Consider the following 72,089-nt stretch of genomic DNA (forward strand, 5'->3'; position numbering starts at 1 on the left):
AAGTGGTTGGTGGTTCTCGGCCGTAAGCAAAGAAAAGGGGAAAGAAATTGATTTTTTTTTGTTAAGTGTTGAAATGGTGGTAAGCTTTAGTTTATAAGCAATTCTATAAACCATACAATTCTATTATCCACTAAATATTATGTAACCTAGAATTTAGACAAGGATATTAAACTATTCAAAAGTTTGTGGTGGAGGTTTCCTAGAGAAACCGATCGGATGTAAATGGGGGCAATATGGTTTGAATTCAACCTCATAGTTAGTAATTAGTTTGATTCTAGTTAGATAAGTTTTAGAAAAATAACTGAGTTATTAGTGTGTAGTAATTGTAGCAGGTGTTAGGGTATTCGGGGACCCTAACGGGCTCAGAAAAAAAGAAAACAATATAAATGACAATATTGTTATGTCCCGGGTAAAGTTCGGTTGTTCGGTTGGATATCAATCCGTTAGAGTGCTAAATAAATATTTAAAGTGTCATTAATATTATTTTTAGTGACACAACTTATTCCTGACACTTTGGAAAGTGTCTAGTAATATTTTTCTCATGTTTTGGCACTTTATTAGCTAGCTAGGAGCTGATTTGTTCATTAAAGTGTTGTGTTTTGTGCTCAGTGTATGTTTTAGGCACATCCAGTCATCGTAACTTATTCCTAGAGACGCAGTTCTACAACCCTTGTATCCCTACACTCACTATGGGTGTAGTAAAATATATCTGGCTCATACAGGCCTTAGAGGCATTATCTGCCTGATGCTGGCTTTATCAGCATGTTCAATAGGTTATCCGTTCATAGTGCTACTGTGCTTTTGTGCATCATGTTTGTCACTAGAGTTCAGTATGTAAATAATGTAGTGACAGTAAATAAAGTATGATGCAGATATGTACAAGTATCAACAGACAAGTAGCAGTTCATCAGTAATTTCAAGTAAGCACAGTAATTAAGCAGCAATTAATTATCAATTAAATCGTACGGATACCTGGTTTAGTGAGGGTTGTCACATTCTCCCCCCGTTAGAAAAATTTCGTCCCGAAATTTAAGTTCTGCTTCTAGAAGCAGGGTTCTTGGGAAATAGATGGGGGTATTTCTCTTTCATTCGGTCCTCACGCTCCCAGGTGAACTCAGGACCATGGCGGGCATTCCAACGACTTTGACGAGCTTGACACTGCTCCGGCGGGTCTTGTTCACTTTCCAATCCGTGACCTCAACGGGTTCTTCAACGAAGTGGAGCGTGTCGTCAACATGAATTTCGTCGGTAGGAATGACAACGGTATCTTGTGTTGGGCTTTTCTTCAGATTGGATACATGAAATGTATCGTGAACACCATTCAGTTCAGCAGGTAGATCCAACTTGTATGCTACGGACCTGATTCTTTCCAACATTCTGAACGGACCTATATACCGCGGATTCAACTTCCCACGCTTCCCAAAGCGTGCCACACCCTTCCAGGGTGATGATACCTTCAACAAAACCATATCACCTACCTCCAACTCTAGAGGTTTCCTGCTTCGATCCGCGTAGGCTTTCTGACGGTCACGAGCCGCACTGATGCGATCTCGGATTTGTGCAATCTTATCTGTGGTTTCCTGGACTACATCAGGACCAACCAACTATCTATCATTGGCGTCAGACCAACAGAGCGGTGATCTGCATTTGCGCCCATATAAAGCTTCGAATGGCGCGGCACCAATACTGGTGTGGTAGCTGTTGTTGTAGGAAAATTCCACCAGGGGTAAATGCTTATCCCAGCTACCGCCCAAATCCATAACACATGCTCTCAGCATGTCCTCTAACATCTGAATCGTCCGCTCGCTTTGACCGTCGGTCTGCGGGTGAAACGCGGTGCTCATATTCAAATTCGAGCCAAAAGCTTCTTGGAAGGATTGCCATATCCTTGATACGAATCTCCCATCTCTATCGGAGATAATCGAGAGAGGTACTCCATGGCGTGTAACAATCTCTCTCATGTAAATTTCAGCCAATTTGCTTGTATTATCCTTTTCTCGGATAGGCAAGAAGTGTGCTGACTTCGTTAATCGGTCCACTATCACCCAAATAGTGTCATGGCCTCTTGGCGTTCTTGGCAATTTCGTAATAAAATCCATGGAGATTTGTTCCCACTTCCACTTGGGAATCTCTGGTTGTTGCAGAAGTCCTAAAGGCTTCTGGTATTCCGCTTTAACCTTAGCGCAAGTTAAACATTTGCTCACATAAACAGCCACATCGCCTTTCATCCTAGGCCACCAATAATAATCTTTAAGATCCTGGTACATCTTATCCGCTCCAGGGTGGATAGAGTACCGCGACTTGTGAGCTTCATCAAAAATAACCTTTCTTAAACCTCCAAACAAAGGAACCCAAATCCTCTTCTCAAGACACAACGTTCCTTCCTTGTTTGGTACCAATAACTTCTCCATCCCGCGGAGATACTCTTCTTCAAGGTTTCTTTCCTTGAGAGCTTCTTTCTGCGTGGCACGAATGCGCAGAGGAAAATCGGTTCGAATAACCATCTCCAAAGCCCTAACTCTTATGGGCTTGATCCTTTCTTTTCGACTTAGGGCATCGGCGACCACATTCGCCTTCCCTGGATGATACTTTATCTCACAGTCGTAGTCGTTCAACAATTCAAGCCATCGTCTTTGCCTCATATTCAACTCCTTCTGGTTGAATATATGCTGGAGGCTCTTGTGATCTGTGAAGATTGTGCACTTCGTACCATAAAGGTAGTGTCTCCAGATCTTTAAAGCAAAAACCACTGCGCCAAGTTCCAAATCATGTGTGGTATAGTTCTTTTCATGTACCTTCAGCTGGCGTGACGCGTAGGCAATAACCTTTTGGCGTTGCATCAACACACAGCCCAATCCTTGGCGCGATGCGTCACAGTATACCACAAAATCATCTGTACCTTCCGGTAGGGCTAAAATTGGCGCGTTGCAAAGCTTATCTTTCAATATCTGGAACGCTTTTTCCTGTTTGATTTCCCAATCAAACTTCTTATCTTTCTGCGTGAGGAGCGTCAATGGTTGAGCGATCTTAGAAAAATCCTCGATGAACCCTTGATAGTAGCCAGCCAAACCCAAGAATTGTCGAATCTTGGTTGGCGTCTTTGGCGTTTCCCAATTCTTAATCGCTTCGATCTTGGTGGGATCCACGTGGATTCCATCTCCATTTACCACGTGCCCAAGGAATTGGACTTCGTGTAGCCAAAACTCGCACTTAGAGGATTTGGCATACAGCTGCTCTTTCTTTAGCAGTTCCAAAATAGCTCTTAGATGCTGTTCGTGCTCAGCCTTTGTTCTTGAATAAATCAAGATGTCGTTGATAACACAATCATGAACTTGTCCGAGTACGGCTTGCAAACTCTATTTACCAAGTCCATAAACACTGCAGGTGCGTTGTTAAACCAAACGGCATAACAAGGAACTCGTAGTGTCCATAACGAGTTCTGAAGGCTGTCTTCGGGATACTTTCCTCTTGTATCCTTAACTGATGGTATCCAGATCGCAAGTCGATCTTTGAGTAAAAGCTTGAACCTTGCAGTTGATCAAACAGATCATCAATTCTTGGCAGAGGGTATCTATTCTTGATCGCCAGCTTGTTCAGCTCCCGGTAGATGATGTTTATCTGAAAACCATCATCCCTCTTTTTGACGAGTGGTAATGGGGTTACCCCAAAAGGGAATTTTGGTCTGTTATCTTCCTTCTCTACCCATTGCTAAAACTTCTCTGTCATTCCTTGCATCTCCGAAAATGTAAGTTGCTACGATGCATTGACTACGGGTGCAGTGCCTGGAATTTATTGTGGAGGAGACGATTCCGGCAAGTCTTCGAGGAAGACTTCGGGGTATTCTCCAATCACAGGGATGTCTTCGGGTTTTGGTTCTTCGGCTTCTTTTTCCACGACATGAGCCAAGAATGCAACACATCCTTTGTGCGAAAATTTTTCTGTCTTCTCTGCCTGATAATCCGTAGGAGCGTATCCTGCTCCATGAATCACAATCATTTCTCCGTTCGTCGTCGGGGTCCGGATGACAATCTCCGCCGGGTTGTTCGATAACCAGTCCATCCCAATTATCACATCGAAGCTTCCGTTAGGCTTGTTCTATCGAGAACTGGGTATCTAGGTTAATTACTACTAAAACAACTATATTTTCTGAAGCTAAAATTTGACAATACTGTCAAATAGAGCGTAACATTGACTATTATGAGACGTACCGATATCCACGCTTGGATTCTATCCCCGCTGTTGAGCTTTCATCCACGTGCCTGAGTGTTCTTAGGGCAATACTTCCTGAAATGCCCCACATCACCGCAATTAAAACATGCTTGGCCACAGCCTTGATCGTCACCACCCCTGCCTTGATAGTTGTCGTCGTCGTTATTTCCTCCGCGATTTCCGTTACCATCTTGACCTCTATTTCCATGTTCAGTACCTTGCCGACACGTTTCCTTGACATGTCCCACCTTGCCACAGTTACCACATTTTCCATATCTACACCGCCCGTTATGGTGACGTCGACAGTTGTCGCACTTTGGTAGGATACCCGTGTACTCTTTTCTCTTTTTGGCCTTGTCGTCGCTACTCGACTGGGTACCCTGTTGGAAATTCGCCAACTTCCTCTTGTTGTTCCCAGATGACTCTACATGAGTCTCCTTCTTCTCCTCAGAGGTTGAAAATTTGTTCATCCTGATTGCCTCTTCCGTCAGGGCTACACTTAGATTGATGGCCTCAGTGATTGTTGCAGGCTTTGATGCCGTTACCATGCTCATGATTTGGGGTGCCAATCCCCAAATGAAACGCTCAATCCTCTTAAACTCCGGATCTACCATGTAAGGAACGATACGCGATAGAACTTGGAACTTCTCCACATACTCAGCTATTTTTGGACCTTCCATCTTCAAGTTCCAGAACTCAGTTTCTACCTTCTGGCTTTCTGTTCTCGAACAGTACTTTTTATGCATTAGCTCTTTCAGCTCGTCCCATGATAGAGCATACGCAGCAGCCTCGCCCATTGTCTGAACCTGAAGTTTCCACCATGACAGAGCCCCATCTCGGAACAGCCCGGAAATGTACGTGACCTGATCTCTTGGGGCGCATTTGCTCGCACGCAAAACAGTGTCCGTCTTTTCAATCCAGCGTACGAAGGCTACGGCACCCCCAGTGCCGTCGAAATGTAGGGGCTGGCAGCCTAAGAACTGCTTGTAGGTGCAGCCGTTGGATGGGTTATTTCCTGAGGTACCTCCGTTGCGCTCGGAGTGATGGGCCTCGTATTGTGCGATGACTGCAGCAATGATTCCCTGAAGTTCCGCCTCGTTGGTGGGTATGCGTACATCCCGTCTTGGAGGCATCTTCTAAATGATGATCATATGGGTCAGGTCATAGCAAGTAAAGTGTACGTAAGTATACAACAATATCAACACATAACATCTCATGTTATAAATAAATCAATCGCATAACATCTCATGTTATAAATCAATCACATAACATCTCATGTTATAAATCAATCACATAACATCTCATGTTATAAATCAATCACCCATATTGATAACCTCTGTAATGGTTGAGGGCTTCGAGATAGTAGCCATGTCCCTGATCTGGGGTGCAAGTCCCCAAATGAATCGTTCAATCCTTTTGAACTCCGGTTTGACTAAGTAGGGGACGACCCTAGACAAGTCGTGAGATTGCTGGATGCATTCAGGAATCTCTGGTCCGTCCATTTACAATTCCGGAACTCTATCTCACGCTTCTGGTTTCCAGCCCTAGAATTTGTACTTCTTCTCCATCATTCCTTTGAGCTCGTCCCAGCTCAGTGTATTAGAAGTATTTTGTACCCAGGGTCTGAACCTGGAGGTTCCATTATGAGAGTGTGCCATCTAGAAATGACCCCAAGGTAAAGGTAACATTCTGTTGGGGCGAACAGTTACTCATTCTTAGAATGGAGTCGGTCTTTTCGGACCAACGAACAAATGCAATGGCACTTCCTGTTTCGACGAAGTTCAAAGGCTTGCAGTTCAGGAACTGCTTATAGGTGCAGCCAGTGGGGGGGGGGTTATTCCTAGTGGTGCCATTGCGGTGCAAAAAGCGGAGAGCTTCATGTCGTGCAATTGCCTGTGAGTTGCGTTTTTGCAGCTCGGCTTCTATCCTTGGCAACATACTGGTGTTTGTGTCACGCCTGGGTGGCATTCTCTTCTGCCGAAATGGCATGAAGTGGGTTAGACAACTTTCCAATTGTCTATGAGATACATAGCACCATGAGCCATCATGTACTCACCCAATTTTACACAATGTATGGGTGGGGAAATAAATTTTTCTGAGCCTTCACATAGGCTTGCCAATTTGGCTTGTTGCTAGAAATAGAATGAACTTGAGGCTTCATCGCCTTGGTCATTCGTGTTCGAGTTATTTCCTGCTACATTGGTTTTCATTAGCTTGACCCGCAGAGTCCACCAGGATTTCTGTGCACTACAAGTCGTTATTACGTGGGCCCCCGTAATAATAAATTGTCTTGCACAGTTACCCCAAATTTTCTCTCGTCCAAGCAGATGATCAATCAAGGAGCAACAGCAGGTGCATCGGTATGAACAAGGTCATGCTCCAAGGCGGTGTTAGGAGCAACGCCTGGCTCAAGGGCCGCGGCTGGCTCCGGATCAATAAACTTCATCTCAAAGTCAGCTGGATCAACCATCACAAGGGGTTACAGGATCCTCCAAGGGCTGGCCTAAGCGTATAAACTCAAGGTCATGGTCTGGATCAAAACCAGATGGAAGAACAGGATCACCCTCAATACTGTGATCAAACTCAAAGCGGTGTGCGGGAACCGGTGCAGCCGATGATGCCGTATCAGGGTCGGCGTTGTGTGAATGGTGCTGCACTCCCTGTATATGCGAAAATGTGGATGTCGGAAACTCAAATGAGTCTGGGACAGGGGAATGGGCATGAGTTTCCCCTGCAGGAGCGTCCGCAAGCAGTAGGCTAATACCAGCAGCAATAGGGCCTCGCCCTCGAATGGGTCCTCCTCTAGTAGATCGTTATCGTCGTCAGAGGCCACGTCGGGGGGCATATCAACAATGGGATATGTGGCAAGGGGCATAGGAGCAGGGATCACCATGAGTGGCAAATTCCCAACGAGATGGCCATCAGTAGGCTCTGCTACGACTTTAGGCAGCGCAAAGGGCTGAATGTCGTCATTGTCTGTGCCGGTAGTATCGGAAATGTGCACCTCGTGCTTCGATGTACTATGTCGTCTGATGCTATGGCCATGGGATTCGTAGTGTCCATCTTTCTAGTACAGGATGAAAGCATGGCGTTTGTAACATAAACACATATACGTATAACAATCAATCACATCCACATATAAACATGTTAGTCAGCAATAAGCAATCAAATAATTCTCCTAGTCCCACTAGCCTCCCAGCCTCCCAGACTGATATTCCTAGTCCCACTAGCCAAATTCCTTCCAGCCTCTAAGACTGCTCTATCATCCACCTCGACCTCCTAGATCGAGCCTCGGCCTCCATGACCGAGCCTCAGCCTTCATGACTGAGCCTACTCTTCCTATTCTCACTAGCCATCTACCTCGATCTCTAAGATCGAGCCTCAGCCTCCAAGACCGAGCCTCAGCCTCCAAGACTGAGCCTAAAATAATAAAATGTGCTCAACATGTGTTTGTAAAAATGTTTTGGATCTGGACTTAAGTGGTATGCAGTAAAAATGTTTTCGTGAGAGCCCTAGTGATCATAGTCTAGACTCGAGAAGGAATCCTAGTTCGCTATGATCAGAGCTCTGATACCAAGCTGTCACACCCTGGCTTTGCGGAAGCGTGGTTAATTTGGTGTGACTTCTTAATACCATAGCTTAATCATAACAAAGCTATATGAATTAAAAACATGCAAGATCATCCATTAAGTTTTGAAAACCAAATACAATACCATTGTTTTAACGGGAATACACCCTAACAACCATAATCTTGTTCAACAAACAAACAAAACATAAACACAGTTTAAGGACTGTGACTTGTCCAGGAAAGAGTCACATTCCCTAAACCCCGGATGACCTTGGAAACTAGTGCAGCGGGAAAACGTGCCATACCGTGCCAGATCCTTTAATTCCCTGAAATACATGTAAGTTGAAAAATCAACAATAATGTTGAGCGAGTTCATGTGTTTAGTATGTGCGCGCGAATAAACCTTTATAACCATTGTAAGTGTGAATATTTTGTAAACTCTGGTATGAAAGCAAATAAGGAAACATATCAGTTAATGTGTAACCACATGGTCCAACCTGCGGGCGCATGGGAGGGGATAGGACAAGGTCACCACATGGTCCAACCTGCGGGCGCATGGGTGGTGTTACGACAAGGTCACCACATGGTCCAACCTGCGGGCGCATGGGTGGTGTTAAGACAAGATCACCACATGGTCCAACCTGCGGGCGCATGGGTGGTGTTAAGACATGGTCACCACATGGTCCAACCTTAGGGCTCATGGGTGGGGTTTGTTATGCTCAAATAGGCCTATCACTTCTATCCCTCGATCGTACTACGAGGACTAATGTTCTTAAGATTTCGCCTACCCAATCACATAACCTAACAGTTCCTTCTGTAGCTGACCATACCATGTAAGAAATATTCGTAGTCATAGTAACATGTATTTCACCCCCGCAGTTTAGAAAACTGAAAACAGTTAAGAGAAAAGGGGGACATGAACTCACAGTCGGTGCGTCTCTACCAAGTACTCCAAATCAGGCAGCTGTGCAGCGACCTACATGTGCTAACTCTATTAGACGGACGGTCGTGCCTTAGCTTTATAGTTTAAGTTTTTGGGAAATAGTTAGACAACTATTTCGGGTTTACTTTTCGTATATACTTGGTAGTTAATCTCCTTCCCAAGGATGGGGGATTTAATACATGTGTGCTCGAAATATATTATTAAGTCTCACTTAATATATATTTATTTCTAATTCCAAAATATAAATATTTTTCTCAAAAATATTATATTTTCATTTCACACAATTTTCCCCAAAAATAATACGTCGATAAAATACGCGTTCATAAATATTTCCGTATAATGTGTAAGTTACGGTTTAGCGTTCAAGTGGTAATAGTAATTACCGGTGTAACTCATATAGTTATCGTAGAGGCGTTCGTATTATTTTGGATCCGTTAACGTTCGTAAATATTATTTTTACTCTAAAAATAATATTTGTGTATTTTCACAAAATAATCATAAACAATGTTGTGAAAATATATACTTACCAAATATATTTTAATCGCGTTTAATTTTTGTGAAAATCCCACCTCCGAATATTTGTAAACAAAGTCGTGGCGAAATATATTTTGAAAACATGTCAAAAATAATTCTAACACTTGTAGTGAAAATAATTCTAAGTGTTAGGTTTTTAGAAAAATTTCGCCAGAGTTTCCTCTGTAACTGGAGGTGGCCACGCTTTCAAGCGTATCATTTTCTTTTACAAAATCAATTTCAACGACTTCTTTATTCAATCAAACAATTTCCGACACATCAACTAGTCGACAAGTATGTAAATCGCATAATTACATGAACTTGTAGTTTTTCCGAAACTATAGTGTAAATCCCATTATATTTTGTGGATCTTTATATAAAGAAATTTGATCTTGTAAAAACCTCGTTTTTAGAGTAACTCCATCTTTACAACTTCTCGTCATCTTTTACAAAGATTGTTATTTTATCGAAACTTTTCATTTCACAAGTGTTTACACACTTGTGGTTTATAAAAATCATGCTTGTTAATGTAAGATCTATTTTTAGAAAACATGATTTTTTTTGACAGTCGGTCTTTTGAAAATACCACCTGCAGATACGTAGATCTGCTAGTTTTAAACACTATTCCACAAGTAAAACATTTTAACACAAGTTCATGATTCGTGGGTGGTAGAGTTTCACCTTTTAACCCTTGTTCTATTCATAACAACCTTATGTCATGATTCGTGATCATGACCAAACCGGGTTAAACGATGATCCGAGCTACCACAACATAGATCGGGTCTAAATAATCATAACAACACTAGTTTTATAAATTTTACACCAATATTCATTCATTAACCACCATGTTTATTATTTTTAGTGGACTTTAAATTTTGTTCGCTAGTATTTATGATTTTTATCCGACAAATTTCTTATTAACCACTTTAGATATGAACAATAGGGTGTTTAGAGTCACTTACTACTAGCTCGAGGCTAGGGAAGAAACTAGACGGAAAATAGGCGGTTAATAGCGTTGTGGTGAGGTCCTTGCGATTCCGTATGCACCGAGCCTCCTTATGCGTGACCCTTCACACCTTTAAGTATGTATAATGCCTTGATAGAAATTGAAAGTGGGTGGAAGTGGTTGGTGGTTCTCGGCCGTAAGCAAAGAAAAGGGGAAAGAAATTGATTTTTTTTGTTAAGTGTTGAAATGGTGGTAAGCTTTAGTTTATAAGCAATTCTATAAACCATACAATTCTATTATCCACTAAATATTATGTAACCTAGAATTTAGACAAGCAATATTAAACTATTCAAAAGTTTGTGGTGGAGGTTTCCTAGAGAAACCGATCGGATGTAAATGGGGGCAATATGGTTTGAATTCAACCTCATAGTTAGTAATTAGTTTGATTCTAGTTAGATAAGTTTTAGAAAAATAACTGAGTTATTAGTGTGTAGTAATTGTAGCAGGTGTTAGGGTATTCGGGGACCCTAACGGGCTCAGAAAAAAGAAAACAATATAAATGACAATATTGTTATGTCCCGGGTAAAGTTCGGTTGTTCGGTTGGATATCAATCCGTTAGAGTGCTAAATAAATATTTAAAGTGTCATTAATATTATTTTTAGTGACACAACTTATTCCTGACACTTTGGAAAGTGTCTAGTAATATTTTTCTCATGTTTTGGCACTTTATTAGCTAGCTAGGAGCTGATTTGTTCATTAAAGTGTTGTGTTTTGTGCTCAGTGTATGTTTTAGGCACATCCAGTCATCGTAACTTATTCCTAGAGACGCAGTTCTACAACCCTTGTATCCCTACACTCACTATGGGTGTAGTAAAATATATCTGGCTCATACAGGCCTTAGAGGCATTATCTGCCTGATGCTGGCTTTATCAGCATGTTCAATAGGTTATCCGTTCATAGTGCTACTGTGCTTTTGTGCATCATGTTTGTCACTAGAGTTCAGTATGTAAATAATGTAGTGACAGTAAATAAAGTATGATGCAGATATGTACAAGTATCAACAGACAAGTAGCAGTTCATCAGTAATTTCAAGTAAGCACAGTAATTAAGCAGCAATTAATTATCAATTAAATCGTACGGATACCTGGTTTAGTGAGGGTTGTCACAATAACGAGTTTAAATCCCTTAATACGCCCCGTAGGGGTATTTTGGTCATTTTAAAGCTTATAAAAGAGATTATTTATACTTCTAATGTTCGGGTCTGAAGTAATCAGTAAAACCACTTATTTTAACAAGTTGCATCAGTAGGTAATAAGTCTTTATGACAAAAATGGTTTTAAACCCAAACTATGCGTTTAATACGCGTATAAAGTCGTTTTAAGCGATTTCCGGGTTATACAGGAAATCTGATTTTTCTGATCAGGTTATATAGTTCAAAATACTTTATTTATTATTTAAAATCAGTAGCAATTGGATTGGCGTCAAAATGCTATGTAGAACTTGTTTTATGTCCGAAAAGGGTATATGCGGTATTTACCGAATCAAGGTCATAACCTTAGGTTATGAGCAGGTTAAAATAATTAAAAATCTTTAAAAATCTCAAAATATTATATTACATCAGTGTATAAAAAGTTTGGTGTCGAAATTCGGGCTTAGATAGGCTTTATGCTAATTGCGCTTTTTAATTACTAAAGTTTTCTTAATTGCGCTATTTAACATAACTCCTATTCTAGACCTCGGATTGACATGAAATCTTAGGAACATGTTTAGAAATCAGTAACTAAGGTTATTGTCCTTTTACATATCAAAAATTCTCGTTTTAAGATCGAAAGGGCATTATGGTCAACCTTTAAGCATATAACGAAAATGTGCAAACGACTCCGACAAACAACGAACCAGCCACAGAGGGTTATACCATCATGTAACCTGGTCCTAAGAGAGTCCTAAGGCATATCTAAATCATACCAAATCGGGTCAGAACTGAAGTCAAAACAAAAGTCAAAGCTTTGCGACTTTCGGTTCCGAACCGGGTCAAAATAGCAAATGGTCGGATCAAACAATCTTAGACCAGTTACAATACTTATTATCAAGTTATATGAGTGACAAAAATAGGCTACATGCCATCTACATTGTTAATTATGCATTAAACCGAGATTTAGCATTCTGTTGACTTTTTCTAAGCAACTTTGACCCGACATTTGGACTAGTTAGAGTGGGAATCAGAGGGTGCCCTTTTAGGGGTTTAATACCCACATAATTACCAACATATAACTACCTTTGATTCGACTAATCACTGGACCATTAGTGATTAATCGTTAAGTCAACCGTTAATTACGACGGTTTGACTTCTAAGCTATAACTAAGCAAAAACTTAACTAAGAAGGGTTAAGCACACTTACTGAAGTCCTATGCACGACCAGAGATGAGTAGAGAGAACACTTGAGCTCCAGAAATGATCAGAAGTGTTGAATGAAGGTGTGGTTACAAAGTGTGCATCTCATGGCCTTTTATAGTGAATTTGAGAGCTTAGGATCATTACAACTAAGGCTACAAGGGTTCCCTGATCACCAACAAGTGTCCCTGAGTGCTAGGGGTCGTTTAGGGGGGCGCCCATGCTCTTGTAATAATGTCTAGAGTCGGTTAAAACACCAAATAGTGCTTCTGTCCGCTTTTTCTACACCTGGGCCATTGACGCGGCCCGCGTAAAAGTTCTCTTAACCTTTACGCGGCCCGTCTGAATCTCATTTTCAGAGCCCATATCTTTTACTGCTAGCGCGGCCCGCGTAAAGCCCTTTGCAACCTTTACGCGGCCCGCCTAAGACCTGCTGTAAGATTTTCAAATCTTTTCAATTATTACAGTTGGCTCTTGGTTTTACGGAGGGTAACTTTGCAATTTGGGCCTTTCTTATTTACATATAAGGGCCTCGTGACTTTTACCCAACTTATTAATCCTCGGTTACTTTGTTGCTACTCGAAAAGTCATAACTTTCAATGTTGACGCTTTTAACCCCTCGTGTACGAATTCGATCATAACTTTCTCATTTTATAACGGAACTTGATGAAATTTATATCGTGCATTCTAGTGAGCATATTTTACCATTACAAAGCCTCGGGTTTGTTAAAGGGTCACTCAGAGGTATAACTTAAACATGTTGACACATTTAACCCTTGTAGCTTGTAATCTCTCACTTTCTTCCACATTTCGTTCCGTATGATCCATGACTCATTCGTTCGAAGGTACGATCACCATGTAGGGTTACTGTAAAGTGTATTTATCCCTTGTTGACATTTGAACCCATGAATTTACATACTTTCCATGTTTGTCAACTTTAGTCCCTCTGTAGTATTTATTACCACGTGCAAACTTATGACACGTGTCATTACTTTGTAGGACACAAATTTTCGAGGTGTTACAAAATTACATCAATTGTGGCATAAAACTAACCCTTTTTAGTACTAATGTTGGAAAAAGTGTGTTTTTGTCTTACTTTTGTATTTTCGGGATTAAATGAGCTAAAATGAACAAAAGAAGCAAAAAGGCAACTAAATCTAACATAAATACAATAAAAGGAACAAACGTGGCATGCCCGGCCTCCCGACAGCATCTTCCCAAGCAAAACAAGAGAACAGAAGGCTGAACACGCCCCGTGCTCAGTGAGCACGGGGGCGTGCCCAAGTGTCAGCAGAAAAGACAAAGCTGTAGAAGCTTCTATCACCCACCACGGGGGTGTGCCCACCGGACACGGGGCCGTGGTCAACTCTAAGATTCGCAGAATCTGAGGAAATCTTGATAGTACAGACACGCTTCTGCACACGGGGGCGTGCCCAGCGGACACGGGGGCATGGTCAACTAATGCAGACAAACTGTAATTAATGAAGAAAGAGAAGGAGGATGGACATGGGGCCGTGCCCAATGGACACGGGGCTGTGCCCAATGGACACGGGGCCATGCCCAAGCTGCTGTTCAGGCTATAAATAGGGGTGCTTGGCTCATTTGCAAACCATCCCTTGGCACACCACCTCTCTCACACTTCACCCACCACCCACCACCATCACAACACCGTCATCCACCACCATCATCCATTGTCTATCATAGAGTGTGTGAGTCGTCTCGGGATCCAAGATTGATAGTAAGAGTTCTTGACAATCAAAGGCCATGTTTGCCTAAGTCTCTTACATCACTTGGTGAAGACAAGTGTTTAGTGTAATACTTTTTATTTTTAATATTTTCACACTTTTTATTTGGTTATGTATTAATGACTTTAATAACTAGTTTCTTATGTTGAAGGTGATTCTTCCTTATCGTTTGTCCGTGGTGTCTTGGCATTATTTTACTGTCTATATAAAATAAAAGATTTTCACCATTCATATCTCCACAGTCTATATGGAGATATGTTGGCTACCTGGTCAGGGGTTAAGGGAACGGTTTGGTAAGAGTCTTGCCATTGTTTAGTGTATAGATCCTGCAAAGGACCCGGGTCAAATTTAGTAGGACCTCCTTCAATACCCACCGGTATTGGATGGCGGGGGTTCAAACTCTTTGATCCCCTCATAAGTTAAACTACTATTAAAACTTTAACCCGGCTACTTAGGACTGTATCCCTGCTGACTCAGACTACTCAGCCGAGGGTAACGTCACCTTCAAAAGAGGGGCCTACCACATTATGCATTAATAACTTAATTAATTATCTTTCAATAATCCGACCCTTTAGGATTGTATCCTTGCTGACTCAAACTACTGGGTTGAGGGTAACGTCACGTTCAAAAGAGGGGCCTACTACAATAACTAAGATAACCTCTTGAAAAGTGCAAAAGTGCGGAAATAATCAAAGGTTTACACACGAGTCGGATCCAAGTGATTCATCTTATCTATCTGTTTTTACTTTTATTTTTATTTTCAGCATTTTAGTTAGTTTTATTTTTTCTAGTTTAAAAACCTTTTTTTCTAACTTTTGATTTGATTAGACGTTGAGGATAAACCGGTATTAAAAGCTCTTGTGTCCTTGGACGACCTCGGTATCTTACCAACACTATACTACGCTCACGATGGGTGCACTTGCCCATATGTGTGTTTAGTATTAGTAAATATCGTGTTTTATAAATTTAAAACCTGGCTAAAAAAGTGTAAAAGGGCTTAAAATATACACCTAAAATATAACACACTTCACGCACATCAGGGTGCGTACGAACCGCTTACGTACCACACGGTCCTCTTGCAACGGTGATGAAGCCATTGGAATGACAACTCATGCCTCAGAGTCAGTGCATGATTTTGTGGGTGCGTTCAGGACTTCAGGTTGCTTGCATTTTGCACGGTCCTCTTGCAGCTAGGGTGACGCATGGTGTTTGTAGCAGTCCGTGCATGATCTTTTTGTTGTGTGTGAACCGCTTGAGTTCCACACGGTCCTTTTGCAATCTAGGTTTAGAAAAAGACTGTTAAGACTGTTGCAACTTTAAGAGGATTGCTTGCATTTATCCTGTAGGATCGGATTCTGACCCGAACGAGTCAATCAGAGGAGTTTGATCAGATACAGGTGCGGAAAACAAGTACCTGATGTAAAAACAGCGAGATATTCTCTTAATTCTCTTTGTTGATTAATTTGACAGCGTTTACAATCGATTCTCACACCGGCAGCACCTCGGTATGGAATTTCGGAAGTTACAAATGAGGTCCCCTTATCCGGTATATATAGGTGAGGAGGTCCCCTTATACGGCATGTCCATATAAGCGAACCTGATAGGTTCCCTTATACGGCATGTCCGTATAAGCGGACCTGACGAATAAGCTAACCTAAAATGTCCGAATAAGCGGACCTATACTCTAACACACGTAAACTCTCCAGTTTTCTCGTAAAACGTGCCCTAATCTATACATTACAATGACAGACTCGATCTAAGACGAAATCAACAGATGTAGTGCACCAACAGACTCCCCCTCAGATGTTGATGGAGTCGACTATCGAGTCACAACAATGCTGTATCTTCACATCTACAGTCTTGATCAGTCTTTGGGCTTCTCTCTCTCTATCTTCTTCTCTTTCTCTTTTATCATCAACAGACTCCCTCACTTTGAAGTTTGACATCTTTTGAGTTTATCAAGTCCAACATGTGCTCCCCCTCAAATATTGACTTTTCCTGCATAAAACTCTAACACAAACATAAGATTTATGATAAACGTTTAAGCATAAGATCATCACTTTTTACAAACCAATCAATCAATCAGATACTGATGAACCACTTGGAATTTTGACGTTTTTCTTTATCAAAACAAACACAGACACCCCAAACCAATTGTTCATCATGTTTAGCACTTCGAATTTTGATAATCAGCTTTTCAACATCAGTTGTCGAAAATCTTTTTGACTTTTCAAAAATTTATGCTAAAACACACTAAAAATCTTTTTGGATTTTTCTGAAAGAAAATGAAAATGCAGAAATAAACTATTTACAGACAATATTTTTGTGAGCTTGTGCAAGAGGATCATATCAGTTTTGAGACAGATCACCAACACCGTTAAGCTTTAAACATTCTCAGTTCTAAACAATTTACCTAGATTGTCAGTATGTTTGTCCACTTAAATTTTCACACAGACTTCAATTGATTCGAGATACGATATTAATGTTTTAGAGACTTAAACTTAATTGTGTATCACTCCACTTGAATATACTCATGTATCCAGATCCCAAATATTCAGTCTTACAGGTGAGTATACCACAGATGATATCTGTAAAGGGGTAGATGCGAAACCGTGAGAGCTCAGGTCAGAACTTCCGTTCAGCAGAGAGATGACGGCTCGACTTTTGGTGGGTCCCCTTTAGAGGATCTTTTTTACAACAGCAATGACTATCAATTTTATTGTTTCATCGATTTGCTGAGGGCGGCGCTATGTTTCAAGCATTTTGCGAAAAGCATTATCCGGGGACTAGGTCAGTACTTCCATACAGCAGAAGTCCCGGGATAATACCCCAGATATCACTGAGTATAAAGACCTAGTATCTCAGAATACGGGACCTTTCAAACAAGATTTCGGGGGTTACCCATATATTCAAGAATAGTTACCCACGAATCAAGTAAGTTTGATTTAGGTTTATATCTCGTTTCAATTTACTAAATATGCGAAAATCTACTGACACATCCGCAGTAAGATCGTTTATCACATTTAAACTTTCCAATTCTTTAGCATGTTGTGATAGTCCACTGATGTACTATCATTTCCTCTTTTTCACAATAAAACTCATTTTTGATTTTATCATGTTTTTTACTTTTTCAAATTTTCTAATGTTTTTGGATTTTCTGAAATTTTCTTACTCCCCCTAAAATGCAAACACATTAACGAAAATATGAAAACAAACTGTACAGAAACATGACAACCGATATCAAATCACCTCAAATCGCCATTCACTAGGCATAAACAATCAGAACTCCCCCTATCAACAAACTATTTTCCCATTTAGATTTCAAAACACTTAAGTTTGTTTTAATCAAAATGGTTTTTCCGGAAAATAAGTTTGATTGATTTTACCACTTGTAGATTTATCAAACAAATGTTCGGGGATGTGGTTCATCATCTTGTCTTCCAACCAGATGTAGGAAAATACAAGTACAAATTAATGTCCTTGATTTACCATATGCAATCAAATCATCTAACCACTTGTAATTATAACCAACAAACATAAACAAACCTCTTTACCGTTTGTGTGATTGACGTTACCGAATAATATTCAAGAAAGATGCCGATTCATACTCCACGCTTACCAACCTGGGAGCTCCGGCAAGTCCTGAGACTTACTGTTCATAATATGTACCATCCCAGTCACAAACCAGGGATGATTCAACTTTTTCTTTCGTTGTTTTCTTTTCATAAAATTCCTTAACCCCTTTGACTTTTCGATCAATCATCTTGCCAAAGATGTGTTTTACCTTGGGGTTAAAGACCTTCTCAGCATCAAATTCCTGTTCATCATGATAAAATTGGTTAGAAATTTCAATTTTACCAATTTTCTTTTTATAATTCTCAGCCCGAAGTAATGGAAACTCCTCATCATTAACAATCGGAACTGAGTTATCAATTTTTACATCAGCTTCACATTTTGAAACAATTTGTGGCTCAACTGACTTTGTGGAATCAGTTTCATCGCCTGAAGATAGCTCCTCTGATTTTGATCCATCAGAATCATCGCTAGAGCTTTCACCAACCTTCTTAACAACCCATTTCTGGTTGTCAAATTTTGCTCTTTTCTTGTAAAACTTGTTCGAACTCTCACCAATTTCAAAAATAGAATCTTTAAACAGTTTTGTTCTATCAAGTGGTGATTCGAATGTAAACACTTTCTCTTTGATTTTACGAAATACTCCCTGTTTTGATTGTATCGCATTCGAACAATCTTTTGCAATGTGTCCAACAGTGTTACATCGGTAACAGGTTCTTGTATCTCGCTTCTGTTCGTCTTGCTTCTTCGCAAGAAACTCACTATTTGATTCCCTCCAGAAATTTGTCTTTTCTTCTTCATCAGTTGATGTGCCTGAAACAAATGACATTTTGGATTTAAAATCACGAACATATTTTTCATTTTTCTGTTTTTCTGTAGGAGTAAAACCTAAACCTTTCTTTTTGAAATTACCGTTATGGTTTGATTTTTTTTGGAAACCTGAACCAGAACTGTAATTATTTTTCTTGTTTAATCTCTGTTGAACTCTTGAGGTGTATTTTTTAGGTTTTTCATTAAGACATAAGTCTTTTATTTCAGAAATATTTATTTCTGTGAGTTTGAAAACCTTGTTTATCAATTCAGTTTTGACACCTCTTATTGGAAATTCTTCATCAGAATATAATTTGTCAGAATCATTCAAAGTATAAGCAACTTTAAACAATCCATCATCCAAATTAGATTTTGACAATAGAAATTTTCTATCATAAACTAATTTGTCCTGTTTTTCTGTTTGACACTGTGTGCTTGACCCAAACTTTGACTCTTCAATATCATCACTCTCTAACACATGATCCACGACTTTCTTCATCAATTGAGACTGTTGATCAGTGTCAGATGATGTAAACACAACATCAATACTTTCTGGAAGATTGACTGACGACTCTGACTCCCACTGTAAATTTGTGGCCTTTTTGACTCTTTCATCGTTTGGATATCTTGGCAAATATCCATTTTCCAACGGGGGTGGACACTTGTTATAACTGACACCTTGCTTCTTACCAGATGTTGTCTTTACAGTGTCTTTTTTCTTGTCATTCTTCTTCTTGTCAGCATTCTTTTCATCAGCATCTTTTCCAGCTTCTTTCTCTTCAGTTACCTCATCAGCTTCCCATACCTTCATACTTTCAACCGTCGGATAAATCCTGTCAATAACATAGGAAGTACATGAGTAACTTTTTAAAAAACGATTAAATCTTTCAGTTTCAATTCTTTGAAGCTCAAGCTTTTGTTCCAAAGCAGCACATTTCTCAATGTAATTGTTTACAACTTTCTGCTTTGTCATGAAGGCTCCCTGAAGTGTCTTCATCGCTGTAGCTTGTTCTTCACTCGTTTGGTTGTATTGATTCATCGTTTTGTTCAGCACATCATAAGACTCCTTCAAACTGTTCAAGTTGTAAATCAAAGTGCTGTTCTGCTTCTTTACAGCTTCACAGTTTTCACACTTCACTGGAATCTTTTTCGCATCAACTTCTTCATCAACTTTGAATTTTGGAACTTCTTTCACCTTTTGTCTTCTTACCACCGGCACCTCTTCATCATCACTGCTCACTGGTGTCTTGATCTTTTTCTTTTTCTTCTTGGCTTTTTCATCTTCACTATCACTTTCAGCAAGCAACTTCATATCTTCTTTGTATTTTCTTGCCCAATATTCCATATCATCATCACTATCATCTACAACCTTTGCCGTAAAAGCAGTGTAAGCTGTAGTTTGATCAGGAATATAATCATCCCAAGTGAAATTTGCCCAGCTAAAACCCTCTGGTAATCTCTCATCATCTTGATCAATTATCAAAGCACTACCATCCCTTCTTTTTCCATACAATCTATCATTATTACCCACACAAGCTCTTTTTCCAGTGTCTTCAATTACATCTCTTCCATGTGCAGTTTGAGCTTGATGTTTTTGTTGTTGAGATGATTGTTGACCAACTTGGTGGTAGATGGCTTTCCGATAGTAATCATTATTGTTGTTGAACGGATTTTGAGCCCCACTTGTTTCTCGGTTAGTGCACTCCCTCTTGAAGTGTCCTTTTTCCCTGCAGCGAAAACAAGTGACTTTAGATTTGTCAAAACCTAAAGTAGAAACATTCGCATCACGAAGATCATCTCTCCCCGTGATTTGTTTAAATTTCTCAGCTCTCCGTAAAACACTAGCCAGACACCACTTTATGTCCATCAGCTCCATTTCTTCAGCATCTATCTGGTCGTAATCTTCTTTGGTTAACATTGGATTCCCAATACGACCTGCAACAAAACAAGTATAAGATTCCAAAACCATTCCTAACAAAGACATTTGGTTTTTGGCAACTTCCTCAGAATAATCTTGATCATTTTCAAGATTTAATACAATGTTACATTGTAATTTTCTCCCGTTTTTAGTTGCTGAAATATTTGGATCAAAAGATGAAAATGGTGTGAAACTGGTTTTGCTGTTTGATCCAGATGATGGACTTCCAGATGAATTCTTGGCACTGTAGGCAGTCTCAACCTTAGGAGATAGATTTGAAGATTTCTTTTCATTAACTCCTGCCTTATAATACAACCCGATGTCCTGTTCACCATCAAAATCTTTCATTCTGATCACTTTCCGTTGTTCCATTTCTTGAGCCTCTATTTTTTCAATGAACTTACTGAGCGTCAGATTGCTAAAACCTTTCTTGTTTCTGAGCATCATCAAGTATGTGCCCCAAGTCTCATAGGGCAACGCATCAGCAAGTTTCTCTATCAATTCATCAGTACTCTTCTCAATACTCAACCTTTTCATGTTGGCAAGCAAATTACAATATCGTTCAATTATCTCTCTCGTACTCTCATTCTTCAACCCACGGAACAAATCAAACTCTTTCTTTAGAAGCGACTTCTTACTCTTAACCATCTCTTCACTTCCCCTAAACTTTGAACGCAATGCTTTCCAAATCGAATATGATGTTCCATTATGTTGCAAAAGAACCATGATATCCTCTTTCACTGCTTGTTGAAGAAGATTCAGCATCATTTTCTCATCTTTGTACTTCTTTCTAGCATCCGCACTTAGATCTTTTATCGGAACAGGCTCTTCATCATCATTCATCGGTCGAACATATTTTGTCTCGACACATTCCCATTCATCAAGATAGTTTGCTTGCACCCAATTCTCAAACCGACCTTCCCAACCTTTAAATTCTTCGATGTTCATTAGTTTGGGAGGCTTTTGCATCGTCCCTGTTTCGTTTTTGAGCATTGTGGTTTGAACAGCAGTGATTGGGGTACTCGGAGTAGCGAATGCGTTGTAAAAATCTTCGTCCATTTTTCTTCGAATTTTCAAATGAGCTTTATCACTTCGTAAAAATTCCTGATGATCTTGAATTTACCTTATGGTCTTGAAATACCTGACGTAACACAAACAAACAAAACACGATCAGTTTAAAACTTATCAATTAACAGAAACGATCTGATACTCGAACCGGTGAATATTCTGTGCGGACTGAAGTTTAACTTTGCAAACTGTGAGAACTTCTTTGACACGGATCAAAATCAAACGAACAGATTCACTATGGACGAACTGATGGACTTTCAAACGACGTGATGAACTTTTGACAATTTTAAAACTCCAAACTGTACGAACTGGAACTAACTTCCAAGCGAAATGATTTCTTTCAGACGATTTCACGCGACCTGAACACACTGACGAACTTCAAACTGTTTTGACCAACTTCAATGAGCTGAGATGAGCCGAAACTTGTGTACCAGAAAAATTAATAGGCCTCATGCAACTATTACACCAAACAAGTTGTCAACAACAATTTTTAAATCCTTTAAAAATTTGATTGGGCCGGCAATGACTTTTGATTAATTGAAGTTGTTATTGAATTTTTATTACCGACAACAAGATTCTCAAACTTTATCACATGGGCCTTTTTCAATGATCTGACAAAATGATTCTAAAACATATTCCATTTGACCTTAACTCTCGAAAACAATTATTGGGCCTTAATCTCCATTAATTTGACAAAATGATTCTAAAACCTATCACAAGACTTAACACATGGGCCGATAACAATTTGACCACAACCTTGAACCAATAACATGCAAATGGGCGGCAAAGTATATATGCTCACTGATTGGGCCGCTGATTACACATGGACTTACAACATCAATTTTAAGCGACAACAATAACTACAATCACATGGGCTGCCTTTTATCACCTTTATCAATCATCACATCACCTTTGATTGGATTTTATAAAGTGCCTACAATTTTATTATTAACAAAAGTTTTGATTGGGTCGATAACCTAGTGGGCGGCAACTATTATTGGCTCTTAAAATGTAGTGGGACGGTGTAAACAAAGCTCAAACACTCATTAATTGGGCCTTCATTTTTTAATGGGCGGTGCAGAGGCCTTTTCTAACATCAACAGCAACTAACTGCTACACAGAGCCGACAAACAAACTATTGTAATTGGGCCATTTAAATTTTCGGTTTATAGTTCACATGCATAAGACTTTATTTAAGTGGCCTTTTGAGCGGATCAATGATGTCATATAAGCGAGTCTTTGAGTCATAAAAGCGAACCATGTGTAAGTCAGTCATAAAAGCGAACCTATGTTGAACTTTGAGCGGAGTGAGTCATACAACAGATGTAGTGCACCAACATATCCCAAAGCAGAGAAAGTAAAAATCTTATAATTCTTCTTCTAGCTTTAATCCAGACTTTAGTACAACCTTGATTTATTCCCATATATTTTCATTTCACTAACAAAAATGCAATTTTATCAAATATCAAGTAAGTATCAAAATAAAGTGAACTTTACAAATAAGACCAAACATGTAACACCCCATGTTTCGAAAGGCAAAGTCAAGGTCAAGATTGAAGTCAAAGGAAGAAAAGATTGCTAATTGCGATCTGTCACTCCTTGCTCAACTCCTGTTTTGACTTCTTGACTTGTAGATAATCTATTTATTTTATCGCATTAGTTGTATTATGTGGAGTACTTGTTAATAATCGGGGCATAATCGCTATTTATCACATGTTTTATCGCTTTATCGCTTATCGCATCGCAATCGCATTCGCAACTCGAATTATGCGTTATGGATATTGTTTTACGTGTGTGTGCTATTTATGTGTTACTTGTGCATGTTTATTTATGTTTATGTTGTGGTGATTAATCGAAAGACAATCGCAACTCTATCACAATCGAATCGCAAACGCTAAATGCAGTTAATTATGAAGATTGTATGTTAGATATAGTATTTGTGTGTTTATTATTCATCGCACAGCTCTCTCGAAACGCAACGCAACGCTCATCATGCGAAACGAACCGACAAAACTCAACGCACTGGACACCGGATCGAGTGACCACCCGCTCGAGTGGCCATCCGATCAGATTACCATCTGATCGGATTGACATCCGATCGGACAGCCATCCAATCGGACAGCCATCCGATCGGTGACCTATCCGATCCATATGCCCTTTCCTCTTTTGGCAACCTATAAATACCCTCACTTGTCACATCACTAGATGTGACAGCTCTCTACTCGACCCAGCCGCACTTCAGCCTCCTTTCTCTCGATTTCTTGCGATTCTTGTAAGTTTTCGACCTAAATCTTGTACTTATATGATCTACACGCACTCCTTCATCTTTTTCACCTTTGAATATTAACTTTTAGCCGTGAAATCAACGGATTTGAGGTGTTCTAGGATGATGTCATCATGGAGTTCTTATGAGCTTCAAGTAATGGCTTCATTCCACCAAGAACAACTCAGATCTGAAGGATTTCCACAAGATTAAACAATGCTTTCGCATAGATCCACACATATTCATGGTGAAAAGGATTGAAAGATGGTTTTCTAACTTTCTTTCAACTCTTTTACACTCAATGCACTCAAAAACCGATAGAACTGGAGCTCGTCCTGATCTTCTACTCCTTCTTAGCGATGTGTTGGTTCAAGATTTGTTTTCTATCAAAGAGACAACCGATTTCGGGTTAAACACGAACCACCGTCTCGAACAGTTGACCGACCGGACTAGGGTGATTCTCGTTCGATCGGATCACCTGGGTCTTGGAGGGGTTTCTGTTGTTTAGCACGTTGTCATATCGTCTCGAACAAATCACAAACTTAACGAATCTTCAAGTTAGCAACACGATCAGGTCACGGGACGGATTGCCGTCCGATCGGATTGCAATCCAATCGGACAGCCACCCGGTCGGATTGCACTTGAAGGCTAACACTTGAGCTTCATTCAAACTTTCAAAAGTATTGAATGTCGAACGAACTGCCGTTCGATCGGATTACCATCCGATCGAACGACCATCCGACCATGTGATGTTTGGGACTTCAACACTTAAACAATTTTCAACGTGTTCGGTAACCAACGGATTTCCACCCGATCGGATTGCAATCCGATCGTGTGACGATCCTGCTGTGAACTTGTTCTCACTAAGTGTCCCACCAATCGGATCGTTACTCGATCGAACCGCTGTTCGACCGATCGGCCGATCGACCTGAAGGGTAGAGATACTTCTCTGTTTTCAAAATGCTACAACAAAAACTTCAAAGCCATCATACACAAACACATCCTTACCAAACAAGATGACAATCCAATCGAATGGCCATCCGATCGGATGACCATCCGAACGGATTGCCATCCGATCGACTGGCCATCCGATCAGATTGCCATCCGATTGGATTACCATCCGATACTTGGTATTATTGCACCGTTTTACATGCCGCTTATCGTTTATGCTATCGTTAATTGTTCAGGCTAATCTCTCTCAGCGCTTCCTTCAATCCAAGAGCGTGTTTACTTGTTAAACACAATCTGTGAGTATACTCGATCCCTTTTTGCTTTACGCACTTTTGGGTGTTACATACGTTATATATATTCAAATCACATCAATCACACTACGCAAACACTAATTATACGCTAACCGTTATTGCATGCTACGTGTTATTCGATGAACGCCTGTATGTTATGTTAACACAGTGATTGTTGCCTAACACCTTAGCAACGATAGTACTATAGTTTGGACTCAGCACATGTCGTGGACAGGGGTTGTTTAGGGCTTTACTTCAAATGTCCTAGTGGGGATATGTGTTGCGCATTCTACAACTCGCAGTCACATCTGTGCATATTTCTCTGTCGATAACCTACTTGCCTTCACTTTGTACATGTTACATGTTGGTTATGCGTAAACGATTTCGAACTCTATTATGCTATATCAAACTTGTATGCTCACCTTTATGTATTGACCTCTATTTTAACGTATGTGACAGGTGTTTAGGATCCTATATGCTAGGATGCTTGCTATGTGGAATCGAGTTAGGAAGAGTCTAGAAACAAACGAAAAATTTATTTCATTTGAAATATGAGTTGTCGAAACAATTTATTTGTCTATGAGATACCATGTCTGTATTAACTGATCTGCTAAGTATATTATGGTATGGGACGTAACTTTAAATATTTGGTAAAATTAGTTGTTATGGATTTCTCCTGGACAATCTGTTTCGCTCAGTGCCGCGCCCCGATGTTTCCGTCATCGGTTGGGGTGTGACAAAACAAAATATGGAGATATATGAGGAAAATACATGTATAATCCATGTATTTTTCTCATATTTTAATTACTTTTGAGTATATTTTGTTTTTTATACTTATAAAATACAACATTTTATGAAACTTCGAGCACGTCATTGCGGCATGCATATTTTTATCTACATTTTGATATAAATTATACTCAAAACTGAGTTGTGAATATCAATTTACAATTGATCAAACACACAAATGTGCATATCATCAATGTTGCGTCACGTTTAGTTTTTTATTTTGAATTTTATTATATTAAATAAGTAAGTGATCCGCGAACTCTTCTGCTGAATTTAATGTTTTATAAAATTCCAAATGTCTCGCATGACGTGTTTTTAACTTACTTTTAATAATATAATGCTTTATAAAATTCGAGATATCTCGCGTGACGTATTTTTATCTTACTTTTAATAGTTTAATGCTTTATAAAATTCCAAATATACTGCATGACGTATCGTTAAAAGGTGAATTTTTGTTATTTACTGCGACGAATCCAACCTATGTTAGTTTTCATATCCTCTTGCCGGTATTATACCAAACTGATCAGATACCAAATGCCCGCCACGACACACATAGAAATCCCACTAGTATGGAAAAAGAAATGTGAAAAGTAAGAATGTCCGCACAACACGCATGAAATGTCAGAAGAATGTCCGCCACAATACATGGGAGATAGCACTAGTAATAATAAATAACGGAAATGTAAAAAGTAATAATGCCTGTCACAACACGGGTGAAATCCCACTAATTAGACCACACACGTTGTGAGGAACTAAAGGGGGTGTTACAAAGCTTAACAATCATTGGAAATTAATTTTGAGTGATGGAGTTTACTCGATATTTAACAAAAGTACTCTGAACGAATAATGTGAACAGTATAAGCATAAAATAAAAAGGAACGCGCCAGGTAGGGGTCGAACCTACGACCTTCTGCTTAGGAAACAGACGCTCTATCCACTGAGCTACAGGCGCTTTGTATGACTATTATAACACACACATGATTATATTCATATATCATCTCAAATAATTCATCTTCCCGCCAATAAAAATCACAAGCGACGCTCCATTGCATCTCCACAGCCGCACCTCCGTCGAGATCTCCCAGCGACGCTCCGTCGTTTCTTCCCCACCTCCGTCGAGATCTCCACAGCAGCGATTCTCCACAGGTAACTTTAATTTTAACCTGCATCGATGCTCCATCTTTTTCTTTCGTTCAACCTTGCGATCCCCTTTCTTCAACCTCTTAGGGTTTTCAGTTACACTGATTTTGTTTGATTTGAACTGTTAATGAATTTGTTTGACCTGATTTTGTTAACGTTTGACCTCTTAGGGTTTTGAATTACACTGATTTTGTTTAATCAAATTCACAGAAGAAGAAGCTGATGGAGAATTCAATCACACAGTTCCGCAACGGCGTAGGTCGGTTCTGCAACCACCTGGAATCCAGCTCTGCCGCTCTTCTTCAATCCGTCAACCGCCGTGCGATTCCGTTCGGTAATACAATCGCACTTTTTCGCTTATGTTTTTCACAATTTTTGCTTCAGATCTAGGTTTTTTATTGTTATGAGTTTCACTTTTAACTAGTTTCTGCTTCGTTATCGTCCGATTCCGTTTTGTTTATCTCAATTACTACTTCAGATCGAGGTTTCTATGAATTTTAGTTTTAACTAGATTCTGCTTCGTTATAGTGCGATTTCGTTTGGTATTGTAATCGAACTTGTTCGTTTTTGATTATCACAATTGCTACTTCAGATCTAGGTTTTTTGTGTTAATTTCTGTTTTTAACTAGATTCTGCTTCGTTATAGTGCGATTTCGTTCGGTATTGTACTCACACTTGTTTGCTTTTGTTTATCACAATTGCTACTTCAGATCTAGGTTTTTTGTGATAATTTTGGATAGATTACTAGATTCTGCTTTGTTATCATCCGATTTCGTTCGGTAATGTAGCTGTACTTGTTCACTTTTGTTTATCGCAATTGCTAATTCAGTTGTATCGTAGGTTTTTTTGGTGATACGTTTTGCTTTTAAGTAGATTCTGCTTTGTTATCGTCTGATTCCGTTGGTAATTTACTCGCACTTGTTCACCTTTGTTTATCGCCTTTTCTTCTTCAGATCTAGTTTTTTTTAATTGTGAGATTTATTAGTTTAATTAGATTTTGCTTCGTTATTGTCTGATTCCGTTCGGTAATATAATAGCAATTGTTCGATTTTTGTTAATCGCATTTGCTTCTTCAGATCTAGGTTTTTTTTGTGATGAATTTTAGTTTTAACTAGATTCTGCTTCGTTATCGTCCGATTCCATTTGGTAATATAATTTCAATTGTTTGCTTTTGTTTTGCACAATTTCTGCTTTAGATCTAGTTTTTTTCTTTTTGATGAATTTTAGTTTTTTTTTTTACTTTTATTTAGATTCTGCTTCATTATCGTTCGTGCAATGTCTGAACCGCCGTGTATCAACTGCTACCAGCGATCTCAACCTCCTTGAGTCCATGTCGTTTGATACGGTGTCGTTTGAGGAGTTGCTTGGTCACTGCAATGAGATTTATAAGAAGAATGAGAGTGATGTAGTTGAGCTTGAGGAGAGACTTTCTGCGTTTGGATATGTTGCTGGTACGCGGTTTTGTTTAGTTTGATTGGATAGTAGAGTAGATATTTTTGTTTATGAAGAACTAGATAATCAAACTGATGAAACTAGTTTGATTTCTGAAGTTATTAATCTAGCTAACAGTAATACTTTTGTAGGGTTGGAGATTGATGAACCTGAAGAGGACATAAATGATTCACAACCAAATACAAGTTTGGATTTGAAGAACGCAATGGAAGACGACGACTCTTTGTATCCTAAAATACAGTTTCGTTCATAAAGTATGAAACTGTTATAAATTATTCTTATTTATTATCAGGACTAGATCTACTGAATATAATAAACATGTCAACTGGTACCTATGTTGTCAAAGACGCAAGGCGCAGGCGAGGCGCATCGGCCTAGCCCGGAGCCTAGGCGCAAGGCGCAAAAAAACGTGGGCTTTTTTAAGTAAAGGGCACATAGAGAAAAAAAATATAAAAAATATGTTATGCTTTGAAAATAAATAAGATTCCATATATATAATTAAAAAAACTATTATATATGTCATTTAAGATCATGTAGCTAATAGTTAGTAGCAAAAGTTTAGGACTTATATGCTGTGAGTTTTGGGTGTGTGAATAAAAGTCTCAAAAGGTGGTAAATACTTTGTTGAACTCGTGCGTGCCCGCTCCAAAAACCCGGGCCGCGTGAGGCAGTTTTTGCACGCACTCGGTTTCTTTTTTTTTGTGCGTTACCTTTTGTTTTCTGCTTATGCTTGTGCCTCAGCACACCGTTTTTGCGCCTAGGCGCACGCTTTTTGGCGCCTGAGCACCGTTTTTTTTTTTTTTTTTAAAAAAGCCCGTTTTTGCGCCTAGGCTACCACCAGGCGCTATAGGTGCGCCCGGGCGCCTAGGCGCGCGCTTTTTGCGCTTTTGACAACATAGACTGGTACGGATTCTCTTTATATTTCTTAACTGTCCCTTAGATTTGATGATACATTGAGCTTGCAGAAGTTTGGCATTTCTGATGCTTCTATCGCCACTATTCAATCTGGAGGTTAGTTGATATGATTGAAAACCGATATCAATGGTTTCTTTGATTCATGTATTAGGTCCAGTTCTGCATAGTATGGTGATCAAAAGGCCAACATTAAGTAGAATAGGGTCTGTACTCTGTACTCTGTACATATTGATCACATTAAGAAGAGATTTTTAAATCATAATCAATTTTAGATAGAGAACTGCGAGAACCGTATAGGCACTAGTACATATTGCTTTAATATTTCTCTCTCACTACATGTGAAAAGTTTCATGCCCTACCTACAAATATTTATGCGATTCTTGTTCTCTACTTAAAGCTATGTTGTCAAAGACGCAGGGCGCAGGCGAGGCGCATCGGCCTCGCCCGGACTCTAGGCGCAAGGCGCAAAAAAAGGGTGGGCTTTTTTAAGAAAAGCGCACATAGAGAAAAAAATTTAAAAAAATATGTTATGCTTTGAAAATAAATAAGATTCGTGCGTGCCCACACGAATGCGCACATAGAGAAAAAATATAATAGTTGAACTCGTGCGTGCCCACACGAATGCAGCTCCGAAAACACGGGCCCGCGTGAGGCTCAGTTTTTGCACTTGTTTTTAGTGAAACTGCTTGTTTTTTTTCTGTCACTGCGCTGAGCCCCTCGCCTAGGCGCACACCTTTTTGCGCCTGACCACTGTTTTTACAGAAAAAAGCCCATTTTTGCGCCTAGGTGCACACCTTTTTGCGCCTGACCACTGTTTTTACAGAAAAAAGCCCATTTTTGCGCCTAGGCTACCACCAGGCGCTATAGGTGTGCCTCGCTGCGCCCGTGCGCGCGCTTTTTGCGCTTTTGACAACTATGACTTAAAGTGGTCCTGTTTGAACGCGGCTCTCAAATAAGTCAATAAATCATATCTTTTGCAGACTATGATGCATAATATATGCTTTTTCTCTTCATTTTTCTTAAGGGATGATTTTCATCTCAAACCCGCAGATTACAATAAGATTGAGTTGGACCCGCTATATGAACCAGCCATGGATTTCTCAGAAAAAGAAAGTAAACAATTAGACAAACGGGACGAGTTGGAAGATTTTAAGTCTTTTATAACGGTACCTAAAGATGCTTATGAAGCTCTTCCTTCATATATGAAATCCTTAGCATCTTGGGAGGTAAATATTTTAAATTTATTATATTATGATATGCATTACGCACAAGTTGACTAACATTAAATTTACTGATTCCGATTCTACCCTTTTACAGGATTTGCTTGCTGTTGTGGAAAAGATGAACTTGCACCTTAAACAGAAAACCAAGAATCACAACTTCTTTACCCAAGATGAAGTTTCGTCACTCGATTTAGGTCAGCATAACACATACTTTCTTGTTCAAACAAAATTGGTCAAAGTGTGTGTGTTTCATTCTTTCTTTCTTTTTTTTCTTTTTTTTGAGTAAAATGCACAGATAGTCCCTGTGGTTTGGTGAAATTTCACCTTTAGTCCCCAACTTTTCAAAATTACACTTTTAGTCCATGTGGTTTGACAAGTTGTCACTCGGATAGTCCCTAAAGCGGATGAAGGTTACTCGGATAGTCCCTGTGGTTTGACAAGTTGTTACTCGGATAGTCCTTGTCATTTCACACCCACTTAACCAGAAAAACTAACCTCCATCCGCTTTGGGGACTATCCGAGTAACAACTTGTCAAACCACATGGACTAAGAGTGTAATTTTGAAAAGTTGGGGACTAAAGGTGAAATTTCACCAAACCATAGGGACTATCCATGCATTTTACTCTTTTTTTTTTTAAATTTTTGTAACTTTTGCTAAGTTAGATTATGATGGTGCTGAATGTAGGCTCTAAAACCCGATCATACTTGTTGTTGCTCGTGAAGATGAACCTTTTAGTTGTGGAGACGATTGATGGGTTGATTTCGTATAAGGTACTGTAGGCTAAGTGACCCAGAGCTCGTGGATCGGCTGGTTTGCAAACAAAACAACGTATGAATTCCCTATTATATTTTTTCGGGGCCCAACTACTTAGCGGATTTGAATGTGTGATTGTGAAACTAGAGGTTTGAATAGTTCATTTTATACGAATTTAGAGTAGAAGTGTGTTTTAGTTGATGATTCTTTCCTGTTTTAGATTGTGTAACAATATAGTTTAAAACGTAAAAGGAAAGTGATCAAGCACAAATTATTAAATTCCGAAAGAAACAAGTTAGGTCTTAGGTGTTATAGCATTACCAAAAGGTTGCTTATATGGAGTCAATGAGATTGTTCAATAGGTGAATTGTTATGTGATTGTGCTCACACACTAATTGATTTGAATTGACTTTTTAGGTAGTCAAATGTCTTGAGACAAACTTCTCATTAGACCTTCTAATGAGAAGTATACACTAAATTGCCTGATTAAAGTATAAGCATGTTGAGAATTACCTTGTGTCGTGGTATAGGGTGATAAATTCCAATTTGGATAGCCTAATATCGTGGTAGTTAATATTAATCGCAAGTGAATATGTGTGTAGTTGAAGGCTTTGACCTTCACAGTTGAGGTCTACTGGCTGGCTGTTCACAAGCCGAGTCGAACCAGGCAAACCTTTGCTCATGCTTGACTCGTTTACAAACCGAACCAAGCATAGCGGCTCATTTAAAACCGGGCCTCAATCAAGCGAGCATTTTTCGAGCAATAAATATCCTGAGCGAGCGTCGAGCGATTTGGACAACTGTGTCTCCCGATTTAATTTTGCTAAAAGAGATAGTGGCAATGTTGGGTCTCAAATTTTTATATCTTAAAAACCATGCACATTTCATGGTATAATATATATTTTTTTAATGAATAACAATGTGGTGGCCGACGAGACGATTATCATATTGCACGAACAATGACGTTGAGAGCAGGAAACGATCAACTTAGGGTAATGACATGAAGCATTAAGGCAATGAGCAAACTGTCATTTATCGGTTTAGGGTTTAACTTTTAGATTTGATATTAATTTTTTATTGGCGTGATTGGGCTAATACGTAGATATAGTTGTAAATTTGTATATAGCGGACCAAAATCTAATAGGGTGGTATATTTAAAACTACAATTTTAATTTATATTTAAGTATAATGGTGTGTGTGTATATGTGTATAATTTATATTTGTGTATATATGTATGTGTATATGTATATATATATACTATTAAAAATAATAATTCGAGCTGAGCCGAGCGGACCTTTGCTCGTGCTTGGCTCGTTTACAAACCGAATCGAACCGAGCAGAGCGGCTCGTTTACAACCGAGCGTCAAATCGAACGAGCATTTTCCGAGCAATTTCCGAACGAGCGTGGAGCGAACGACGAGCGGTTTGAACAGCCCTAGGTCTATGAAGTTTATGTGTGACATTGTGTGTAAGAGTGTCCTCAACAATTGAGGTTTATGAACCTTATGTGTGTAGTTGAAGTTTGACATTCATAATTGAGGTTTATAGACCTTATGTGTAGTTAGAAGCTTTAACCGTTATAATTGAGATGCATAACTCTTGTGTGTGTAGCTGCTTCGCAATTAAAGTCAACGAACCTTACTATAGTGTGGTGTGTAGTTTTAAAGTCAACAAACTTTGCAATTCTAAACAGAAGACTAAGAGCAATGATTTTCACTATTGAAAACCATGATTCACATAATAGTCATGTTGATTGATGTGTATGTGCATTAGTTTCAAGTACTTATGTGTTAGATTAAAAATACTTTGATTGTATTATACACACAAGTTGGTTTTCAAGTAGAGTTAAATGCCGTTTTAGTCCTTGTGGTTTGGATAATTTTGTCAGTTTAGTCCAAAAGTTTCATTTTTTACCCGTGGGTCCAAAAATGCTTGATCGTTGTCATTTTAGTCCACTAGGTTAACTTCATCCATTTTTTCTTTTAACAAGAAGAGCAATTCGGTCATTTTATATGGTCGAATTGCCATTCTAGTTAACAGAATTACATATAAAATGACCAAACTGGCCTTCTCGTTAACAGAAAAAATGGATGAAATTAACCTAGTGGACTAAAATGACAACGGTGAAACCTTTTTGGACCCACAGATGAAAAATGAAACCTTTGGACTAAACTGGTAAAATGACCAAAACTACAGGGACTAAAATGGCATTTAACTCTTTCAAGTATAAAGTGAAAAAATGTGGAATTATGTCAAGATAATAACGTAGGGCACGCATTTATGCAAAACATAATTGCGGTCTCAAGGGTAGCATCACACGATTGTCTTAACAAGTTAGATAGTTGCGTGATCACTATTTGAAACTCTTAAAGTTTATCAAAAAAGTGATTTCGGTTTCTCTCTTTGAGACCAACACGTTGCTAAATACCTTCGAAAAATGGATAGAATCAGTTTTGTATAAGCTCGTTTCTATATATGTAACTTATTAGAGAGCTTCCATAGGCCACAATACCTCCCCCATACCTTCTTCCATTTTTAAGAGTTAAGGTAGATGTCTAAAATTTGTCACTTTTCCGTCAACATCAGAACCATTATATCAACACCTTATTTTTATAATTTAAAGAATCACTACAGTAACTTTTTATATATCAAAAGCTACTATTCATCCTTATTTAAATTATTACGAGTGTATAAAAACGAGAAATATTATAAAATAAGCGTCTGTGAGTAAGATAAAGATAAGAAATGATGGATGAGATATAAGAATGTATGGGTTTTCTAAAACTTTAACTTTTGGTAGCAAAGACGTGTAATCTTACAGACTTCCATTACGTAGATTGATATATAACTTTTTTTTAATATCACTGACGGACCATTGGAGTATTATCAGATTGATATATAATTGGAACCATATTATGAAAGATGATGCATATATTGAATAATAGCGACTAAATTACCGGGAATTGTCCATTTGGTAAGTCAAAATTTCACATTTGGTTTCAACTCTTGGAAAAGTTTACGCATACCATGCCAATCGTTTGCACAACTATTAGGGTCTTTGTCCCTGTATAGATAAACATCTGTTTTTTAAATAATTTTGTTCTAAATGACGATTTTATCCTTGCAAACAAAAACATAAAAAGGTTTAGTTTACCCGACTTTTCGATCAATAGAATAATCATTGTGGTGTGCAAAAACTACTTAAAGAAGCAATACACACTCGTAGGGCTGACTCAACCATTTTGATGGTCCAAACCAAAATACAAATTTGTTACAAATTTGTGGCCCTTTTTCTCCAAGTTCCGTTGTTAGAACAGACTAATTACTATACAAAATAATAAGAAATAAGCATCTGATAAAATATCTAAGAAGAAACAGTTTGTAAATTTACTAAGTGCTTGAAAGAAACAATTTCCATATACATTTTTTTACTAAAAATTGGGGCTAGTGTAGTTGGGGCCTAAAGCTAAGGGTTTAGAATAATTTTTCTAAAAGCATTCACAATCGAACTTCTATAATTATGTGGGTGTATCATTTATAATTTTTATAGTGGCTATGAGTGAAAGAGAGAAAATATTACTGTTGATAAGTAAATTTAAGAGTCACTTTTTACCCTCTATAATTTTTTAATAAATTTCTAAAGTGGTTGTGAGTAGAGAAAAGAGAAAAGATAATAATAAAAGTATAAAAATATTATTTAGTTGAAAAATAAAAAGAAAAGATAGTATACTTTTAGTGTAATTATAGAGATAAAATAGAGAATCGATTGTAAGTGTAGTACAAATAAACATTTATTTTATTACATGTCTTGTTTTTATACAATAACAATAATTCGGTGGAAGAGAAATAGTAACTTTTTATGTATGAAAAATCTATTATTAACAAGTTTTCTAAAATATAATTTGGTGGAATGTGATGGTTATGAAAATCTACTATTAGCAATAATTTGATTGTAGAGACCTTTTAGTAGATTCTTTTTTATTTTTTAAAAAAGAGCAAAGTTTAATGGATGGAATGTGATGGTTATGTGCAACACACCAATACCTAAGTTTATAGAGAACCGCAACGCCATTGTACATAAATAGACAACTATCTTTCAGACCAACTTCAAAACCTCATACATAGCTTACCTCACTCAACCCTTTTAGGCACCATGACTAGTGGTGTAAATGAGCCAAACCGCTCATGAAACTCAACTTGCTAAAGCGCTCGGATCGAGCCGAGCTTCACTTACCGAGCTTGAGCTGCCTCGCAAGCCTATACGAGCCTTTATTTATATAATTTTTATATTAACATATAATATATAAATAATTAATTATAATTTAAAAAAAAATAAAAAATAATTATAAGCGTATATCAAATACTTAAAAATAATATAAAAAAAGTCCAAGCTCTGGAATGTTAAAACATACTTGAGCTCGGACTTGATTCAGCTCATTTACACCCTTTAGATGTGGCAAAAAAAGGGTGCAAAGTCCGGGTAATCACCAAAAGAGCTTTTTTTTTTGTAATACCCAACTATATAGAGAAAACCGCAACCCTTAGGCTTTTATACACCATCAATATACAATTAAGCTGAACTCAACACCATGTCTCTTAAAGTCTCAAGCAACCACAAAGTTACTATAAGCAAGATTGCAAATGGTAACTAATATTTTCAATCGGATTCAAAGTCAAAAGGTTTTACATCTAGTTGAGGTTACCCATACTACGCCAAAATCATGTTATGTACTACCTTGAAAGTTAACCCACTAGAAGAACCTCACATGAGAACGAAAAACAAAAAAAAAAAAAAACCAATATTTGAGGTCGGTCAACCCACGGTTAAAATACCTTTTGCAAGATTAATACTCTACAAAAAATATGATACCGAAAACAAAACCTTCAAATACTTCACATACCAACATTTAAGTTATGCACTTGTATATTTTCTAGTTGTATATTTTAACCGCCCTCTCGTATGTGTGACGGTTCTGCAACCAACAATAGGAGATGCATTAGAAAGCCATTACATATGAACCAGTAAAAAAGAAAATAAACTTTCTCCTTTTTATGAAAAACCACAACGTACTTTTTCAATAGTACTTTTTTTTGAAAATTCTATACATTTTGTAAGCAAAATATAAAATGCTATGTTTGCATAATGGTAAAAAGAATTATAAAAATCATAGTTGTGAGAATCGATAGGCGCTAGTCGGCAAGTGGGGTACCGACTAGTGATTAATCGTTATTAATCAGAATCTGATTTTTAAGTAGACATGTTTTAACCCCTCCTCTACCCATCAACTAAGTATACAAGATCAATCAGTAGAATTTACAGGTTTTGGTCGGAGTATCTGGTCGGGATTTCAGCAAGCCAACTATCACCGATTACTTAAAAAGTAATCGGTGGCCGGCCGACTAGAGACTAATCGCTGATTAATCCTGACTTTTCCAAATATTGAATATGTTGATTGCAAAATGACCCGAACCGTAGACAAAACCATCGTTTTGTGACCCAGAAGTAAAGTTACCTGGTTAGTTGCGAAAGACCTTTTCGGGGTGGTATCGGTGTGTTCCAATCCAAGGTAATGCTCCCAGGCACCATAAACATCTTTTTTCTGTAAAAGAACGATAGACTAAGTTAAACTGTTAGACCGTGTGATGAGATTAAAATATATATATATCAAACAATGAACCTGAAAACACCTAGACACGATGTCAGTGTCTTGAAGATACTCGGTTCGTCCAAGAGATAAAAATGCAAACTTCCACTGCAATAACAATATTAGTCAACAAGATTAAAAAAAAAAAAAAAACCCAGCTCAAAAGCGATGTTGAATAGAGATGCAAACGAACCGAACTTTCAGCAAACAATTCATGAACTGTTAGGTGGGAAGTTGGTTTGTGTTCGTTCGTTTAATAAATGAACAAACATGAACAAGAAATTTCGTTTGTTTAGTTAAATTAACGTACATGAACATGAACATGAACAGAGGCGTGTTCGTTCATTTATGTTCATGAACGTTTGGTAAAGTGTTCGTTTGCGTTCGTTGTCTTTTGTATTCATTTGTATGTGTGGTTTCTATTTTTTTTATATGTTCGTTTGTGGGTGGATCCATGTAATGTCCGTGATGCCGATTTTATTCACAATTTAATATGTGTTCGTTTATGTTCATTAACGTTTGTTTGTGTTCGTTTGTGTTCATAAATGCTCGCTTGTGTTCGTGTACCTAAAATTAACGAACGAACATAAACAAGTGCATTTCCATAATGAACGATCACGAACATAAAATCTCGTTCGGAAAGTGTTCATGAACTGTTTGTGTACACATGTATTTCCTTAACAAACGAACACACACTAGTTCATTTCCTTAATGAACGATCACGGACATAAAATCTCGTTCGATAAGCGTTCTCAAGTTGTTCACGTTCGTTCGGTTAGTTTGCAACCCTAAAGTTGAATAACCAGAAACTAAAAGTACCTTAGAAAATTCATCATCAGAAACCTGTAGTTTCTTCTGAATTCGAGTTTTCACATCTGCCAAAGTTTCATCTTCATGAATTACCAGAAAAAAAGGGTGGCCAAAGTTTTGCACCTGCAAAACCATTAAACATGATGATGTTTATGATTATGGTCGAAAAACTAAAAATTATAAAAGCAGCTGGTTGGTTCATTGACATCTACATACCACCTGGTTAGTCTCTCTATTAAAATGGTAAACATGAATTAGCCGATCTTGGGGTCCGAGGTTTTTTTCTTCTTCTGGAATCTGAGATTAGAAATAAATTGTTTTTTTTATATAAAGCACATTGCATACACGAGAGATCAACAAGTCAATAACAATTAACAAAAGGTGAAAAAACTTACTTCCTCAGCCCGTAATGTCCAGTATTGATCATTTATATTTTCGATTTTCTCACTAAGTGGGAAAACCTGTCGAAAGAAAAAAAAAGTCTAATTGATTGAAATAGTAATTGAAAAAGAAAAAAACAGATAAAGGAAAGCGATGATATACCTTGTAAATCTTATGAACAAACACTTCAATTAGTCGCAGTTCAGCATCTTTATGTGATAATTCCACCTATTTAAATGTGTAATTTGAACATATCAGATGATAATAAAACTCATTAAAGAACAGAAATTGTCTGGAAGAAAAATTAATTAGTGACTGACAGGAATATGTGAGATAGCTACAAAGGATTTTCCTTTAAGTTCTCAAGAAATATTGCTTTCGGTGTTGTAGAGATCGCTAGGCGCTAGTCGGGTGGTGGGGTACCGCCTAGGGATTAATCGGAATTAGTCGGATTGGACTTTTTATATGAATTTTACAAATTTATATATATATATATAACATTAATTTTATACTTTTATGTAGAAATTTGTAACTTTAGGGACCAGATGTAAACTAAAGAAGATGGAGGGTGGTTAAATGTTAAAACACTAAACTTATTTCAACATAATATCCACCCCACGTGCATTAGACGCAACCCGTTCCCCCTTCTTGTATCATCAGACGGCGCCATGAAAGAAACCGCACTACCAAAATTCGCTTCATTTAATAGATTGGTTCTTCAATGGAGGTTAGAAGTCATGGAATAATACCACATTCGACACTAGGGAGGCTCGAAGTTGGTCCGATTTTGGTTCAAACAGAGGTAGAAACTTGTTCCAGTTGACGGAGTTGGTCCAATTTTGACCGACTAACTCCGATTTTGGGCTTTTGACCGATTATTTCGATTTTGACCAATTTTGACTTTGACTGCCTAGTTTGACCGATTTGGCCAAATCCGGGCGGTAGACCTCCGATGAGCGACTAATCACCGCCTAGGCGCCACCTAGAAGCGATTTCTACAACACTGATTGCTTTTAATCATGCATGTCAAATTGTCAACTATGACATTTGCAACAAGTCAACAAGGACATTTTACCCTTCCCTTAAAAATTGCATCATGATATTAGAGTTTGTAATGAAAGGAGAAAGAGAAGGGTAATACGGTCATCTTCTAAAAGAAATATTTAATGAAATGGGTAAAATATGAAACCACGTTTTTAGTGGGATTACGAAAGCGTATACTTGGTATCAACTTTTTGGGTTGGCAAAATATGATGCTATACAAGATTCCAGAAGTGTAAATGAAATTCCGTAAGAAGTTATAATTCACTTAATTGTAAATTTTGAGTTTTGATGTTTGTGCAATGCGTTAATATGGAGTAAACCCAAGTTTACATACCTTTGTCTTTAGCTCATCAAGAACATCTCCAACAGTGCTCTGTTTGGGCAGCCTAATATTGTGAATCACAGGCTGCAAACAAACATACAGCAGGATATAAAAATCAAAGAGTACAAGAATAATACGTTCGCCAATAGTGAACATTTATTGCAGTATAAGTATTAGTAAGTAGTGACATACCTCTTCCTTTGAAGCATGTAGAAACACAATCTTAAGAGTTTTCAGACCTTGCAACTCTGGCAGAGGGATATCCAACACTTCATAGTAAAGAATATCAGATATCTGTCCCCAAAAAAAGAGTCGCCTCATTAATAAAAAATATAATATGACATCATGCTGTGAAAAAGAAGAAAAAGTAGAGGTGGTAATTTGGACCCATCTATCTATACTAAATAATAAAAATAAGTAAAGTACACAGATGGTACCTGTGGTTAAAAACTTTTTTTGGATTTGGTCCCTAGCTTTTTAAAAGTATATGGACGGTCCTTGTGATTTGCACTTTATAGCGCATTTAGTCCCCGACTTTTTGCAAACTTACATGGATGGTCCCTATGGTTTGCACTTGTAACGCATTTTGTCCCTAATTTGGACTTGCTAATTTTTTTAGATTATGTTAGCTGGGGACTAAATGTGTTACAAAGTGCAAACCACATGACCATCCGTGTATTTTTGAAAAAGCCAAGGACCAAATGCAAAAGATTTGTTAACCACAGTGACCATCTGTGTACATTGCTCTAAAAGAAAACCATGGGGGACACTTGTCAACACATGAGGCCATCCCATTTTTGGTTTCCCCGCCTCTATCATGTTTAACTATGGATACTTATTCTTTAATTATAAATAGTTGTTACATCATTGACCAAATAAATTTAATATAAAATTAATTATGAATTTCCAAATAAACTTAATTTTTCTACTTAAAAGCTTCTATTACTTAATTTTTCTACTTAAAAGCTTCTATTTAGTTCCCAAAATATAAGTTCAAAATTACGTCCATTAACATAATTTAACCGAATATACAATTGTTACATCAAAGTTTATTTTTTCCCGAACATATCTTGATGATTGTACGCGTTTACGTTATATTTTATTAGCACTGATGTTGTTGCCTATAACAATAATGTCATCGACATAGACTAAAACATAAACCAATGTTCCACCATTGTTGAGAATAAAAAAGCGAGGGATCCGTTTTGGAACCAGTGAAACCCAGATGATGCAAGGTGTGGCTAAGGTGGTCAAACCACGCACGTGGAGACTGTTTTAGACCATAGCGAGACTTATGCAGCAGGCATACGTGATCAAGTTTGGATGCATCAATAAAACCTGGTGGTGGGTGTAAATAAACTGTTTCTTTTAATTCGCCGTGAAGAAAAGCATTCTGAACATCAAGTTGGCGTAGAGACCACTGATTTGTTACAGCAAGAGACAATAGAACCCGGATTGTTGTTGCTTTGACAACGGGGCTAAAGTTTCCTAGTAGTCAATACCAGGCTTCTGGTTGAAACCCTTAGCGACTAGTCTCGCCTTATAACGTGTAATCTTACCACTTGCATCCTTTTTAATCCCGTAAACCCACTTGGAATCAATAACATTAGTATTTTGAACACCAGGCACAAGAGACCACGTTCCGTTTCTAACAAGAGCATCAAACTCTTCAGCCATGGCTTGGTGCCATTCGAGATGTTTGTTGGCGACAGTAAAAGATGAAGGCTCAACAGAAGTTGAAGAATCAGTAGAGACGTGATAAGCGGAAGAGTTAGTGGGGACCGAGGATTGGAAGTCAGCCAAGGGTTGCGGATCAAGAACAGGCTCGGTTGCGGCTGCTGGAACATGGTCTATGACAAGGGCAGTTTCTGACCGGTTCTGTGACAGATTCGGGAATAGGCTGTGGGGTAGGGCTGGTGTCATGGTTAGGAAGAGTAATATGGTGGGGAAGTTTCAGGTAAGGTGGGTGGGACATGTGGGTTGAAAGGGAAAAGATGCTCGTTAAAACGAATGTGACGAGTAGGGGTGCAAACGAGCCGAGCGGCTCGCGAGCTACTCAAGATCGGCTTGCGAGCTACTCGAGATCGGCTCGAGAAAAAGCTCGAAACGAGCCGAGCCTTATCGAGCCCGAGCCGAGCTTGAGCCTCAAAACAAAGCCCGTTTGTTTATCGAGCCCGAGCTCGAGCCTCACATGTGAAGCTCGTTAGGCTCGTCGAGCCTTATCGAGCCGAGCTTATTTAAACTTGTTTACAAGCCGACCTCGGACCTAAAAATAAGCTTATTTAGTAAAAGAGCCTGAGCTTTACTTATCGAGCTCGCAAGCCTAAAAAGTCTATTATTTATATTATTTTTATTTAATATAATAATTAACAGATAATAAACGAGCCGAGCCCGAGCCGAGCTTGATAAAATACAAACCAGCCGAGCTCGAGCCCGAGCTCTAACAAGTTAATCGAGCTCAAGCTCGAGCCTGGTCGAGCTCGGGCTCAGCTCGGCTCGTTTGCACCCCTAGTGACGAGCAATATAAAGGTGGTCTGTGTGTAAGTCTAGGCAACGATATCCATGATGGATTGGACTGTAACCTAGAAAGACACATGATGTGGATTGAAAATCCATTTTGTGAGGGTTATATGGGCGTAAATAAGGGAAGCATTCACACCCAAACACTCGTAAGAATGAGTAATCGGGTGGTCGGTGAAAAAGACATTCAAAGAGAGATTTTTGAGTTGGTTTTTGAGGGCATGCGATTTATTAGGTAAAGCGCAGTTTCAAAGGCAAAGTCCCAAAAGCGTTGGGGAGTGTGAGAGTGGGCGAAAAGGGTTAAACCGGTTTCAACATGTCTATACCAACGTTCAACAATACCATTTTGTTCACTTGTGTGCAAGCATGAACGTTGGTGAATGATCCCACCGATATCTCATTGCAATAAACGATATCTCAAATATCACTCCTTGACCGATAACCGATATTTTTCCGCATTAACTGCATAGAAGACAATTTATTTGAGACGGATAAATTAGTTCTAGAGAAAATAGAATGAAAAACTTGTTCATGGGGATGCCCGAGTCGTTGATGCCAAATTGTTGAAGGAGCTTTAACTGTTGTGAAGAAGACATGTGGTAGGGACTTCAATCTAGGAAGATAAAGCGAGTAGAGACCGTTGTCACTTGGGCTGTGAGTAGGATGGTATGTGTAAACTAGTCCTTCACAACAAAAAAGGAGGAATGAAATTCAAAAAACACATTATTATCTTGAACAAAATTGTTGGACCAATAAGAGATTTTGTTTAAGTTAGGGCACATGAAGAATGTTATTTAGAGTAAATGTTTTGTTAAGGGAATAAAATTTTGACGAACCATTATGACAAATAGGAAGAGAATTGCCATCGCCAACATGAAGAGAAGTGCTACCAAAGTAAGCTTCAGAGTTATCCAAACTTGTAAGATCAGGAGTAGCATGGCCATTTGCACCTGTATCGGGTTACCAAAGGAGGCTTGTTGTAGACCCAGTTTCAGAGAAGGCAGCATAGTTCGCCTGAGAAGAATCATGGGAGAAGGCAGCATAGTTCGCCTGAGAAGAATCATGGGCTGAAGTAGACTAATTTGGACATTGAGCAGGAATGTGCCCTATACCGCAACGATTGCAGTGACCATATACGGTATTTTGAGTGGATGCCCAAGAAAACTGTGAGTTTCGGTTCTGATTCTGTAATCCACGGTATTCATCACGACCTCTGGTGTTTACACCACGTGAGTTACCACGATAGTATCCACGCCGATTATTGCGAGAATTGTTTTGTGAGCGGTTGGAAAAATAAGCTTGTGGCTGGTGGCTAGCCTCGTTGATCAGAGGGCTGAGTTGGTACCCAAGAAGAGCAGCTTGTTGTAAAGTAGTGAGTGTGGGGTTGTTTTGAAGAAGAGGCAGCAAGCCTGCCAAGAGGTAAGGTAGACCTGCGGGTTGGGCAGCAGCAAAAAAAAAACCTGTAGTGGGTTTGAAACCTTTCGGTTGTTCATAAATTCATGGTCACTGAGAAGACCGTGTAATTCGTTAAAGGTGAATGGTGGAGGGCGAGCAAGGAGGTTACTTTTGAGGCCATCATATTATGCATGCAGTCCTTGAATGGTTCCCCAATGTTGGCTAGAGCCGTGGCATATTCTTGGGCACGGGTGAGATAGGAGGCTGACGTTTCGTAAGGCTTCATCTCGATTTTTAGCCGCCGGGTTTAAGGGTGTACTCCCTTGACGAGTTGTGTGGTGTATAAGCCCGTTCCAAAGAGAGCCAGAGGTAACGAGAGGTTTCACCGTGAACATGCTTAAAGGAAGATTCAGAGATGGTGGAAATTATAACCATGCGAACATGAGCATCATTCTCTAGCCAATTAGAGTGGCTCGGATTGTCCATTGTTGCGGTTTCGATAGTGGCAGCAGTTTGTGGTGGAGGGCAGCGTATGGTCCCGTCAACATAGCCAAAGAGGTGATTGGTGATTAAAAAAGGGTGGATCATGTTCCTTCAGATGCCATAATTTGTAAGGGTAAGTTTAAAGGCAAATTTATGGGAGTTGTGTGCTGTTTTCTCAGCAGCAAGGTTTAAAAAAACGGAAACGAGTTTCGAGGCGTTTTCACTTCGCCTCACGAGGCGTAAGCCTCGAGGCGAACCGAGGCGTAAGCCCGAGGCGGAATTAAAAAATAAATATAAATATTATATATCTTATAAAAATAGTAATACTAACTAAATTCATCATCAAATTCATCAAAATAATAAAAAACACACATAAAAAAGACATAAATTGCTTGAAATCGACACAAAAACGCAAAAACATCAAAAACAAATATCTAAAACCCCTGAGGCGCACCTGAGGCGCAGCCTTTTTAGCGCCTCAGCCCCTTCTGAGGCGCATAAACAGTAGAAACCCCCTGAGGCGCGCCTCATAATCGTTTTTTGGCCGTTTCGCCTTGAGGCGCGCCTCGAGGCGCACGCTTCAACCGTTTTTTAAAACCATGCTCAGCAGTGGTGAAGGCACTGATCGTTGTCATGGAGCTGGCTGGGTGATGGTTAATCGGAAAACAGCAGCCTGTTGGTGGCGGTAGAAGGGGAGGGAGGTCAGCCGACTGTTGTGTTTTTAGGGTTAAGAAAAAAAAAAGGAAGGCTGTGATACCAAATTGAATCACATAACTCTTGTATTATATAAAAAGTGAATAATTGACTCAATACAAAAAGTCCTATATATAGGACATAAGGAAATATATAAAATTCCATTATTCAACCAGTGTAAATACACGGGATCCTAACCTAGTTTATTTATTTATATACAAAAAGTACGGATACCTGATTGTGGTGAACAAGCATGTCGAGAAGATCTGCACCTCGGTATTTAATGTGGTGGGGCTTGGGTTGTTGAGAATAACAGTTATGAGGCGTAAGCCTGATTTTAGATGGATCATCGAGACCAAGTTTGTATGCCACCCTCTCCACAACATCATCATATGTATGCGACTTTGACCTATCAAATCATCATACAAAAACGGTCAAAAAGTCAACAAGCTCGGTTTACAGAAATCTAACAAAAGAAACAGAACTCACAATTCCAGAAAAAAGTCATCCTCTTTAGGTCTATCTAGAGATCGAAAATGAACTATCTGCAAAAGACATAACCATATAGTCCATAATCACTTCCTTATGTTGAAAAATCAGGACTATTTTCTCGTATTAGAGTAAAATGTCATTTTCGTCCCTGAGGTTTGGCTAATTTTCCGACTTTCGCCCAAATGTTTGTTTTTTTGTATCTGGGTCCAAACGGTTTGAAATCTTGCCATTTTCATCCGGCTCATTAACTCCATCCATTTTCTCTGTTAAGTCAGAGTATTTTTGTCTTTTTTGTTAACTTAAAGGGCAATTCAGTATTTTCAATAATATATAAAGTGAAAAAGACCGGATTGCCCTTAAGTTACCAAAAAAACGAAAACACCACTAACTTGAAAGAAAAATGAATGGAGTTAACGTGCCGGATGAAAATGGCAGGATTTCAAACCTTTTAGATCCAGATACGAAAAAAAAAACCTTTGGACGAAAGTTGCAAAACTGACCAAACCTTAGAAACGAATATGGCATCTTACTCTTCAATTTATATAAAACTATGAATACTATTAGTACAAACCTGACGGTTTTTCACATAAATAAAAAAAGATGGCACATCTGGATATTGGTATTTCTCCACAGGATGAGTATGTTGAAGTTTCTGAAAGCAAATGATGTCACCATCTTCAATCTGAAAAATAATTAAAAAACCTAATTTCACATTTGAGTGACATTTCAAATATAGAGTAACATCTGTCGGGTGTAATTCCATCAAACTTTACCTGGCAAGATCTAAACGAAGCATTCTTTTCGAGACGTTCACACATGACATTAGGCTCGAACTTTATTTCCTGATAAACGACGGATTAATATTTAATACTCCAAATCATTTAAAGAAACATAAAAGATGTCTACTAAACTGACATACCTCGTAAAGTTGAATGTCTTCTTCAGGACTAAATCCAGCCATTTCTTTCAACTTTGGTATGATTTCAATCACCTTAGAAGAACTTTTCACAAAAGACCTACCAACAAAACTGAAAGCAAAAAAATGTATTGTTTACACAAGTAACACATAATCACATAGTACTAGATGATAAAGTGACAAAACTCTATCCCCGACTCCTTGTTATCCAAGTTAGGGGCTTAGGGCTGCAAATGAACCGAACAAACGGAACATTTGTTAAGAAATATATGTGTTCACCAACTGTTCATGAACACTTACCGAATGAAATTTTGTGTCTGTGTTTGTTAAGGAAATGAAAGTATTCATGTTTGTTTGTTAAATTTCGGCAACAAATGAAAACGAGCGTTGATGAACACAAACTAATGTTCATGAACACAAATGGAAACAAACGAACGCAAACAAGCGTTCATGAACATAATATTTAACATGCTGACACTTATTAAATATTTTATTTGTCGGATGTTTGAATTACTTAAATAAAGCACAAAACTAAAAACACTAAGGTAGTGTTCGTGGAAACAGAATGGAATGGAATCTTGATGGAAGTGGAATGTTGATTTCACTCCTTATTTAGTTGGTTTCAATAAGAAAATGAATTGGAATTGAACAACAATATAAGGAAATTCCAATTCCATCCAAATTTCATTCCATTTTGCAAAGCAAACACACCTTAATTACAAATCAAATTTCATTTTATGTGCGAATTCCCATTCCAATTCCATTACAATCCACCAAACGAACACTACCTAATGAACTATTGAACACAATCGAACATAAACGAACACGTTACCGCACGTTCACGAACATAAATGAACGAACACAGCCTTTGTTCATGTTCGTTCCTTTAACTAAACGAACGAAATTTCTAGTTCATGTCCGTTTGTTTATTAAACAAACGAACACAAACGAACAGTTCACGAACTGTTCGCTGAATGTTTGGTTCGTTTGCAGCCCTAATCCAAATTGAAAGTGAATATTTATGTGTAATAAAAAAGGACACAAAAATAATATAATAAGATAAAATCTTAACCTACCGGAGTTCTAACTTCTCTGGGTCGTAAAGCTTGAAGAAAAGAAGTATCTCATCTATAGTTTTTTCAGGTAGAGGAAGAGGATTTAAATCCTGAAACAAAATACAAAAATGGTAAAACTACTTAAAGATTTTGTAGTAACTAGATATTATATATTTATATTATAAATGTTCTAAAGATGATATTACCGGCCCAAGCTCTATCTCCAAGAACAGTTTCAGTTCAGCATTTTGAGTCTTATTGGAAGCATCCCTTAATTGCCCAACCTGCAAATTCAATAATGAGTAAAGATACTTTTGCAAATTATGCCCAAAGTTGAACAAAAATATAAATATTATTTTAGTAAAATATAGTAACCAATATAAAGGTTATGAAGAAGTATACAGTTAGTGTTTCCTCATGTGGAGTCAAAGGTCGATTCGGACGATATGTTTGGTTCTGCCTCTTCGCCCATAACCAAAAACGCTGAAATTGAACGGGTATGCCCAACTCTTTGGCAACTTCTTCCTGCAGCCGAAAATATAGCACAAAAAACATTGCAACAGTTCAATTAAAAAAAGAAATCAAAATCAAGAAACATTATGGAATACAAAAAACATAAGTGTATACGTACCTTGAAACTGTTAAACATCATCTGTTTCTGTATTCGAAAACTGTGAACTTTTTCATGATCAATAAGATCAAAAAACAAATCTTTTCCTATCTGTTGTAATAGATCAGCATCACGAGCAACCTATTCAGTGTCAAAATATATATTAGTGCGAGATCAAACTATTAAACTGGCAGCGTTTTAAAAAAAGTATTAACAACCTTTATAATAGTGTATAGGTGAGCCTCTGCTTTGTATCTTTTCTTGGTTTCCTTCTCTTCCTTCTCTCTTTTCAACCTTATCTAAAAACATACAAATGCAGGACGTTAACTTTGTACTGCACACCATGTAAATAATAAAATGTCGGTGTTTTTACCCTGAGATGTTCTGCTATATCGTTCTCATTCACGTCACAAACAATCTTTTCTTTGTCACTCTCACGTATATACACGAGCATGTATGCATTTGAGTATTTTGTGAATTTGAAAGGAGCGTTATTGTAGCCAGGGTTTGTCTGGGGCAACTGTTGAGAAAGAAATGAGACAATAGAAAATTTAAGTTTGCTGTTGAAAAATATAGATGAGACGTGTTTCAGTAATTCATCACCTCTTCCTCGCCACCATATTGCTCTTCTAATGCCCTCTTTAGATCTTCTTTTGTAACCCGTTCGTCATCAAACTTGAACCTGAATAAAAACAAAATAACCAAATTACAAGGATATAAAGGTAACATTACGAGGAAAGAAGAATCATCAACGCATAACTGATTATTTAGTAAGAGTATAAAGGTAGCAAGGGATAGTGAGAAAGAATATTTTGTTCATGAAGCTATCAAATTTACCCATAGAACAATCTCGGGAAGGGGGTGGTGAAAGCGCACTAATAATAACGTTATTTTACTAATTTCGTGAAGACACCAAAAAAAAAGCAGGGGACGGTCAATCATGCATCGTGTGGTGGCGTTGATAACCGAGAGACTAGGGGGTACATGCACTAATCAGCCCTTGTCTCAATTGCTGAGTGTTATGTGCCTTATGTCCAAGGCTTGATGCAAAACTATTATCGAGCCGGGGGTCTCACTGGAAGCAGTCTCTCTATTCCTACGGGGTAGAGGTAAGGTTGTCTGCATCTTACCCTCCTCAGACCCTACCTTAGCCTTGCTATTTGGTTGGATTTACCGAGTATGATGATGATGATCCATATTCTCCCTAATTAAGTTTAACCATTTCTAGGCCTGAACTGAAAGTTCATGAAGTGTCCGTGAACTTGTTCGTCGGAAAGTTCGTTTAGTTAATAAACGGACTGAAAATTCATGAAGTGTCTGTGAGCTTATTTGGCAAGAAGTTCGTTTATTTAATAAACGAACAAACATGAACACAACTTTTTGTTCATTTAATTAAAGGAACAAACATTAACACATGTTTTGTTCATTCATATATGTTCGTTAGTTTATGTCTGTTTCAACTTAAATACACAAGTAGTTGTATTTTTATAGATCATCGTCATCATCATCATACTCAGTAAATACCACCAATAGCAAAATTAAGGTAGGGTCTAAGGAGGGTATGATGTAGACAGCCTTACCTCTACCCCGTAGGAATAGGGAGGCTGCTTCCAGTGAGACCCCCGGTTTGATGGTAGGTTTGCATCAAGCCTTGGACATAAGGCACATAACACTCAGCAATTAAGACAAAGGCCGATTAGTTGTATTTACATAGATACTAAACATAAAAGAAACTTTCTAACTACTTATATAAATATAACTAATCAGTAATTGGGCTTTCTAGTAATAAAAATGGGTTTTCAAATGGAATTTAACGTAGTTAATCACTACTTTATTAAAAAAATATTTTATGTTCATTTAAGTTTAGTCAATTATGTTCATTTGTGTGGTTTATTTTTGTTAAATTGTGTCCGTTTAAGTTTGTTTGTTTATGCTCATTTATGTTCGCGAACTGTTCATTTAGGATTTAAATGAACGAACATAGGTTTTAAACAAACGAACTTAAACAAACACAAACATACCCATTTTCTTAATAAACGAACATGAAACAAAAAATGTGTTTAATTATATGTTTGTGTTCGCTTAAAGCCTTAAAGTAAAATAAATAAACACGAACATGCTTTTGTTCGTGTTCGTCCGGTTCCTTTCCAGGTCTAAACATGACCAGAAATAGACCAAGAATTTAAAAACACACAATAAACGAATAAGAAAAGGGCTCACCATTGATCTGATAAAGTAGGTCTAATGTATGCATAATAGTGTCCACCACTTATGCCGCCACTATGGACCAATACACTGTAAACAGAATAAATATGTAAGCCAAGAAGTAAAGTTAAGAACACTCCCTACCCACAAAAACACTGACAAAATAAAGTATGACACGCAAGAGCTATATTGATACCTGTGAAGAGTGTAAAGGTTGCGGACACTCTTATCTGCATCAGGAGATAGATACTTGCCACCATCCCTATCAAGATCAAGCTCTAGTGGGAATTCATAACGGTCATTTATCTGCAAAAAGAATCACACTTAAGTTTAAGTATAGTCAGATATCATTACAACACACCGCATTATTATAGATGTGTATAGCAACTGTACATTCCTGTGCTGAAAAGGAGCGACAATAGAATGGAATGCCAAAAATACATAATGTACAAGAAAATGAAAAGAAGTGTTTCATTTCATTATAACACTTGACCTGTGGGAATGTAATATGATTTTTTTTATATTCTAAACAAACACAATATATCTCTTGTTCTACTTTATACCTTGGTTTTAAATTGCGTGATGCGCTCCGATGCGTTTGGTTTAAAATCTGATGTGTGATGCACGTCGCGAGCGCATCATGTACGCGATGCGCTCTTTATAAAAAAAATACAAAAAAAATTATACATAAAAACTTATAATAACATATTTAAACTAAAACAACTGACATAATAAGAACATAATAGTTGTGCTTTTTGGTTCAAATCAAGCATAATAAAATGTTTCTAGAACCACAATAAGTGTTTAGGAACCATAATGGTCCAAATCAAGCATACTATGATAATAATTATTTAAAAACCCAACCCATTTCATGAAATCTGGAATAAAACATAACAAACAATATTTAAACTAAAACAACCGACATAATAAGAAGATAATAGTTGTGCTTTTTGGTTCAAATCAAGCATAATAAAATGTTTCTAGAACCACAATAAATGTTTAGGAACCATAACGGTCCAAATCAAGCATACTAAGATAATAATTATTTAAAAAACCCAACCCATTTCATGAAATCTGGAATAAAACATAACAAACAATGTTGTGAGCATCGGAGCGCATCATGCGACGGGCGTATAATGCAAAATCGGCGCAATATTCTCGCAACACATAAATGCAACGCATCAGTTGTGGTGATGCGCTCTCATCAACGCATCGGGCACATCAGGCATTATGCGCATTGTAAAACCAATCTTCATAAAATATGTAAAGTTATTACCTTTTATGTACAAATAATATAAATTAAACATAATAAAGCTCGATAAACCCTCTATAAAGTTGATAAGTAAAAAAAGATTGATGTTATTACATTATGGAATGAATTATGAAAATCAGCTAAATGGAAGGAATCACATTCTTTCAGGAATGGTCCACCCTATTCCTCTAGACAAGACATACGAGTTTTTTTTATTCATTATAACAAAATAAACTCAGAAAGACTGAAACAAAATATACTTACTTTTACCATTGTATCCCTTGTGTAATCATATTCAAAACGCTTTAGCTGAAGTTCAAGAACAGGCGGAAAATCAGTAAACAGGACTCCCTTCCTAGCATCCTTGATAGAAAAACATAAAAACAAACATAAATAGTTAATTCAGAATCCCCAAAACATAATTACTATAACATGTGATGGTAATGTGCAATTTACAAACATGAATTGACATCTAACCTGCAAACCATGTCCTTCAGCATGATATTTATTGTCACCCTCAAGTCGTTCCACTTCAACGTATTTGTCAAAAGACGCATACACATCTTGACAGCCTTTCACATCAAGTTGAAGATCTGAGATCAAAGTTGTGATGTCATTAATTAAAGTAGGCAAGCACATTCAAACTATACAAGAATGTTTTGCCATGTTCGACAAATATGATACCATAGAATGATTCCTTTCTGGTTGATTTGACGTCCACGTTGATGCATTCAAGGTAATTCATATGGTGTCCTTCAAATAACTTTTGTATTGTACCTTCTACAACTGTACCCTGAACAATCAACAGGCAAAAGTTCAAAACAGACATGAAGGTAGTGTTTGGTATACATAAATGAAATAGGTATTTCCTGAATATTTCTCAACAAAAATAGAATATCACTAAATTCTTGAAAACTATTATAAAAAATAATGAAATATTTTAATAATTTCATAAACAACTACAACATATATTTTAATTTTGTTGATCGTTATCCTTGAAAACGAATAACTATAAGGTATTTTTTTCGAAATGTATTCTAACCAGAAGTATTAATATACATCTACGTATAAACACTATGATGATTAAAAAAACTGATAATTATTTATAGGTATAAATTAACTATATAACTTGTTTTATTATGAACAAGAACAAGAACTTAAAACCATCAAATAAAAACCTTACCTTCATTTTATCTTCAAGTTTTTCACACAAAACTCGGTTAAGTTCCTGGACATCATGTTGCATGAAAGAATCATATGTATCCCACCCAAAAGATTTTGTCAGTTCCTTTGTTGCAACACTAGTTTCATTGTACTGAAGCTTATAGAACAAGCTTTGAAGAGCCAATGGAATACTGCCAGATGGCATGTCGTTTTCTGTTGTCGGCATATGATACACCGCCTGATATTAAAGTTCACATGAGATGTCTCATGTTCCATTCTAAGCAAATTCATATAAACGCAGATAATTTATAATTACATACCTTTCGAAAATAAGGAATATGGTACAGAGTTTGAAGGAGGGAGTTCATGTAACATGTTGCTCCTTGGTTCTTAAGTCCAACATAGCCAGTCTCCTTCTTTGAGTCATATGACCAATAATCAATCACTTTACGTACCGCTACATCGGCTTCGATAATACATGTGTCATTCACAAGGTAACCTTTACTAGAGTCATATAGTTCACTTAGAGGCATAAACGATGTGAACCCCCAGTCACTTTCCCTTCCATGAAACTGGTGTTGTGCGTCTGCAAAATTAGAACTTCAATTTTAAGAAAAATAAATTTTACGTATAATTTACACAAGACATTCCATAGAAATACGTATACTTTATGCTCTCATATCCTTAAAAGTATCCTCATACAAATATAATTACCATCTTGTGCAAATGACACTCAAGTTAATATATGTTATTTACTCCCTACTTAAGCTTCTAAGAAAGATATAAATATAATGATTCAAATAAGTCAGACACTTTTTTTCATACTTTAATCTTATTTTCTGCAATAATCATCCAACATTTTCATGTACCTTCCCTTAAGAAAAAAGTGAAAGTGGAACTTGCTCAAAATTAATATTAACAAAATGCTTAGCAGAGCCAGAAACTATTAAACGGTTCGAGTTCCATGATTAGTAATCTATTTTTAAATATTAAAGGCACTTTCAAGTTGCAACACTTCTATATTATGATCAATGTTCCAACACTTCTATATTATTATCATACTAGTCCAGATAGCTTTGGTTACTTGGCTAACTATAATATACACCCATGTAAATAAAAATGTGTATGTATCCTACTTATGTAGAATTAGCAGCTAAATCGAAAGAACATGTCTAATCCAAATAATGATCCCTATGTATGCAACTCAATATTAAAATTTCACTTCACTAGAAAACAACATACCGTTGGACTTCAATTCATCTCAATACTTTTATAAATTTCACTAGAAAACATCCGTAAAAATTCTCACTCAATGAAAAAGTAAGCAAGAAGGCAGTCTCTTAGTCTGTAATCATAATACCCAAGAGGCAGAAAAAATTACAGACTCCCATCACTAAACATATAATAAATAATGAAGACAAAGGGTACAACGTTGTTCTCCAATGAAAGCTCGTCAACGCAAATCAACTTCATGATAAATAATGTATCAAATCCACTAACTTCCCTTAGTACAGGTTCATATTCATAATTCAAATATATATAGTCACATAACCCGATGGATTACCATCATGCATTCACACCTATTAGTCTATTACATACATTAGCACAATGATGATCACAAGCAAAAAACAAGTAATGTGACTACAATTGTGAGTTGTTCTGTGATAAACGCAAATTTTATCCATCGTAAAGTCTCAGCAACCAAAAACATGAGGGATATCATACCTTTTTTCACTGTGTATTTACTGTGGAGCTGATTAACCACAGACAAGTTAAAGATTGTGTATCGACTCCAATTATACGGCAACGTCGCGAAATCAGCCACATCCAGATACATTGACAAATATTCAACATTATTTCCCTTTGGAAATACAAGCACACGCCTGCAGAAAGATGATCACCTATGTAAGTAGAAAAAAAAGAAAAACAAAGAGCATCACAGGTCTATGTAAACCGAAAAAAGGCACGAGATGGTTATTTACCATTTATATCCCCCAACCGTAAAAACATCAGAGTAAAGCCTTTTGTTCTGACGGGAGAAATTCTCGATTACCCATGTGAATCTAGTTGTCTGAGTTTCATTTTCAGGTTGATTCTCTGCTGTGCTAACAACTTCCGCTTGGCCATCCACTAATAAATCCAAATTGACAAATTACAACTTATAAATACAATGAAATAAAACAGCTATCTTCATCACAACACACACATACAATTATTAATTAGTAATAAGAAGCCTTTAAAAAACATCCGTGCAAATCTTGGTTTTAAAAAGTGTGTGTTGTACAAAAAAAGGCGCTTAAGGCACAAAAAGTGCAAAGAAAAGCGATGCGCTTTGTGTACGAGGCTGGATTTGTGCTTCAGGATGTTGTACAATGGGCTTTTTGGGTTGTACATATAGGTTATATAGATATTAAACCACATATAGTGCTTATGTGTCTGTTGTTTTGAGTAAATGGTAGAACCCTATGGAATATATAATTTTATATAGTGATTTGGGGCTTGCGTACAGAAAGTTGTGCACTTTTGCGTTTTGCAACTCGGTTTTAGACATTGTCGCCTCGGTGCACTTCTCGCTTTATAAAACCAAGATGCAAATGGTACTATAATCACAAGCAAAGTTAATAAAGCCATAAATCAATAAACATTAAACCTTCCATTTGTTGAGGAGCTTCAACTGGTTGTGTACCATCCAAAGCATTACGTCCTTCCACAACCTCATTGTTCGGCACAAGCATCTCTTCATCTTCTTGCTGTTTTCAATTGATTAAAACACTACTTTAGCATACGTGCTTTCACTTCAGAAATACACCAACAACCAATCACCTAACTAGTTCTGATCTAAATAAAACCCTAACTCATCCGCCACATATAGAAAACTTAAAACAAACACTTCAAAATTGCGTATTAATCCAGAAACATACAAACAAATTACACCTAACTAATTCTGATCAAACTAAAACCCTAATTTGCCCGCCACAATTATAAACCTAAAATTAACACTTCAAATTTGCTGATTAATCCAGAAACATACAAATAGTTTTCACCTAACTCCTGCTGATCAAACTAAAACACTAATTCACCCGACAAAAACACAAGCAAAACTAAATTGGCACCTCAAAATAGCCGCCTAATCGTTAGAAACATACAAACAATTTTAACAAAACTAATTCTGATCAAAACTAAAACCCTAATTGATCCACCACCACCACCACATAAAAAAAGATTAACACTTCAAAATCGACGATTAATCCAAAAACATACAAACAATTTTCACATAACTAATTCCGATCAAACTAAAACCCTAATTCATATGCCGCATATAAAAAACCTAAAATTAACACTTCAAAATCTCCGAGTAATTCAAAAACATACAAACACTAATTCTGATCAAACTAAAACCCTAAATATTAACACTTCAAAATCGTCGATTAATCCAAAAACATACAAACACTAATTCTGATCAAACTAAAACCCTAATTCACCGGCCAGAACCAAAAAAAAATGATCACTTCAAAATCACCAACTAATCCAGAAAAATACAAACAAATTTCACTTTCACCTAACTAGTCATGATCAGACTAAACCCTAATTCATGACAACATACAAAAACATAAACAACACTTCAAAATTGCCAATTAATCCAGAAACATACAAACAAAGTTCACATTCACCTAACTAATCATGATCAAACTAAAACCCTAATTTATCCACCACATTTAAAAAACCTAAAATCAACACTTAAAAATCGCCAATTAATCCAATAAACATACAAAATCGCCAATTAATCCAAAAAACATACAAACATTTTTCACCTAACTACTTCCGATCAAACTAAAACCCTAATTCACCCGCCAGAACCAAAAAACCTAAAATCAACACTTCAAAACCGCCGATTAAACTAAACAACCACACTACACACGCTAACAACAAAAACCTAACACGATCACACCTCATTCAACCACGTAAAACCTTCAATCGCAACAAAAACAGCATCCACAACACGTAACAATCAAACTTAAACGCATTTACATGTTATCACTAAACTTCAACAACACATATAGATACATAGATATAGAGATACAGATACACGTACATCCAACGGTTGTGACGTAACCATCGTCATGTCTCTGAAACAAACGCGATGAACACCGTCCGATCAGCACTCGATCAGTAGTCAGCAGTCGCGGAACCCTAGAGAGAGAAAGTGAGTGATGAGAGAGAGTAATTGGGGGTTTTTATAGGCTGTTGAAGGTTTGAAACTCTGTGTGCGATGAAGGAGAAAGGGTTCAATTTTGAGAGAAAAATCGAAAATAATAAAAATAATAATCGAAGAAAGGAGGGATTTGTAAGCATGTAGTCTGTTGTACAAGTAATTGTTGGAGTGGCCAATGGGAGGGTGACACGTGGAGTATGGTGGGTTTTGGGCTTTTTGGTGTGGGAAAGATGGGTTGTGGATAGTGACTTTTCATGGTAGTGTTTATGTTATAGCTAAGAAGCTATTGTATGTAATTGGGCCAGTTGGACTTGGATGCAACTATGTAAGTTTTTTTTAGTTTACTTTTTACTTTGTACTTTTTTTTTTTCTGTGGTTAATATTTAGGCTATCGGGTATGGGTGTCAAAACCCATGCACGTGGCACTTGGCAAAGACGTGAAATGTTGCGCTAGAATGTGTGTGGCCATGAGGTGAGGTGCTTGGCGTGGAGATTTCCACGAGTGTTGAGGTTAGTCGTGGAAATTGGATGTAGGTGTGGAAACTTGGGATTGGACATAGGCGATAATTCTTTTGTTACTTCTTTAAATGGGTGTGAAGTTTGGAGTGGGAAGTGGAACCATGCCCCTCATATGTGGAATTCGTGTGGGAATGATGTGACGTCTATGTGGCAATTTCTATGAAGTAGAAAGTAAAACCACACCTGATTTTATAGAGTAACAATTATAAGATTTAATCTCTACTTTTACTATTTGTATTTACTTTTATTCGAGATGATGTAAATGAGTCAAAAGTGTCAAACTACTACTTAAGGTTGGCTTTCTAAGCATTCGAATCAAATCGAACTTAAAAATGGTTACGTTTAGATTTGAGATTGATTGAAAAAGTGAGCTCGAGCCTAGTCTACGGTGATGTTTGTTTTTTAAGAGGTAAAATGACTGTAGTATGCGGACCACATCTGTAGAAGATGAGGTGGACCAAACCTTTGCATTATGCAAGAAGAAAACTGTTTGTTTTATAACGTATGTAGACTTCAAAAATAAATTGGTGGTGTACGGTTGGTGGTGGCGCGTGGTGGTGGTGTTGGACGGTGGTGGTGGGTGGTGATGGTGGACGGTGGGTGGGTGGTGGTGGACGGTGATGGTGAGTTGTGGACGTTGGTGGTGGTGATGGACGGTGGTGGTGGTGGTGGGTGGTGGACGATAGTGGTGGTGGTGGTGGTGGGTGGTTGACGGTGGTGGTGGGTGGTGGTGTTTAACTCTCTGTAGACCTTAGAAGATCTTATAAGTGGTTAGATCGAGTCTACACCAAGAAGAGCTTGCGCAAATGTTTTTTAATTAAACGTCTTCAGAAAAACAAACAGTCTGCAGATGGTAATGCATGCACGTAGTCTGCGCAGCGCAGACAGAAGAGCTTGCGCATATCTTTTCTATAAAAACAAACACTACCTAAATGTTTGGGTCTAGTTAAGCACGCGAGCTTAAAAAAACTTATTATCTATATATAAAATTATTTTATTATTATAAACTTAAATAAGCAACATGTATGTGCATATGGTAGTTGTACCATTGGTTTTGGGAGTTTTCGAAAAAAAAAGGATTTTTCCTTTCTAACCCTAAAGTCTCAATCTTTGGCAATTTAAGTCTAAAGTTTTATTCTTTGGTAATTTAAACTCTTTGATTAGTTTGATTTTGCACTTATAATTCAAAAGTTTCTATCTTTTGCAATTTAACCCCTTTGATTTTTATTTTACTTTTAACCCAAATCTTTTTATCATTTACCATTTAACCCCAAAACGTCTTAACTTTCAACTCTGGTCTCTTATACTTTTCATCTTTCGCAAGTTTTCCGTTTAAAGTTTTATTCTAAATTTTCCGAGTTAACACGCCGCAACGTGCGTGTGGGGTTTAACGTTTTGTCATCTATTTTTCTCGTTTGGTAGGCCTGTCACGGGGCGTCTATTTTTCCTCGTTTGATAAGTCTGTCTCAACACGCGGGTTAGAGGTCAACTTATTTATTCTTTTTTTATTTTTTACACACAGGTTCACGGTCATTAAGAAACATTTGACTTTCATCTGATATGATATATAACTAACGAATCTCAGCCGCATTGCGGCAGGTGGTAATTATAGTTACAAATAATATATAACATAACTAGTGTTATTTTATATATATATATATATATAATAAAAATAACTAGGGGGTTGCCCTTGCGCGTTGCGGCAGCAGGGATTCATGCGATTTATTTCCGTGCACTCAATATAGTAAACCAAAATATACAATCATAGCGTGTCAAAAAGGCTATCAGCAAATGTTCGTTTTGTTCTACAAATTTTATGCTCCATTTTTTTCTTGACACATGGAAAAAAGGACATGACTCGATTTGAATGTTAAGTTATCTAATTGGGGCAAAAACGATACGAATGACCTAATTAGAACACTTTTAAAACTTTGTTACTATTCTGTGACATTTTCCCTATTATAGATAATAAAAAAGTTATATCTTTAAAAACGTGTATTGCATGGGTTGAATAAACACGTGTATTATACGGGTTAATTAAATATAATATAATCGGTTAACACATATGCTCGTCAGTATATGTTTTTGAATAAAATTGAGCTTTGGTGTATTATAACATTTTACTTTGTTTTTTATTTATTTATTATTAGGTTAGAAACTTGTGTATTACACAAGTTAACATTTTACTTTATTTTTTATTTATTTATTAATATGTTAGAAACTTAAGTATTACATATGGTTAAATCAACGAAATTTTAAATTAAATAGTTATTAATAAGCGGAAAAAGTAAAAGAAAACGTTAAAAGAAAAAAAAATATTATTTTTTTTTTAAATTTTCATTACCCGTCGATTATTAGATAGTAAATAAAGATAAAGATTATAAACTTTTATATAAACAACTAAAACTATCTTTATCTTTATAAATGATAAAAACGTTAATATATAGTTTTTTATTTTATTAATTAATATATGGTTATCAGTTATCGTTATTCTTATCATCAAAATCCTTTAATTTTAATAATTAATATATGGTTATCACTTATCTTTATCTTTATCATCAAATCTCTTCTACGAATTTTAATTGAAACCACCTCATAAAGCGACATGTGTCTCCAAAGTGGTTTCTTTTATTAGACAGTGTGTAGTGGAGCGATATGCCCCTTCATAGCGCCCACATGAAGCCCCAAACACCATTATGAAGGGCGTTATGAGGGCAGAAAAAGGGGGGAGCGCTATATATATGGCGTCGTGATGGGGGGAGTATTTAAAAAATGGACCAATAAAAAAGAGCAAATGTTTTTTTAATTAATTAATAAAATTGAAAATTAATAATTAGGTAATGATAGGTAGGGGCTTTATGACTACGGGCTCTAGTGATATAACGTCCCATAAAGCCACTGTGTAACGTGGCATGACACGCGTCGCATAACACTCCACAAAGGTTTTATGACTACGGATGACCTTATATAGTATAGATATAGATATATATCTTAAAGTGAATACAATTATAAAATATTTAAGTAATACAAATAATGAATTAAATAAAATCAACGCAGTAAGTCATATTAAAAACAAATAAATTCTTAAAGCTAACTCTTAAAGTGAATGAACTTATAAAATATTTAAGTAATATAATAATAAATTGAATAATATGTAAGCTCCATATGATGACATTTCTATCCTTCTCTATACAAATTCTCTACCCATAAAGCTTAGAACGTATAATAAACCATAACAACCAATAGATAAATTTGTAAAATTAATTAAAATGATATATTAATGGTTTATGTTATTTACGTCGTAACTCGACTCTGAACGTCAAAATAATAACAAAAGGTAAAGCGATATAGTAAATAATAACGGTAAAAATAAGGTAAACGATAGAAACTTGGTCGGTTTCGGCGCTGCTCGTTATAGCAAAGAAACAAAAGTTTAAAAAAGTATGTTAAAAAGAGTATCGACGTGTTCATTAAATAATATTAAATTTTCCACACTCGTTATATAAAAGAAAAAGAAAAAGAAAAATTAAGAAATATACCTAAAACGGTATTAACGTGTTCGTTAAAAAAAACTATTTAGGGGTAGAAAAGTAATTTGGTTAAAGTAAAAGAAAAAAAATACAATAGTTAAACTACATTGGTTGTAAATGGAAAAAACTTATACGAAATAACGAAATAAAATAAAGAAAAAAAATATGAACTTGTAAAACATGTTGTACAACACTATTTATCTTCTCTTCTTTTATATTATTATATTAACTATAACAATTTCCCTCGAGGCTCAGGAACAATGGAAAAACTGGCCAAATTTTTGGTCTTATTTACAGGATTGCCATATTCCAACTTCTAAGTACACTATCCAGCTTTTAAACTAAGTACATTATAGGTGTTTTGTTGTAAACCATTAAGAATTACAACTAATGAACACTCTAAATTTTTGAAATTATAATTTTATTGTCTCTATCTGAACACTATAAACTTTTGAAATTATAATTATAAATAATAGTAAAATATGATTATATGTAATGGGTATTTATGTTGGGAATATAACATTTAAATCTTTCATTAGGTTTGGTAATAACGTAAAGAGATGCAAATTTTATATTAGTAAACAAATCTATTTCAATTGAAGTAACCATATTTATTGAATAAAATAATATAAACATAACATAGATATATTGGTTATAAAGTGAATATATCAGTAAACAAATTTATTTCAATTGAAGTAACCATATTTATTGAATAAAATAATATAAATATAACATAGATATATTGGTTATAAAATAAATAAAATAATATAAACATAAAATAGATATATTGGTTATAAATAGATGCAACTTTTATTATTTAACTTAACACTATAACATTGTTCGACTTGAAATCGCTAAACTCTGCACAATAATACACAAATTAAACAAACAAACAAACTTACCCATCTAATAACGCATTGGTTGGTTTGAAATGTGACATGCCAATGTAAACTCAAGTGGCCATTTAACATTTTTTATTACAGTTTTTAGTTTATAATATAGTATTACATATATATAATTTAGTTTTTAAATTATATAAATGTACACAACACAAACACGTAGCAAGAAAGGTATTAAATTACCAACATAACCCCAAACACTATTCATAACGTTTGGTTATAAATACATAGATAATTTTATAATTTATAGAAAGTAGAAAATACAACTTATACATATTATTTTTATTTAATATATATATATATATATATATTATCTTTTCTATTTTAGTTCTTTCAAACACGTACATTTACATACGTCCTTATTTTTATAACGACGTAACCTTTTGTTATTTCGTGATATACCATTACGTTTTTTTTCTTTACGATTCGATACGATACGTTTCTTAACATATTTAACCACGTTAATGACACCGCCGCAACGCGCGGAAGCCACCAACTAGTTATATATAATATATAATGGCATCTTTGTAATTAAACTTAAAAGTAAAGGCTTTATGTGTATTGTAGCTAGTGATGTTCTTTAATATATATATTATATTATAATATTATTTAATAACAATAAAAATATTGAACAAAGTATATTATGTTATATGATTCCAGTATAAATATAAATTAAAATAATTATAAATGTATATATACAAAATAAAAATACTTAAATAATAGATGAGTTGAACTTGAATTCACGAACCGAGATCAAACTTTAAATTAAAACTCGACTACTCGTGTTCTTTTTAAGTTAAACGAAACACGTTTGAACTCAGGTTTTAAACTCGACTTGACTCGTTTACAACCCTACCTTTATTCCTTTCATAAACCAACTCGAACTCGAGATTCAAACTCGACTCGACTCGCCTCGCTTACGGACATGCTTTTATTCCTTTCATAAAATCACAAAATGATCATACTATTGTTTTAATGTTGTCTTTGTTTCTCAATTTTATTAATTTCTTTTGTAGTTCTTAATCCTTAAATGCAATTTACTATTTTAACACTGGTGTTGTTTTAACTTATTTAATAAAAACCTTTAATATTTATTTATTTCTTTTGTAGTTCTTAATTCTTAAATGCAATTTATTATTTTAACATTAGTGTTGTATTAACTTATTTAATAAAAAGCTTTAATATATGTATTTTTTTTTTTTGAACGACAAATTTGGATCAGTGACGGACCATTGGAGTATCATCGTGCCACCAGAGGAACCACCCGATCATATCCATCTCCACTAGGCATAATGCCACACCAATTCAGGAGGAAACCCAATAAACATGGGAAAACCCCCTTGTGGGAATCGAACCCAGGACCTATTAGTCCCAAAGCCTTATCCTACCACCAAGATGCCACTAGGCTATAAAGCCATGGGTTTTTACATTTTATTATTATTGAAGTAGAAAATGACAAATTCCAAATCTCTGCATTTGATACTCTTGTTTTTGTACAATTAATAGTTTAACACCCTTTAGTTTATCAATAACTTTGAAATATAATTTAACGAGGTAGCTTTGTAGAATAGTAACTATGTAGTGTTTTAATTAAGTTACTCAAGTTTTAAAAGTGTTTCAAAGAGGTCATTCAACATTTATTTTTCATTAAAATTAAGGGTTTTTTCATCCATTTCATAGATAACCGCGGTGATGTGGATTTTTGTTTCTTTTGTCCCTTTTATTTGTGTGAACGTCGAGTGATGACGTGGATTATAACTTGTTTTTTATTTTTAATGTAATTAAAGTCTTTTTATTTTTAATAAATATAATTTCATATATTAAAATAATCCGAACCCAACATCTTATGCTCTATTTTTTTCTTGACACATAGAAAAAAGAATATGGCTCGATTTGAATCTTAAGTTATCTAATTAGGACAAAAATGATATGAGTGACCTAATTAAAACACTTTTAAAACTTACTTGCTATTATGTGACATTTTCGCTTAATTTATCAACAACTTTGAAATTATGCAAATTGATTCATTTATCTCTATATATAACTATATAAAGCATTTTCCATGAATAAAAATGTAACTTCTCCACAAGATTTTAAGACGCCAGTGTAAGGTCTCAAGCTAAGTTCCATGATTTTCATCCGCCCCTCCCAAATTTGCCCCTCATTTAATAAGGTTTCAATGATTTCTTCGTTTCTTAATCATGGAACTGTGTAATAATGAAATTGAAGTCGGACGAGTTGGATCACCTCTTCCGAATTCCACTTATGCAACACAAAAGGTTCTCTAAAGTCACATTTTCACCCTTTCACTAACCCTAATCCCTTTTATTTTGGTCGTCATAAGGTGTTCTTGAAGATCAAATCAAAAATAGGGCAAGGTCTTAGGTGCAGGCTTGGGGATGGCGTGGCCACTGCATGAGCATCCACCTCCGACTTCAAGTAGGAAATCGACTATGATCAGATCAGGTTAACAACAAACGTTATCACAAATTCAATCTCTTTATTATGTAGTTGCTTGGATACGAACAGGTGAAACAGTAAGTCTTTATGATTGATTTTGTGTTTCTCTAGGGTTTTTTGTTTTCATCATATACAGACTTTTTGTTTTGAGTTGGATTAGGTATAATCTATTAATCTTTCATCACCATCTCCTTCCAGTCATAAATTTGTCCTTTCTTGATCTTTAAATTTGAACTTCAGTGGATCTGCATAAACCAGGTTTGAATTTGTGGAACTTCACTTTTTTGCAACGCTTTTGTTTCACCATTACGATTTTAATTTTTTTTTGGATCTTTGTATTAGTTTTGTTCCACAAGGTTCGATTTCTGCTCAGATGGAACGATTTGATTTTGGAAGTGGCTGATTAAAGTTATTGAAATTTAGAGTATATTCTTATTTTGGGATATATTCTTGGTTATTATTAATCTAGTCTCTTCCTACCATCAAGCCATATAATTTGCCTCCAGTCTTGGTTCTTTCTTTATTCTAGTTATTTTCCTTTTGTATTTACCCACAACCATGTATCGTTGTTCTCTACCAGAAAATTAATGAATTACTTTGACCATCGTTTTTTGATGGTATCAGAGCGGTTCAAACATAAAACACAAACCTAATCGCCGACCATCACCATGGCCGACGATAAAACAAACGGAAGCGTGCAAAATATTGAAAACACACCAGACATCTACCACCAAGTTGCTGAAGAAGAACAACAAAGAATGATTTTGGGTGAGAAGAAGACGACGCCCACCGAAACCGTTGCATTCAAGGCGTGCATACCTTGTCAACGTGATAATAACGCAAATCAACGACAAAGGCGCGGAGACGCGATTGAACAATGCACTCATTGCGGAAGAAATGGACATGACTGGGATAGATGTTTCAAGAAAATCGGTTGTCCGAATAGACGGTCAATTAATGCAAAGCGAGATGAAGGAAAACCAAAGGCAACTCACGTTGGGACTTATACAAGTCCTGTACCAGGTTTGACAAAAGAACAGTTTCAATTATTCTTAAAATTCTTTGCCAAAAACAACACATTTAGGATGGCAAATATGGCAATTAAAGGTGGTTGGGATGATGAATGGGTTGTGGACTGAGGTGCCACTGAACATATAACTCATGATGAAGAAATTCTTAGTAACAAAATTGTTTACCCTAATGAGGCACCAGTCATCATCCCTGATGGAAGTGCAATCCCTGTAAAGGGAAGAGGTGAGTGCAATCTTGAAGGAGGGGCAAAATTAAAGGGTGTTCTTTATATTCCCGAGTTTAATTGTAATCTTTTATCTGTGAGCCGATTAGCTAATGATCTCCAATGGCGTGGAACATCTGGCATAAAAGGTTGGGACATGCCTCTGAAGATAAGCTTGTTGCAATTGATTTCCTCAAAGGTATTACTTTAAACAAACTGTATGACTCTTGTTCTAAGGCTAAACATACCAGGCTCCCATTTTCAAGGAGTTTTATAAAAACAAATGCTTGTTTTGATTTTGTGCATTGTGATATTTGGGGAAAGTATCGTACCCCGTCTCTCTCAAGGGCAAATTATTTTTTGACTATTGTGGACGATTACAGTAGGGCTACATGGGTATTTCTCCTAAAATTGAAATATGAAGCCAGTAAGTGTTTAATTTTTTTTTTTTTTTTTGCAATATGGTAAAAACTCAATTTGAAAGGCCTGTCAAGAAAATTAGATGTGACAACGGAGGGGAGTTCACATCTAACGATTAATTTTTATAATGAACGAGGGATTTTACTTGAAACCACTTGCCCTCACACACCCCAACAAAATGGAGTTGTCGAGAGAAAACACCGACACTTACTCGAAGTCGCTCGATCACTAAGATTTGAAGCCAACTTACCTAAAAGGTTTTGGGGTGAATGCATCTTGACAGCCACCTACATCATTAACTGATTGCCATCAAAAGTTATTGATAGCAAAACTCCTTTTGAGTTGTTATACAACCAGAAACCCGATTACGACGATATGCGGGTTTTTGGTTGTTTGGCATACTATCGAAACACCAACACCAAAGGTGATAAATTTGAAGAAAGGGGGGGGGGACCGGAGTGTTCGTGGGTTACCCTCAAGGAACAAAAGGTTATAAAATTCTTGACATCGAAACCCGTAAAATCATAATTTCAAGGGACACCAAATTTTATGAAGACAATTTTCCTTTCAAGAGTGACAAACTAGTTTATGAAGAAGTAGATGCCCTTGATCCCTTAAACCAACCAATCTGTGATGAAAGTCAAAGTCCAAGAAAGTCCACATTTGGCGAGTCCATCAGAAATGAAGAGCCCACTGAAAATGAGGAGTCAAATCAGCCCACTAACGATGATCCAACTCTGCCCGATATCAAAACAATGAGCCATGAGACTACAGAAATAAACGAACTGGGCCAAACTTCAAATATTGAAGAAACATACCAACTTCCGCTTGAAGAAGCTGCCGAGAACAATGAGGCTCAGTCACAAAATTATGAGCCCATCAGAACCAAAAGAACCAGATCGCAACCAGCCCACTTAAGCGACTATGAAGTAAAGCTTCCCCCATCGGTTGACCATGCAAAAACCGCACCAAGTCAAGCCTCCTCGACGGTACATCCATTGTCCAATTTCGTTTCATACGAAAAGTTTTCTAAGTCACATAAAGCTTTTTTGGCGGCCATTACTTCTAATAATGAGCCGAGATATTTTAATCAAGCTGTACAAGACGAAAGATGGAAAGAAGCTATGAAAAAGGAGATACGAGCCCTTGAAGAAAACGACACGTGGACATTAGTTGACCTTCCAAAAGGGAAACGTGTGGTCGATTCAAAATGGGTTTATAAAATAAAATATAAACCAAATGGAGAGGTGGAACGATTCAAGGCTCGTCTTGTTGCAAAGGGGTTCACACAAATGGAGGGGTTGATTATCATGACATGTTCGCCCCAGTCGCAAAATTGGTAACGGTTAGAACACTTCTAGCCGTATCTGTCAAGAAAAATTGGGTTATCAATCAACTTGATGTTAATAATGCCTTTTTGCACGGAGATCTGAACGAGGAAGTTTATATGAAACTGCCACAAGGATTTGCTAAAGAAAATGACACGAGAGTTTGCAGGTTGAATAAGTCCCTTTATGGGCTAAAATAAGCATCTCGAAATTGGTACCAAAAGTTCACCTCATCCCTTCTCGAACTCGGTTTCAAGCAGTGCAAGGCAGATTACTCACTCTTCATTTTCAAGAAGGATAAGTGTTTTGTGGCAGCCCTCATCTATGCGGACGACGTTATTATGGTAGGAAATGACGTGGCGAAAATTCAACACACCAAAGATGAGCTAGACAAACGTTTCAGCATCAAAGACTTAGGTACTCTAAAGTACTTTCTTGGTATAGAAGTTGCCCGTACTCCTAAAGGTCTAGTTCTAAGCCAAAGAAAGTATATTTTAGATATTCTCGAAGATTGTGGGTTACAAGGATGCAAGCTAAGCCCATTTCCTGTTGAGCAGAACCTAAAGTTGGATAAAAGAAGTGAAGAAGCCAAAGTCGATGCTAATCGGTACCACCGCTTAGTAGGAGGTTTCTCTACCTACAAGCCACTAGACCCGACATTGCCTATTCTGTAAATGTGCTAAGTCAATTTGTGGCTGATCCAAGACAAAGTCACATGGACGCGGCACACCGGGTGTTGCACTACCTAAAGGGAACAGTTGGACAAGGCATTCTTTTGCCTCGGGATGGTGGATGTAAGCTCACCACATATTGTGATTCTAACTGGCTTGGATGCCCCTATACAAGGAGGTCTAGAACTGGATATGTTCTTCTTCTTTGAGGGGCGCCAGTTTCTTGGAAGACAAAGAAACAGTCCGTGGTATCCTGTTCCTCTGCAGAAGCTGAATATTGATCTATGGCTTCCACAGTCAGCGAAACCTTATGGATGAGGTGGCTTCTCAAGGAGTTGGATGTCGACTTGAGTGGACCAACTCCTCTTTTTTTGTGACAACCAAGCGGCTAGGCACATCACTAATAATCCTGTCTTCCATGAACGCACCAAGGACGTCGAAATGGATTGTTATTTTGTCCGGGAAAGAGTCGAGTCTCAAGAGATTCTACCTTTGCGAATTGACACAAGGATGCAGATTGCGGATTTGCTTACAAAAGGATTGGGTACTCAACAATTTCGTTTCTTACTTGACAAGTTGGGCACTAGAAATCTACATGCTCCAACTTGAGGAGGAGTATTAAAATTTAGAGTATATTCTTATTTTGGGATATATTCTTGGTTATTATTGCTCTAGTCTCTTCCTACCATCAAGCCATATAATTTGCCTCCAGTCTTGGTTCTTTATTTTTTCTAGTTATTTTCCTTTTGTATTTATCCACAACCATGTATCGTTGTTCTCTACCAGAAAATTAATGAATTACTTTGATCATCGTTTTTTGAAAAGTTGAATCATCATTGTATATAAATGGTTTGTAAAACTTCTATACGATGATACTCATTACTTTGACTTGCCCATTGTTTGCATTGTGTTTAGTACTTTAGTTGCAAAACTACGTGAATTGAATTTGAGAATTTTTTGGCTGAAGTCTCTATATGTTTACTTCTTACTTTTATACTTCCCGGTTACTAAAGTACGATGGGTCACTGTAGACTACCATATGCTTACGAGTTACGATGGGTCACTGTAGACTATGGTGGCATAAAAGTGTTCTTGCATGACTTGTTAAGATGTGCTAACACAAACAAGTTTACAAGTTTTTTTATACCAATCCGTCTTTGACTTACCAAAGGGAAAATAAAAGTCGCTTTTTCAACAACAAATTTTTACATCAATCCATCTTTGACCGGGATTGAACCATTAACCTCAAAGAGAGCAATAACTTAACTTCAATGACTTTATCATTTAGACCCAACCCAGCCACAATTCGTTTAATTGTCTAATTAAATTCTTATAATATAACTAGACAGTGAGATGGGGTGAAGGGGGTGCTCACCTAATAGGTGAGTCCCCTCTCTTACGCCAAACCAATCCCCGTGTGCCACGTCAACTCCCCTCTTAAACTCCCCTAACACCCCAATTTGATGGCGCCACTCCCCTCTTAGGTGAATTGTTTTTTTTTTTTTAAAAAAAAAAAAAAAAGAAAAGGTTTGATTGGACCGCCGCCTTCTCTCTCCTCCCTCTCTCTCGGTGAGCCGCCACCGGTCTCACACTCTCTCTCTTGGTCACCTAATTGTTGGCGGTGTCTTACCGCTCGGGAGAATTGGTCACCGAAGGGGTTGCCCGAAGGCACCCCGTACAAGCACTTCCCTTTCAATGTTAAGGAACACTCATTCCAAGTGGAATCTTTATATAACTGTGGGGAACACTAGTCCCAATTACAACATGTATCCAATATTGGGGAACACTCATCCAAAATTTCAAGCAATGGGTCCCTTTGTTAAACACTTATCCTAAATTACAATATATATCCTACACTCGAGTACACAATCCCCAATAATTAAAATTTCATAGGTCCATTACATTCAAATGTACATGAGTAACATGACTAGACTTATGTAGATGTTATTCAGCTATAAGTTCAAGGTTTCTAATTTCTTGTATAACAATGAAGTCTATTAAATATCCATAAATTGTGTAAATGTCTTAAATTCAATCAATGTACTACTCACCTACAGCATGCATATAATTACATTAAAACTAGTAATTTATCATAACAAAGATTGTACATAAGTTATGCATACATACTAGCAAGCTACATATGATCACAATACAATTCAATTATCAGGGATGACAAGGCGAACTTGAACTCTATGGGTATATCCAAAGCCCGAAACAATGAGGATGCCATATTTGGGTATGAGTCTCAGGAAACTATACGGACGGTCCCTATGGTTTGGGCCAAGTTATGGATTTGTTCTTGAACTTAAAAGGTAAGGATTTAATACCTACCTAGTTTGCTTTCATCCATGGATAAAAAAGTCAACAAGGTTAATTTCAACATTTAGTGCGGGGCATTTTCGTCATACACCAGGCGCGTGCAAAAGCCTCTTCCTCGGTCTAGTTCCACGATATACTAGTCGACTTACCAGATGATTATTGATTTTCTTGTCTTTTTGTACCCACTTTCTTGTCTTCTTTTTTTTATGTACGATCCTGAGCCTGGTCTGTTGGTTTTCGGGAATGACACCGTCTTCATCTTCTTGGGTGGTTCAATATGTTGGAATTGTGGGAAAGTGCTCGGGTTTTGTTGCCAAAGACATGATAATTGTACGGGGAACAAAGACGGATCCTAAAAAGATCGAGTTGGGAGTGTTAATAATATGTTAAAAAAAGTGAAAATAACTCAGAAGCCCAAATATGTACTTAGAGTTGTGGTTACTTCTTTTGAGAAGCTCAAAGCCCAAATACGATTCACCTTATAGCGGGCAAGGCCCATTTAAGATGCCACTTTATGGGTTGTGATAATTAGAGGTGCATAAACCGGGGTTTTTTTAATACCTGGGTTCGGGTATATATTTGGATGCGAGTATGACCGGGTTTTGAATTTACGGGTATTGCCAATACCCGGGTCGGGGTTCGGGGGATCAGGGTATTGGCCAGGAAATCCATACCTTCTGTACCCGGGTTCGGGTAAGGTTTGGGTTCGGGTTTTCTATAACCGGGTATTAGAATACCGTATTTCCGGGTTCGGGTATTGGTCGGGTATTAAAAAAACCCGGGCGGGTATTAAAAAAACCCGGGCGGGTATTAAAAAAACCCGGATGGGTATAAACATGAACGTTGTAGTTTTTTTTTCCAACTTCGTTTTTGAGTTTATAAACATGAACTTTAATTATATAAAACTTTAATTTAATAACATTACATGTTAGTAGGAACTAGAATAATCAAAGTGCATACATTCCTGAGACGCATACCCAAATATGCATACTTTAACTTAAAACAACTCTATTTTCTTGCGTGGTAATTTTTAAGTATGTTTAGGTATAAATCCAAGTTAACTCGTGGTACTAATCTTTAACTTAAAAAAACACACTTTTTCCTCCATATTGAGTCACAGAAAATATAATATGTTTATGCTCGTTTTCAGTTGTTCTAAATTTTGATGTAAATTTTGTTTAGAAACGAGTCGTGTTAAACTTTTGATGGTACAAATCCAAGTTATTAATAGATTGCAAAGATCGACATTGGTAATGGAGTACCTTGTATGACGATGAACATTACATGCAACATGATCAAAAGTGCAACTCTATGAATTATTGGCACCTATTTGTCACGTAAATATATTATACTAGTTCTCCTGTAAAAGAATTTACACATATTATGGTGTTTTTGTTGCGGAACAACTTTCTTATAAACTTTTCAAAGAGAAGTTTTTTTTATATCAATAACTTCATAATAGATACATTACGGTTTTGTTAGTAGACCCTCAAAAATACAACTTTTGTCACGATTACTATATTCGACCCGATTCATCATCATCATCATACTTATTAAATCCTATCAATAGCAAAGCTAAGGTAGGGTCTGAGGAGGGTAAGATGTAGACAACCTTACCTCTACCCCATAGGAATAGAGAGACTGCTTACAGTGATACCCCCCGACTCGATAGTAGTTTTGCATCAAGCATTGGACACAAGACACATACACTCGTCAATTAAGATAAATGCCAATTAGTGCATATATTTGACCCAATTGTTACGTCAGTAGGCCCTCAAAAAATACAAACTTTGTTACGATTTAAAGTAAATGTTTGCTATCTTTGATCCTTAAACTATGCGTAATGGACATTATAGGGGCGTCAAGAGAGAGAGAGAGAGACGTTTCTAGTATGACGCCAAATGAGAAGAAAAAAATCTGGTAATTGAAATGATGTTAAGGAGGATTAACCATTACACATTTTTAAAAGAACGTCAGGAGGCTGATGTTGCAGAAGAAAATGTCTATAAGATCATTAACCATTATGAATGGATTTAGTTGTGAATTTAT

General features: G+C 37.0%; 2 protein-coding genes, 1 long non-coding RNA gene and 1 other non-coding gene across 6 annotated transcripts; 2 read left to right on the forward strand and 2 right to left on the reverse strand.

Moving 5' to 3' along the window:
- Positions 1-26,855: 26,855 nt before the first annotated feature.
- On the reverse strand, positions 26,856-26,928 carry TRNAR-CCU. The gene has a single exon. It is a non-coding gene; the product is annotated as a tRNA-Arg (tRNA).
- A 46-nt stretch (positions 26,929-26,974) lies between these two features.
- Positions 26,975-31,739, forward strand: LOC110891095. 2 transcript variants are annotated; one of them, XM_022138753.2, is made up of 8 exons: positions 26,975-27,122; positions 27,327-27,450; positions 28,367-28,567; positions 28,700-28,793; positions 29,509-29,579; positions 30,534-30,709; positions 30,801-30,900; positions 31,392-31,739. In XM_022138753.2, the coding sequence occupies exons 2-8, from the start codon at positions 27,339-27,341 to the stop codon at positions 31,484-31,486; spliced, it is 849 nt and encodes a 282-aa protein (XP_021994445.1). In that variant the 5' UTR covers positions 26,975-27,122; positions 27,327-27,338; the 3' UTR covers positions 31,487-31,739. The 2 variants fall into 2 exon arrangements, with proteins under 2 accessions (XP_021994445.1, XP_021994446.1); XM_022138754.2 differs by having other exon boundaries at positions 26,993-27,122; positions 27,324-27,450.
- Positions 31,740-31,940: 201 nt separating this feature from the next.
- Positions 31,941-33,067, forward strand: LOC110887333. The gene is made up of 2 exons (XR_002563235.1): positions 31,941-32,089; positions 32,900-33,067. It is a non-coding gene; the product is annotated as an uncharacterized LOC110887333 (long non-coding RNA).
- Positions 33,068-36,080: 3,013 nt separating this feature from the next.
- On the reverse strand, positions 36,081-56,786 carry LOC110891094 (ubiquitin carboxyl-terminal hydrolase 12). Of its 2 annotated transcripts, none has more exons than XM_022138751.2 (32): positions 56,541-56,786; positions 55,098-55,197; positions 54,430-54,577; positions 54,173-54,330; positions 52,768-53,033; positions 52,467-52,685; positions 51,968-52,076; positions 51,761-51,876; positions 51,548-51,646; positions 50,228-50,337; positions 50,047-50,121; positions 48,430-48,508; positions 48,200-48,346; positions 48,045-48,125; positions 47,848-47,967; positions 47,619-47,741; positions 47,423-47,500; positions 47,238-47,326; positions 46,165-46,273; positions 46,019-46,087; positions 45,817-45,927; positions 45,243-45,298; positions 44,988-45,162; positions 39,855-39,956; positions 39,675-39,746; positions 38,459-38,524; positions 38,311-38,376; positions 38,135-38,212; positions 37,925-38,038; positions 37,139-37,213; positions 36,974-37,060; positions 36,081-36,433 (listed from the first exon to the last, which is right to left on the reverse strand). In XM_022138751.2, the coding sequence occupies exons 1-32, from the start codon at positions 56,568-56,570 to the stop codon at positions 36,392-36,394; spliced, it is 3,369 nt and encodes a 1,122-aa protein (XP_021994443.1). In that variant the 5' UTR covers positions 56,571-56,786; the 3' UTR covers positions 36,081-36,391. The 2 variants fall into 2 exon arrangements, with proteins under 2 accessions (XP_021994443.1, XP_021994442.1); XM_022138750.2 differs by having other exon boundaries at positions 38,132-38,212.
- Between the last annotated feature and the right edge of the window lie 15,303 nt (positions 56,787-72,089).

Source organism: Helianthus annuus, chromosome 11 (assembly GCF_002127325.2).
Source record: "Helianthus annuus cultivar XRQ/B chromosome 11, HanXRQr2.0-SUNRISE, whole genome shotgun sequence".
Lineage (NCBI taxonomy): Eukaryota > Viridiplantae > Streptophyta > Magnoliopsida > Asterales > Asteraceae > Helianthus > Helianthus annuus.

Bases quoted from the DNA above. Each gene is read 5' to 3' on its own strand.
- LOC110891095 (XM_022138753.2), top strand. From the start codon at position 27,339: ATGGAGAATTCAATCACACAGTTCCGCAACGGCGTAGGTCGGTTCTGC. The intron at 29,580-30,533 runs GTTAGTTGATAT...TCAAACCCGCAG, and splicing joins CGCCACTATTCAATCTGGAG to ATTACAATAAGATTGAGTTG. The intron at 30,710-30,800 runs GTAAATATTTTA...ACCCTTTTACAG, and splicing joins AATCCTTAGCATCTTGGGAG to GATTTGCTTGCTGTTGTGGA.
- LOC110891094 (XM_022138750.2), bottom strand. From the start codon at position 56,570: ATGACGATGGTTACGTCACAACCGTTGGAT. The intron at 50,338-51,547 runs GTAAGTATATTT...TTCTTTTTGCAG, and splicing joins CAAGGGATACAATGGTAAAA to ATAAATGACCGTTATGAATT. The intron at 37,214-37,924 runs GTACTTTTAGTT...TTGTTATTGCAG, and splicing joins CTGATGATGAATTTTCTAAG to TGGAAGTTTGCATTTTTATC.